Source organism: Schistocerca cancellata, unplaced genomic scaffold, assembly GCF_023864275.1.
Source record: "Schistocerca cancellata isolate TAMUIC-IGC-003103 unplaced genomic scaffold, iqSchCanc2.1 HiC_scaffold_1150, whole genome shotgun sequence".
Classification (NCBI taxonomy): domain Eukaryota; kingdom Metazoa; phylum Arthropoda; class Insecta; order Orthoptera; family Acrididae; genus Schistocerca; species Schistocerca cancellata.
The window spans coordinates 352,429-420,649 of record NW_026047149.1 but is presented as its reverse complement, the minus strand read 5'-3'; the positions used below and the strand labels follow the sequence as shown (position 1 = coordinate 420,649).

The 68,221-nt window shown below is 52.5% G+C and overlaps 3 protein-coding genes across 3 annotated transcripts; all 3 read left to right on the top strand.

The window, feature by feature from the left end:
* Positions 1-35,365: 35,365 nt before the first annotated feature.
* LOC126159986 (trophinin-like) lies at positions 35,366-38,276 on the top strand. Its single transcript, XM_049916793.1, has 3 exons — positions 35,366-35,738; positions 35,925-37,594; positions 37,806-38,276. The coding sequence occupies exons 1-3, from the start codon at positions 35,366-35,368 to the stop codon at positions 38,274-38,276; spliced, it is 2,514 nt and encodes an 837-aa protein (XP_049772750.1).
* A 17,657-nt stretch (positions 38,277-55,933) lies between these two features.
* Positions 55,934-59,401, top strand: LOC126159985 (uncharacterized). The gene is made up of 2 exons (XM_049916792.1): positions 55,934-57,586; positions 58,796-59,401. Exons 1-2 carry the CDS (start codon positions 55,934-55,936, stop codon positions 59,399-59,401), a joined length of 2,259 nt encoding a protein of 752 aa, XP_049772749.1.
* Positions 59,402-60,110: 709 nt separating this feature from the next.
* LOC126159983 (uncharacterized) lies at positions 60,111-60,821 on the top strand. Its single transcript, XM_049916791.1, has one exon. The coding sequence runs from the start codon at positions 60,111-60,113 to the stop codon at positions 60,819-60,821; it is 711 nt and encodes a 236-aa protein (XP_049772748.1).
* Positions 60,822-68,221: the final 7,400 nt, after the last annotated feature.

The following is a 68,221-nucleotide window of genomic DNA, read 5'->3' as shown; positions in this document are numbered from 1 at the left end:
GAAGTAAATATCAAAACTTGCAGAATAGAACGGCACAGTGTTGTCCTCCCTAATCCACAGACAACACGATAAGAAGTGTTGCGCCCCTCCGATTACGCCGCAGCTAAGAAAAGCCTGCATCTCATCATCGTAATCGCATTTCTCTCCGCGTCACACCTCTGTAATTCGTCAGTACGAGATAAACGAACAACCAAAATGACGCGGTGTTTATAAACTGCCGCAAAACCTCCTTAGGCCGAGAATTCCGTTACAACTGGGAAGGGAGTTGCTCGCAACGGCATTCCTGCGTCGGACGCTGTCCGCGTTCATGCCGAAGTAAACTTTAGTGGCAGTTCAGGATTATTTCATAAGTTCCATCGCCCCTTTTATTTGGGTACCGTATCACTGCCGCCGTGCTGCCAGGGAACATGCCGATGTCTCCGACTCTTGTTACACCGCGCAGGGACGTAAATGATTCGACGAGTTGCTCTGGACTACAGCTGCCGTCCAGGTTGTAATTACTGTCGCAAAATCTGATCTGTGCGGCCCCTTTGATGGCAGAATACGTAAAGCCTTTGTATGAAATAAAAAAGTTTGCATCCCTCAGTTTAGCGTTGATAACAGTACTTTCAATATTTTTGCCTAAAACACAAGTGCAAAATATTATACAAAGTTGTTGTTGTGGTCTTCAGTCATGAGACTGGTTTCCTGCAGCTCTCCATGCTACCCTATCCTGGGCAAGCTTCTTCACCTCCCAGTACCTACTGCACAGCCTACATCCTTCTGAATCTGCTTAGTGTATTCATCTCTTGGTCTCCCTCTACGATTTTTACCCTCGACGCTGCCCTCCAATGCTAAATTTGTGATTGTCCTCATTCCTGAAGATGTACTATCTCGTTCGTCTGCTAGATACGATGCACGTGTTAGTGATGTTTTAAATTTATCTTGTTCCCATCGTGACGACTGGTTAGTCCGAACGTTCTGTTTACGGATACATTTTCTGTAAATTACCTATCATTTCGGACCTAAGTATGTCAGATTTCAATCACGTTCCTGGAGCGCTGAAAATACACATTTAAGACTTTTAGTTCCCATACACAAATTTCTACGTTACATGCTGTCCTTCCGCCCTGCAATCTTCGTCAAATGGTTTCTCCACGCCCTGTATATCGATGCTGGCTGGCAAACCTCGTTTAAACGGCACTGTACAAGTTATTCGCATCATATGTTCGTTACACGTATGTCACTGAATGACACCCAGCCAGGTTGTCCCCCAGTGTTCCGCCACGTCTCAGGAAAGCCAGCACGCGATCCACAAAATCACGAAACGACTACCAGATTCGCATAGTGACACTGTACTGATTGTAAGCACATTCAGAAATTAATCGCAAATGCAGATGATAGTAATGTAGAAGCCGAGTTTATCTTTCCGTTAATTCTCCGTCTCCCGCAGACCACAGAGCTCTGTCGCTGCATCAGCGGTCGATTGTTGCTGTTGGCGCCACAGAATGAAGGCAGTTACGTCCAGAGTTACTCCGGAGTAACTGGGCTTCTGTTAAAGCAATGAAAACAAAGAAGTAACGGACGGGGTCACTAGGAATCAAACAGTACGTTTCTGTTAGTTTAATGCGGTGACAATTTTGAACTATGAGCTTTGTGAAGCGATTGAGTTAACAGCAATTACACAATCCCAGGTTTTAAGTTGGGCCCTCCACAGACTAACTCACTAAAGTTATCGTCCGTGCCAAGTTTCATTTTACACGCAACTAAATTACACTATTTCTTATGAACTACACATAACCGAGCCAGTAATTCATGACGAAGTTGACTATTTCTACTACCACTCTCGTATTTTTCTTAGGTAAGGAATGAGCAAAATGCTCACACGAGACAGCAGTCTTGCGTCTGTCATGCAATCATCCAGGAAATAATTCCTCCAGCCAAAGCAATTCTTTTTGCGACACAGGAATGATTTTACAGTTACCTATGCATGTAATTCATATTGAACTTTATAAACTGAATATTTACTAAAAGGGCGAACCGAATTACGTACTGCATAGTGTGAATGAATGCTGCAATTTTGGCGGCAACAAAGATCAACGAGCACAAAATACTAAGACTCGGCTACAGATGTCTGCCGTCATAGGGCCGTAGTGGCAGCTGAGACGTCCGTCAAGTCTTAATGGCGGCCACAGCGGCTGATGTCCGTTACAGACGTAGCGGCAGCCCACACGGACGTGTGACGTCACATGGCACCCCCGTCTCCCTGGAGCACGCGCCACGTGTTTCGCTGTATCTAATCACTTATGTCTCCTTATCGAGCATATCATCACATTCGAACACCAGTATATTTTGTAGGTATCAATATAATCAATTTAAACGATGTTTATAATACTTTGTTACGACCGGAATGATTATTAACCATTTTATATTCAATTTTTGTCGGGTACTTATTCGTCAGTTCCTGTCTTTCCTCATTCTACGATGATGAGCCTACAAACCAATTAGCTTTGGAAAGAGAACGATTATGTAGATTATTGTGGCTTATATCAGTTAATATCATTTTCTAGTGATGAATACGGTAGGTAGTTTCTGTTGGAACGAACGACGACTTTTGCGATTCGCTTTCCACGTCTGCAATCGAGTTTTAACCGCTATTTCACAGCAATAAAACGTTACCACCGCATGTTAACAAACCGGTGCTCGAATCTCACATTACGTATGAGAATGCCGACATGACAATTAAGAAGCGATAAATCTTTATAGTTCGCCCATTATTACTGCGAAATATTGAAGTGCTTTTATGTGCGGACAGAGTGTGTAAAGTAGTACACAATCGTTTGCTGTCGAAAGGTGGAAGTGTTATGCAAGTATGACACCGCAAGTCATTAGTAGAAGTCAGTAGCATTTTTCATTGAAGAATACGACGCGTAATTTCGATTGGACGGAACGATACCTTTTCGAATTTGTGTGTAGAAGACCTAACTCTAAATGCTGGTTTGTATAGACTACATACAGTTAGCCATGCCCCACCGAGGTAATTTACAGTTTAAAAGTTTACTCGCTTACAACTTCGATAAACGTAATGTGTGACTGGTGATTGTGCATTTGTTATAATTTTTTCCCGTTTTCATTTTCTCCATAAAACCGCCATCATTCGCGAGAATAGAATGTTATGAACTGCCGATATTGTGGAGCGCCAGCAGCAACAATCAGTCGCTGAAGCAGCGACAAAGCTCTGTGGGCCGCAGGAGACGGAGAATTAAGGGGAAAATAAACTCAACCTTCTATATTTCTACGGTCTGCGATCGCGATTAAATGCGTTCAAAGTCAGTACCGTGTCCTTGTGGATCCGACGCTGCTTTAACGATTTTGTGGAACCCGTGCTGGCGTTCCAGTGGCCTGGAGTAACATAGGCGGACGTCTCTTCTAGAAGTCATTCAGTGACGTATGTGAGAAAAAGCAAACGTGAGCAGTGTTGTTGGAGCGATGTTTTGTCATCCGGCACCGTTACACATGACGTGCTGGCCGCAGTCTCAAGAGCTCCGCACTCACTCCTCGATGAAATGAATGTGCTTAAAACGGTAGACAGGACGAGGTGATGCGCCGGTTAGCACACTGGACTCGCACTCGGGAGGACCAGTACAGTAAAAAGATCACGCTTTTCTGGACAGATTATTTTTTCCCCATTTAACACGACTCTTTTTGTTAGTATAGATACAAAAACACTTTTAAAGCGTGTAAATGGTAGATATCTGTCCGATCGTGTTTTAACTCACCGGCCTACAAGCGCAAGACTTGAGCTCCTCGTGGCTTTGTGTTCGCCTCGGCAAACGGGTCACGTGCTCTCTGTTGGCAACATGCTAGTATTATTCCTGCAGCGTCTCACATCTCGAAATTCTACCGTAGACGGTTTCACATTCTTGATATATGTTAAAACAAACCCGCAATTTTTTTGATGACCAAGAAAACAAAGTTGTCATTTTTATTTCCTCTTATTAAACGTGCTATCCGTTGTGTTTCAACAGTCGACATCGCAAAGCTGTACCACAAATCGGCGCGATTTGTATATCTACGAGACTGTCTCGAAGTCATTGCCCAATATGAGATAAACCTATCTGCGGGACATTTGCGATGATATAATTCTTATCTAGTATTCGGATCTCCGTTTTCTCAGTAAAATAATGACGTAGGGAAGCGTATCTGGTACTCAGTCTGTTTCTGTGAACGTCAAATAGTAGGGCTGCTACTGCGTAGTACATAGGGCCGTCTTAGCGAACCGATCTGCCAATAGCTGTTCTGTCTTATTACGCAAACTCTGTGATATCGATCCTGGAAATGTGCTTGTGACCACAGCCAGCCTCTCGCTTAGGGCCAAGGGCCACGGCAAACAGTGGCCGGTGACAAGACACCCCCTGACTCTGTGCACAGCGGTGTGAGTGTGGTTTTACTCTTTGAGAAGTTTTGCCGCCGTGCCTAAACGCCCAACGCCTTTTGGTGAAATGCGTCTGCAGCAGTGCCCATCGCGCACTTCTTTCCACGACGAGCGTAATCTTGATCGCTTAATAAGTCAGCTATGAACGCTTCACTGCCCGTGCACGAGGCTTTTGAACATCCATCTACCCGCTGTCCCTTCCTCGCCTTCCACCACATCATGACTCCACTGGCGTCTGTCAGTAATCCGTACTCTGCACTATTTGTTGATGTCTCCTGTTCATATTACACACAGACTGATAAGTTCGCTTCGTCAAGGACAGCTGGATTGCAGAAAACATGCGTGTAAAAATTATGAAGCTCCGGACGTCGACGTTTGTTGACCCCAGCAAAGACGATTAATGTTCAACATGTAAGTACATGATTAGTGAAAAACGGTTTCCAAAATTTCCTCTGAATGTTGAGATCCGCGTTTGCCGTACCGTTCATATTGACTGCTCAGTACAAACATGGAAACTTGCAGCTGGTATTAGATACCTACATAGAGGACTTCAGCCAAATTTCAGTGCAGTCAAAACCGCACAGAAATAGAACAAATGAGGGCAGCTGGGTTCCATAGGTTACTGTGTCGCAGGTATACATCGACGTACAGAGAGCAGTCGGTGTCACGGTATTCATTGGTCTCTGAGTCTTCACTTTCACATCACAGACGCCATAAAATTATTTCGTCTCTAGTCACGATGATAGGAGCAATGTAACCGCGCCAATAAAAGTTGTGTTTCATTGTCAGTGCATTGGGAACTGCCCAGTCGTGCACTGTCTCTCGTTGCATTAATACCGATGCTGTAGGGGCTCGTAATATGTTACCCCATAATAATGTGACAGACGCCTTTGTCACGACATTTATACATTTATTACTTCGGTCGAGGACTTTTTGTAATCAAGAAATGTATTTTACATCTTACATACTAGCACCTTGATTAAACGTACCGCATTTTCTTTCACGTACTTACCGTCTACTAAATTTTAAAGTTGTGTACCGCTACCACCGCATTCCGTCATTTTGCCGTTTCCAGCGCGTTCTATTGACTCGTGAGAAGTCGACATACTTACGTTAATTAGGTAGTGGCTCATTTCTCATTTACTTTGACCTTTCTTAGACATCTTGAAACATTAAACATGGACATATTACTGTCTTCATTTCTAAAGTACTGTCTGTTAGGTCGGCTAAGTATGATAAACGTATATGTGGTGTTTTAACTTTTCCTTGTTCTCAACCTGAAGACTGGTTAGTCGAAAGTCTGTGTTCCAGGTAGATTTTCTGTCAATTACCATTCATTCTGAGTCAAGACGTCCCTATGTCAGATTTTTATTACGTTCCTGTAGCGCCGAAAATACGCATTTGCGACCCTCAGTTGCGTTACTCAAATTTCTATGTTTCCCACTGTCACTCCACCCTGCACGTTTGGTCAAATTGTTTTCTTTCACCCCGTATAACGTTGCCGGAAGGCAAACGTCGCTCAGCCAGCACCGCATAAGTTATTCACTTTTTGACATACGCTACACATATGTCATTGAGCGACTCCAACGCCCGTCGTCCGCCTATATTCCGCCACGTCACTGGAACGCAACCACGCGACACATAAAATCACGAAACCAGCATCAGATCCGCATAACTTAACTGTACTGATTACGAGCACATTTCGACGGCCGGCCGGTGTGGCCGTGCGGTTCTAGGCGCTTCAGTCTGGAACCGCGTCACCCCTACGGTCGCAGGTTCGAATCCTGCCTCGGGCATGGATGTGTGTGATGTCCTTAGTTTAGTTAGGTTTAAGTAGTTCAAAGTTCTAGGGGACTGATGATCACAGAAGTCCCATAGTGCTCAGAGCCATTTGAACCATTTTTGAACCACATTTCGACGTTAATCACAAATGCAGATAGTGATAATGTTCAAGCTGCATTTAATTCTTCGTTAATCTTCCGCCTCCTGCAACTGAGGGAGCTTTGGCGCCGCCCGAGCGACTGTTGCTGTTACTGTCAGCATCGCGGAACGTTGGCGGTTTTAGCTCTCCCGCGAGATTTGACGGTTTCTGAAGTAAATGAAAACGGGGAAAAAATGTTCATCGTCGAAATCAGAGTGAATCCGTACTTGATGCACCGATTTAATTTTTAATATCTACCCACATCAGAACCTCGCGTATCCCTCCAGTTGCGAGAGACGCGTGTCCTTTCCCACGTGTGAATCGCTCTCCTGGTCGCTGGCCAGTTGTACCATTGTAAGCATCCGGACTGTGTTGTTTCGCACTCCGCACATTCATGGATGGCCTGGCCTTCCCGCCACAGCTGCCTCCAGCTGATGTTACCCTACACTGCTGAGAAGGAGGCGATTGTGTGAGAAATACTTCCGGAAAACACGCATAGAAAGCGTCTAAAAATACCGTCGAAACGTTTTTATCCAAGCCAGTTCACTCATGTGATGCCGTTTTATTATGCTCACCTGGATATGCGTTTTGCGGAATAGGCGTAGCGGAAAGGGGTGGGACGTGTCTACACTCCATGATTTTGAAGACGCGTAATGCCTAGCAGAATTCCTCTAGAGTCAAGGCGAACTCTTAATCGTGTACGTAGAATTATCGGATATGTTACCAGCCACTGGCTTGTAAACATGTAATAAAACAGTTGACAGCATCGTTTGTTTTTTATCAGTGTGGAATTTAAACCCAGTGTGAGAATCTGTGTTACTTCGTCGCAATGTGTCCAGCTGTTCACCTTCTGTTCCTACAAACAGCATTCGTTAAATGGTAACAGATGGAAAACGATCCGCTGAGGGCCTTTACACACTGCACATGAGAGGAGACACAGCGCATTCAAGTCAACAGTCAATCCACCGAAGAGGCGGCAAACAGGAAAAAGCTTGCGTCAGCGATGTTGTTGTGTCTTGCCGCTGATCAGCTCCGATCGCGACATCGAAGACAGTGGAAGCTTCATTTCACGGTGCTCGACTCCGTCATCGGCTCCTCGCTGGCGAGTGTGAAGCTGTGGACACACGCCACGTTCCATATGTTCGACCATACAGACACACATATGCTCGGCGCCTGCCTCTACCCCTGCTGTGCCGATGTTCGAAACCCAGTGGACTAGACAATTACATTATCAATGCCTGCAATCAAACACTGACTTCAACATCTCCTCTTGTTGTATTTCAGTTAACCTAATTTTCCCAAGATTCGCAGTGTTAATGCGATAACTATCCTTGTTACGTTTGGCCAGTTGGAACGACAGCAAACTTTTCAAACACTGTCCTGACAACTCTTTATTTTAACAAACGACAAAACTGCAACAATTCGAGGAATTCCTGTTCTTGCTGCACTGCGCCTCATTTAGCTGGCCGCTTCCGCGGAAGACTGAATATCGGTTTGGCGGGAAGCACATAGCCACCTCACGTGTGGCACTATGCTTCAAGAAGTAGCATCCGTAATCTCCGATTTTTACGCGGAATAAAGAGCTATGACTTGTGTTTCATCCAGTACAGATATCGACACAATATCGAGATAATAAGCGAGATGTACCAGAAAACGTTACTTGTAAATTCATAAAAGTGGGTCAGAGGTTAACTTTCTGTCGTGTAAAATATCTTCGCCATTCGTAGAGTTTTAGATGTGACGACCGACACAGCCTACATCCCTACTTTCATCCAACCCAAGGATTTTGGAATACGTTCGCCGCGTAGCGTGTGCGGTCGTTTGGCTTGAAATTCTCTCTTTGGAAAGAGACTGTCCAAACATTCCTCAGCGCTCCGTCAGTGGGCAAACTGCAACGACTTTTGTTTCACGTGTGTCTGTCGTGGTCGGCAAGCACTTGCATCTTAAGCAGTACCGACAACTCACCACCGTCAACCCAGCCGTGAAAACGCGTATGCGGGTGTAGACACCTACTTTAGGGAATTTAGTTGTGTTCGATGCGCATCGCGTTCCACGATAGACAACCCGGCTGTTACAACATTGGCACTCGCGTCCTGTTTATTACGACCAACTCTCAAACCCCACGTGTTCAGCCCATACTGTCGCCAGATCTTGCCCTTATACTCTCCTCACTAAGATGATACGTTTAGTGTTTTGAAAGATTCCTCCTGTTATCAAGTTTACGTGTTTAAAAAGCGTACTTTTTGTTCTGCTACAGCTTCAATAAACTTTTATAACAAATAAACTAGCCGGTCGTTTGGAACACGGCGGGTTACAAGTGCCAAACTCACAAATTTCCATAGCCTCGTTTTGTACCACAACAATCGTATCGCGCAACTTCTGCTGCCAAAGTGTTAACTTTGTAGCTGCACCTTCATCCGCGATGTAGTGCTGCAATATCTTACACATTCCGGCCACGTATCAGTATTAAAGTTGCCTTGATGACGACCCAGAAGAAATATAAAATTAATATCTGCTTTTACCAAAAGTGTTCTCCACTCTCTGCTGCGGTTAAATAGTCCATACTAGAAAACTGTACTAGCATTGGCGGGAATCGTACATGTACGTAATCTTTGAAAATTGTGACCCGACTACGGGAAACAAGAGTTATTCTGTTCTATTAGAATTATTAATTCGTCAGTGATACAATGAATTTTTGTAGTAAAGCGTTTCCCGTACTCAGAACATTTCTATACTACGACTCTTGTTTCGTTCAGATCGATGCTTCGATGTAAACATCGAAACATCCAGCTGCTATTAAAGATTTGGAGCCAGTGCAGGTATGGTTATGGACGCAGTATTTCGGTGCTTCCAGTTTACTCGGAATTGGTAACATTTGAAGCCACCTTCTCTTCTGGTCAGGAGAAACTATAGCACCTCTTTGTTCCGACAGATTATACTTCACCGTTCCTGCATGTAGAACCACCACGAAAGAAAAAGAGTCGCTTCGTATCAGTATATTTAACGACATCATTCGTTTCTGTGTATGTCACTCACCTCTCGCAATGTGTACTTCTTTGTCTCAGAATTAAGGAAGCGTCTCTAGTTAGTAACGGTAGCAAACTTTTCTCATCGGCTAAATCTCCGTTTTCAACCCGAAGGTGTCCCCACTAGCGAGACGATGAAGTGATTTGCCAACTCGGGTTACATCTTCTGTTTTTTTAATATACTTCCACTGCTTAGGGGAATAGACTGAAACAACATTCAGGCAAACACGACAAGAAATGTTACTTTTTTACGATGAAACTACACCTACGAAAAGCCTTCACCTCATCATCGTAATAGCAATTCTTTCCAGTTTACCGCTCTGTAATACGTCAGCATTATATAAATGGACAATTACAATGACGCTGTGCTTATAAATTGCCGCGGAAACAGCTGTGGGCCGACAATTCCGTTACGATTCCTGTGTTCTTGGGAGTTAAGCTTTACTTAACAGGTCAAGATTATTTTGAAAATGTCCATCGCCTTTTTTTCGGCACCGTATCACTATCCTCATGCTACCAGAGAAGGTGTCGACATGTGCGACGCTGTTTCCCCACGTCGGGTCGCAAATGATTCGACAAATTGCCCTGTACAACAGCACCTGTACAGCTTGAAATTATTTTTGCGAAATCTGATCTTTGCGGCCTTTCTGATAACAGAGAAATGTGAAGCCCCTTTTTATGTAAAAGAATGTCTGTATTCCTCGATTTTTCGTTGATAACAGTACTCTAAAGATTTTTGCGTAAAACGCTTGGCGAAGTATTACACTTGGATGAGGCAAGTAGAATACTACGGAAAAAGTTATAAATATGGCGCGCTTGGCAGAATTAACTGTTCCCCCTTCGCTTCAGTTGTGTTACACATATTCAGGTCTGGGGAGGGCATCTCTTGCTGATACACTACGGAGACGTCGCAACATCGACACTCGCGACTCATTCACTACGAACGATCCTGCACTGCCAAACACGCCACCCCTGTAATCGAGCGACCCTGGCCTCACATTCTTATTATTTTTTAAGTCTCCTGCGAGTAATGGCGGTTTTCCGAAATAAACGAAAACGGCAGAGAAATTTATATGCAAGTGTTCGTCATGGAAACTATGGTGAAGTCCTAATTGACGCAGCGACTTAGTTTTTAATATTTACGCACAGCACAACCTCGCGTAGCCCTCCAGTTGCGAGATGAGTGTCCATTCCCACACGTGAATCACACTCCTAGTCGCTGGCAGTTGTACCTTTGTAACGCATTCGAGTTGCTCTGTTTCGGACTCCGCACGTTCGTCGGTGGCTTTCGGTCACAGCTGTCTCCAGCTGATGTTACTCTACATTCCTGAGGAGTCGATTCTGTGAGAAAATCTACCGGAAAACACGTATTGATATCGTCAAAAAATACCATCAAAACGTTCTTATCCAAGCCACTTATGCTCCTTGGATGACACGCGTCGTGCGGAATATGCATAGCGGTAAAGGGTGGAACGTATTTACTCTCCATGGTTTTGAAGACGTATGATGGCTAGAAAAATTCCTTCGAGTCGAGGCGAAACCTTAAGCAAGTACATAGGATTAGCAGATTTGTTGTCACCACCCATCGATTGTGAAGCTACAATAAAGAAGTTGACAGCGTCGTCTGTTTCGCATCGAGGCGGAATATAATCGCAGTGTGAGAACCTGTCTTACTTCGTGGCAATGTGTCCAGCTGCTGTCTTTGTGTTTCCACAGACTGCATTCGTATCTGGTAACGGATAAGGAAAAAGATCTATCGTCGGCCTTTACACACTGCACATGTGGAATACCTCATTGAGAGTAACAACTAATTTACTGGAAAGGCAATAAAAATAAAAAATGAACTTACGTCACCGATATTGTTGTGTCATGTCGCTGGGCAGCGCCGAACGCGAGAACGAAGGCCACCAAAGCTTTATTTTATTTTACGGCGCCTGATTGCGTTGTACGCCACTCGTTGGCGCGTGTGAAACTTTGGACACACAACACGTTTCATACCTTAGACCATAGAGATACACTCGTAGACGGCACATGCATCTATCCTTGCCGTGATGAGGTTCGAAACCAGGTGGATACGACAGTTGCAGTATCAAGCAGTGATTTCAACATGTGACCTCCTTGTCGTATTAGTGTCACACGTGTAGCAATTCAGATAAGCTAATTTCCCCGAGACTCGCAGTGCTAGTCCGGTATCTATCCCTGTTGCGTTTAGCCAGGTGGAACGACAGCAGACGTTTCACACACTGTCCCGACAACTCTTTATTTCCACAAACGATAGAATTCCTGTTCTTGTTAGACTGTGGCTCATTTAGCTGGCCGCTTCTACAGAAGAACAAATATCGGCCTGGCGGGAAGCATACAGTTTTCTGGCCGTTCTCTCTGGAGTACGTGTGACGTGTGTTGTTATGCTCTAAGAAGTAACATCCGTGATGTGCGTATTATGACCTCTGCTGAATCCAGTACAGACGTCGACACAGCATCGACTTATGAAGCGTGATGTGCCGAATACGTTACTCATGGAGGACCGTAGCATACTGAGTTAGAGATTAACAACCTGTCGTCTCAAAATCATTTCCGATCTGACGACCGACGCGAATTCCTACTATAAACCAATACAAGGGTTTTGAAACAGGTTTGCTGCGTAGCTTGTGGAGTCGTTCGGGTTACAATTCTCCCTTTCCAAAGAGAGGTTTCAAACGTTCCGCAGTGCTCCGTCACTGGGCCAACTCTAACGGCTTTTGTTCCACGTGCGTTGTGACGGTCTGCAATCACTTGCATACCAAGCGGTGCCGATGCTTCACTGCCGTCAGCGCAGCCCTGGAAACACAATACGCGGATGTAGACACCTGCTTTAGAAAATTTCCACATATTCTGTACCCGTCGCGGCAGGCCTCGTTGCGCGATACACAAACGTGACGTCACAACACGGACACACTCGCCCTGTTTATTACGGCCGACTCTGCAGCGCCACACGTGCAGCCCCTGCCATCGACAGAGCTCGGCCTTACAGTCTTCTTACTGAAGATGAAGTGATTAGTATTGCAAAATATTTGTCCCATTATTATGTTGTAGTATTTAAATGATGTACTTCTTTTTCTGTTAAGCTTTAATATACTCTCAAAAACATATATATGGAGTACATCTAATTAATCGTTAGGAAAACGGGGGTTACAAGTGCCAAACGCACAAATTTCCTTCGCTTTATTATATACATCGACAGTCGAATCTCACATCCTTCGTTGCCAAAGACTTTTCGTTGTGGTTTGCTTCCTCCTCTGCGATGTAGTGCTGTGATTTCTTACGCATCCCAGCCACGTGTCATATCAGCATGAAAGTTGCCTTGATGACAATACAGAAGAGATTTATCAGTACTAGGTGCTTGTACGAACTTTGGTGATCGCTCTCCGACGTGTACGAAAAGTCCATACTAGGAAACTGTACTACAAATTGGCACGCATTGTCTAGTAGCTAATCTTTGAAAAACGTGTCCCAATTGCGGCAAATAGAGTTACTAAGGTAAAACTACTGTGTACTAATAAAATGTACAATTTATCTTTAATACACTGACTTTACATGGGAAAGCGTACCATCTACTCAGAATATTTCTGTGAATGACGTATCCTACTTTTGTTTCGTTCTGAATGATACTTAGAAGCAAATACGAGACTTGCAGTTACTGTTTTGGAGTTTATCCACATACGATTCCCGAGGCAATATGTAGCAGCTTTCAGTCTAATCAAGGTGGGTAACAAATGAAGATGCGTTGTCTTCTGGTCTTAAGAATAGCACCCCTTTGTTCCGACAGATTATCCTTAACCGTTCCTCCACGTGGATCACGACGTCACACACGGTTTGCTAGTCTTGCGCCGCAGTTATTCATTGAGACCAGAAAGGAAAAAAAATACGATTAAATCATTATATATGAGGTCCTCTCATTCATTTCTGTGCACGTTATTCACTTATCGCCTTACGCAGTGCTTCATTTCGGAAGTAAGGAGCGTCTCTAGTTAGTTTCGGTAGCAAACTTTTCCCCACAGCTGAAACTCAGTTTCCAAACCACAGCTGCCATGAAATGAGGTCGCCTTTACTAGTGAGGCGATGAAGCGATTTCCCAACTCTGGGTAAATCTTCTGTTTCTCTACTTTCATTGCTTAGGGGAATTCACGGAAAGAGCATAGTGTTGTCTCCCTTAACCCATAGGAAACACGATAAGAAATATTACGGTCTTCCGAGTAAACTACAATTAAGAAAAGCCTTCAATTGATCATCGTAATCGCAATTCTTTCTCGTTCACCGGTTTGTAGTTCTTCAGCATGAGATAAACGGACAATTGAAATGACGCGTTGTTTATAAATTGCCGCGAAACCTGCCGTGGGCCGCAAATTCCGTTACACCTGCGAACGGAGCTGCTCGCGACGACATTGTTGCGTCTGACGCCGTCCATGTTCTTGCCGAGTTAACTTCAGTAGCAGTTCGAGATTATTTTAAAAAGGTCCGTCGCCCTCTTTTTCGAGACCGTATCACTGTCGTCGTGCTGTCATGGAACATGTCGATGTCTGCGACGCTGGTTCCCCACATAGGGGCGTGTATGATTGGACGGATTGCTCTGGAGAAACGCCGCTGTCCAGGCTGAAATCACTGATCCCGTGCGGTCTCTCTGATAACAGAAAACGTAAGGCCATAACTGAGATACAAAGAAGTCTGTGTGCCTCGGTTTTGCGTTCATAACAGTACCCTAAATATTTTTGTCTAAATTGTAAGTGCGAGATACTATACATAGATAAGCGGGATGTATTTTCGCGCCGGTTCTCCGTCTGCTGCGGCCCACAGAGATTTGCGACTGCCTCACCGACTGCCTGTTGCTGTTGGCGCTCCTCTCGAGTAATGGCGGTTTCCTGACGTAAACGAAAACCCACAGCAGACGGCCACGTCGCCCGCCATTTACGAAATGCGTGTCCTTTCCCACGTGTGAATCAGACTTATAGTCGCTGGCCAGCTGCACCATTTTAATGCATCCCGACAGTGCTGTCTCGCACTCCGCACATTCATGGGTGGCCTTTGTCACAGCTGCCTCCAGCTGATGTTAACCTAAACTCCTGAAAAGGAGGTTCTGTGAGAAAATCTTGCAGAAAACACGTACAGAAATCGTCAACAAATGCCGTCAAAACGTTTTTATCGGCACCGATTAACGCATGTGATACTGTTTTATTATGCTCACTTGGATCACACGTGTTGTGTGGTAAGAGGTGTAACGTATTTACGCCCCAAGGTTATGAAGACTTGTAACGGCTAAGGCGCAATCTTAATCACATACACATTATCAGCGTATATTTTGTCAACAGGCGTCGATTGTCAAGATCTAATAAAAATAGTCGACAATATCAGCTGTTTTTTGCAGATGCGAAATTTAAACGCAGTGTGAGAAACTGTTTCCTTTGATGGGGCAATGTGTCCACCTGTTGCTTCTCTGCTTCGTCATATTCCAATCGTAACCGGCAAGTGATAAAAAAGGTTCATCCAGGACGTTCACACACTGCATCTGTGAGGACAAAGATCACGTTCAAGACACGCAGTAACTCACTGACAAGGCGCTAGAAAATTAAAACAAAAACCCTGTGTAATCCATGTTCTTTTGTCGTGTTGCTGGGTAGAGCCGGTCGCGAGAACGAAGGCCACCAAAACTCTATTTTACGGTGCCTGATTGCGTTATATGTTAATCGTCGGGGCGTGTAAATCTTTGGACACACATCATGTTTCGTACCTTCGGCCAATCTCGAAATTCTGCCTCAGTGTCCTTCATATTCTTGCCATATATTAAAAGAATCTGACAATTTTTTTGTTTATCACGTGAAGCAAAAGTTATCACATTGATTTCCTGTCATTGAATGAGCTATCCGTCCTGTTTCAATAGTCGACATCGCAAAGTCAGTGAGATTTGTGTATTAGCGTACTCCTTCTAAATCATAGCCCAGCGTGCGACAAACATATGTGCGGGAAATTTGATATGATATAATTATTATCTAGTATTCGAATATCTGATTTGTCGGTAATGTACATACTCAGAGAGGTGTGTGTGGTCTTCAAATCGTTTCTGTGACAGTAAAGTAGTAGGACTGCTAATACATTCCATATAGGGCCTTCTTTGCAAATCGATCTACCAACAGCACTTCTGTCTCATCGCGTAAACACTGCGATATCGATGCTGGAAGTGTCCTTACAACCACAGCCAACGTCTCGCTAAGTGGCAGAGGCTCCGGCACACAACAGTGACTGGTGACAAAAACATGCCCTAAGCCCTCGTACAGCGGTGTGAATGTGTCTTTACTGGACCAGACGTCTTCCTGCCTTCCCTAAACGCTTAACCTCTTGAGGTGCGAAACGTTTCCACCAGTGCCCACCTCTCACTTTTTTCTACAACGCGCGAAATTCTGGTCGGTTAATAAAGCAGCCACGAACGCTTTAATGGGCCTGGATAAGACTCTTGAACTTCGCTTTACGTGTGATCTGCTCATCACACTGCTCCACCTTACATTTCCACTGGCGTCCGTAAGGAATTCGTACCCTACATTATTCTACATTACTTGTGGACTTCTTCCTTTCACAACACAAAAACACTGCCAAGTTCGTTTGATCGACGACAGTGGTCCTGCAGAGACCGTGGGTGTAAAACGTGTGAAGCATGGAACGTCCGGCTAGTAGAATCGACTAAGGTTTAACGTATAAACATGACTACAGAAAATTGGTTTCCGAAATTTTGGTCATCTCAATGTTGTGTCCCGTGTAGTCGCCGTCTCCGTCGCGCCGTTCATCTCGACTGCTCAGTACAAACACGGAAACTCGCAGCAGGTACCAGATTCTCTTAGCCCACCTTGATCGAGGGCGAGAAGCAATATTGACCACATTTCGGTATAGTCGAAACAGTTAATAAGTAGAATAGTGTTTGCCTCTGGTCACGAGAATAAATAAGGGCTACTTGGTTGCACAGAGTATCGTCTTTGTGTCTTAGATATATATCGAACTAACAAGGAGGAATTAATTTCACCATATTGATCAGTCTCTGGAACATCACTTCCACATCATGGACGCTATAAATTTATTTCGTCTTCATTCACGATGATAGATGCTATGTGATCGACACAGTTAAACGTTTTGTTTAATTTCAAACGCTTTGGCAACTGACCAACGGTGCATGCTTTCACTAATACCGATTCTATGGGGTCTGACGCGTTGCCCCATAATAGCGTGACAGACACTCTTGTCCCGACATTTCTGCGTCCACCGCTCTACTAGAGGACTTTTTGTAATCGAGAAACGTATTTCACGTCTAACTGCTTAGTGCTTCGTTATACGTGTCACATTTCCTTTTACGTAGTTACTGTCTACTGAATTTTAAATTTACAAATCGCTACCAACGCATTTCGCCATTTTGCTGTTTTCAGCACCTTCTTCCAAACATTCAGTGTACTGGATTCCTGAGAATTCGAACAACATAACGCATCGTCTGGCATCTACAGGGTACAGAAAAACAATTTGACCAAAAGTGTAAGGCACAAAGACAGTATCAAGTAAAGGAATCTGAGTATAGAAACTAGAGGTTAGCAGTTGAATATTTTAGGTGCTATGCCAGTATGAAAACGGTGGCCAGTTTGAATGTTTTCTATGCATACGCATTTAAGTGGTGGCTCATTTTTCACTCATTTCGACTTTTTTAAAGATATATCAAAACAAGAAACGTGGACATGTGATTGGCCTCATTTCTGAAGAAGTACCATCTGGTTCGTCAGGTAAATACAGTACATGTGTTAGTGATGCTTTAAATTTATCTTGTTCTCACCGTGGCGATTGTTTAGTCCAAACATACTGTTAACGTATACATTTTCTGTAAATTATCTTTCATTTTGAGTAAGGACCTCCGTACGTCAGATTTCAATTACGTTCCTGTAGCGCTGAAAATACGCATTTACGACTCTTAGTTCCCATACACACATTCCTCTGTTTCATGCTGTCCTTCTGCCCTGCATTTTTGGTCAAATTATTTCTCCACACCCTGTATAACGGTGCTGGATGGCAAAACTCGCTCGAACAGCACTGTTCAAATTATTCACTTTATTCGTTCGTTACACATATGTCACTGAATGACACCCAGCCAGGTTGTCCACCTATATTCCGCCACGTCTCTGGAAAGCCAGCACGCGGTTCACAAAATCACGAAACCAGCACCAGATTCTCATAGTGACACTGTACTGATCGTAAGCACATTCAGACATTCATCGCAAATGCTGATCATAGAAATGTAGAGGCCGAGTTTATCTTTCCGTTAACTCTCCGTCTGTGTAGCTGCATCAGCGGTCGATTGTTGACGTTGGCATCACGGAATGATGGCAGTTAGATTCGGACTTTCTCCAGAGTAATTGGTCTTCTTTTAAAGGAATGAAAACAGAAAGAAGTAACGAACGGGCCAAATAGGAATCAAACAGTACGTTTCTGGTAGTTTAATGAGATGACAATTTTGAACGATAACTTCCGTAATGCGATTGAGTTATTAGCAATTACAGAAACCCAGGTTTTAAGTTGCGCCCTCCTCAGACAAAGCCACTATAGCTATCATGCTTGGCAAGTTTCACTTTACATACAGCTGAATTACACTATTTCTTAGGAACTACACATAACTGTCCCTGTAATTCATGACGAAGTAGACTATTACTACTACTACTACTCGTATTTTTCTTAACGAATGAGCAAAATGTTCACAGGAGATGGCAGTCCTGCGTCTATCAAGCAGTCATCCAGGAAACAATTCCTCCAGCCTGAGAATTTCATTTTCCGGCACAGGAGTGATTTGACAATTACCTCTACATGTAATTCATATTTAACTTTATGAACTGAATATTTAGTAAAAGGGCGAACCGAATTACGTACTGCATAGTGTGTACGAATGCTGCAGTTTTGGCGGCAACAGCGATAAATAGGCACAAAATACTAAGACCTGGCTACAGATGTCCGCCATCATAGGGCTGTAGTGACAGCTGAGTCGTTCAGCAGCCCACACTGACGTGTGACGTCACGTGGCATCCCTGTCTCCGTAGAAGACGCGGGACGTGTTTCGCTGTATCTAATCATTTCTCTTGATGGGGAATTTGATATTTTCTCACCTTCCAATACCAGTATATTTTCTCGGTTTCAATATAATCAATTTAAACTAGCTGTATAATACCTTTTTACGTGCGGCATGTTCATTAACAATTTTACATTCAATTTTTGTGGGGTACTTACTCGCTAGCTGCCGTCTTTCCTCATTCTACACCCAGAAAACGTCAAGTAAATTACGTGTACCTTTCAAATTTGGCCCGCTCTTACCGCGTACATCTTTAGCAGTATTAGCCTCACGTTGTTGTTGTTGTTGTTGTTGTTGTTGTCTTCAGTCCTGAGACTGGTTTGATGCAGCTCTCCATGCTACTCTATCCTGTGCAAGCTTCTTCATCTCCCAGTACCTACTGCGACCTACAACCTTCTGAATCTGCTTAGTGTATTCATTTCTTGGTCTCCCTCTACAATTTTTACTCTCCACGTTGTCCTCCAATACTAAACTGGTGATCTCATGATGCCTACCAACCGATCCCTTCTTCTAGTCAAGTTGTGCCAGAAATTTCTCTTCTCCCCAATCCTATTCAATACTTCCTCATTAGTTATGTGATCTACCCATCTAATCTTCAGCATTCTTCTGTATCACCACACTTCAAAAGCTTCTATTCTCTTCTTGTGCAAAGTATTTATCGTGCACGTTTCACATCCATACATGGCTACACAAGTACTTTCAGAAGTGACTTCCTGATACTTAAATCTATACTCGATGTTAACAAATTTTTCTTCTTCAGAAACGCTTTCCTTGCCATTGCCAGTCTACATTTTATATCCTCTCTACTTTGACCATCATCAGTTATTTTGTTCGCCAAATACCCAGACTCATTTACTACTTTAAGCGTCTCATTTACTAATCTAATTCCCTCACATCACCCGAGTTAACTCGACTACATTCCACTATCCTCGTGTTGTTGTTGTTGATGTTCATCTTATATCCTCCTTTCAAGATTTTGTCCATTCCATTCAACTGCTCTTCCAGGTCTTTTGCTGTATCTGATAGAATTACAATGTCATCGGCAAACCTCAAAGTTTTTATTTTTTCTCCATGTATTTTAATTACTACTCCAAATTTTTCTTTTGTTTCCTTTACTGATTGATCAATATACAGATTGAATAACACCAGGGATGGGCTACAACCCTGTCTCACTCCCTTCCCAACCACTGCTTCCCTTTCATACCCCTCGCCTCTACAACTGCCATCTGGTTTCTGTACAAATTGTAAATAGCCTTTCGCTCCCTGTATTTTACCCCTGCCACCTTCAGAATTTCAAAGAGAGTATTCCAGCCAACATTGTCAAAAGCTTTCTCTACGTCTACAAAAGCTAGATATGTAGGTTTGATTTTCCTTAACCTATTTTCTAAGATAAGTCGTAGGGTCAGTATTACCTCAAGTGTTCCAGTATTTCTACAGAATCCAAACTGATCTTCCCCGAGGTCGGCATCTACCAGTTTTTCCATTCGTCTCTACAGAATTCGTGTTAGTATTTAGCAGCTGTGACTTATTAAACTGATAGTTCGGTAATTTTCACATCTGTCAACACCTGCTTTATTTGGGATTGGAATTATTATATTATTCTTGAAGTCGGGGGGTATTTCGCCTTTCTCATACATCTTGCTCACCAGATGATAGAGTTTTGTCATGACTGGCTCTCCCGAGGCCATCAGTAGTTCAAATGGAATGTTGTAATCTCCCGGGGCCTTGTTTCGACTTCGGTCTTTCAGTTCTCTGTCAAAATCTTCACGCAGTATTATATCTCCAATTTCATCTTCATCTACATCCTCTTCCATTTCCATGATGTTGTCCTCAAGAACATTGCCCCCCCCCCCCACTCCCCCTATAGCAATACTGGACCGTGCTTTCCGGCGCATTCCGTCCTTGGCGTATTATGTGTCGGCAGCCCTGTGTCCCACGCTCTTCATACTTTCCCTTTTATTTATTGTTACAGTCTATAGAAATCCCTCCACGTTTTCGGCAGGCACTTCATCTGTTGCTCTACGTTACGTGAATGGGCGTCACAAGTGGCAGCGTTGATTTATGCGGCTTTTATACATATCTAGCAGTACTGCTACGTCTATCTCTCACCTACTGTATTACAGTGGATTTCTTGCCTTTGATTCTCATCTGACAACTTGTTAATTGGCGCCACACAGCACTGCTTATGGTACTGTTTATTTTAATGCTCCAATCGTCGGGAATTACGGTGTGCGTGTTTGATCTGTACGTTCCTGTTTTCTTGACTGCCGCATGACTGATAATAGACACCACACCGACGAGTGTCTTTCATTCTAGCCACCATGTGGCTCGACAATCATTCTACAATTTGGTTTCCCCTCTTTATTACTCAGTAACGCCTAATGTTATGGAAGTTCTTCCTTCTTGTTTCACCACAGACTTAGTGCTTCTTTTCTCCTCATGAGTCTCCACTTCACTGCCTATGCTGCGTTTTTGTGCGTTCTCTATTGTAGTTAACATACCATCTACACACTATGTACATATATTACTTTTCTCTATCCTCCTCCATCCACTTTACAGTTATATTACCTGTTACTCTCGTTCCTTCCTTACTTCTCTCCTTCGTTTCCTCTTTGCCCCATACATCCTCCCTCTTCTCACCATGGCTTCCTTCTCCTCCTCTCATCCTTCCCCATATTACTATCCTCTTCAGCTCTCTCAAACATACTTTCCTCATACACTCCCTCCCTCGCTTCTTTCTACATACTGATTTTTCTCCTCCCCATCTCTTTCTTTCTGCATTACAGCATGCAAAGCAGTCTATTCAAGCTCTGTAGTTACTACACACAACTCAGCTGCAAAAGCATATGTTACTGAACTTGCAAGAGATACCTTGCATGCAGGAGTGACTGCTTACGCAACACTTACTCTGTACATTAGAGATACTCTGCACGCAAGAGTTGCTGCATACACTATTCGTGTTCTATCAGCTAAAACTGCTGATTGCAAAGTTCTTCCTATTCGTTTCGGTATACCTGTACATGCAAGTGTTACTGTATACAGAAAGTTTGCTACAAATGAAACAGTTACTGAATGTACAAGAGTTATAGCATCCACAACGTTAATCACAATGTCTGCTGTCCTTGCAAGTTGTGCTCTCCTTTCAAGCTGTGCTGTCCTCGCAAGCTGTGCTGTCCTCGCAAGCTGTGCTGTCCTCGTAAGCTGTGCCGTCCTCGTAAGCTGTGCTGTACTCGCAACTTGTGCTGTACTTGCAACTTGTGCTGTCCTCGCAAGTTCTGCTGTACTCGCAACTTGTGCTGTCCTCGCAAGTGGTGCTGTCCTTGCAACTTGTGCTGTCCCTGCAAGGTATGCTGTCCTTGCAATGTGTTCTGTCATTGTGAGGATTGGCAGTGTCAATATCTGTGCTGTCAATGTAAGCTGTACTGTCCTCACAGGTTTTGTACTCATCACAATGTGTGCAGGAATGGCACAATATGCACTCATCACAAAGTGTGTTTTTCCCCCCAACATGTTGTACCTTAATATGGTGCTCTGTCCTCGCTTGTTTAACGGTCCTGAATTTATTTGCTGTTCTCATAAGATACGCTGTCCTCAAGAAGTATGCTGCTGCACTAGGTGTGTTGTCCTCGAAAGATGAGCTTTAATTGCTGGCTTTTTGGTCCTTACAAGGGGAGTGCATTCTGTGCGAGGTGAACTGTCCTCACTGGTAGTGCTGCCCGTGAAAATTATTCTGTACTGCCAACATGTGGTAACCTCATAACGAGTGCAGCAATCAGAAGGCATGCAGTCATTCGAACATATATTTTTCAGAAAATATGCCATCTTCATATATTGTCCTATCCCCACACAGTGTACTAACATTACAAGGCATACTCTCCTCTTAGGGTGTGCCTCCCTTATAAAATGTCCTCTCATTCCAACATGTGCTCTCCCTTTAAGGTGTGCGGACTGCCTATAGTGAGCTGTCCTCTGCATATCTGCCATCTTCTTAACACTTGATGCACTCAGCAGGTGTGCAATTTTATTGGTGTCTTGTGTTCTGAAGGAGACTTTGCAGGGCGACCTGTCTTCACATGGCATGCTAACTTCACAGGTGTGCTGTCTTCACTAGATGTGCAGTGCTTGCGAGTTGTGCTGTCCTTGCATGGTGTGCCATTCTCGCATGGCGTGCCATTCTCGCACGGTGTGCCATCCTCGCATGGTGTGCCATGATCACATGGTGACCCATCCTCACATGGTGTGCCATCCTTGCAAGGTGTGCCATCCTTGCAAGGTGTGCCATCCTCGCAAGGTGTGCCATCCTCGCAAGGTGTGCCATCCTCACAAGGTGTGCCATCCTCACAAGTTGTGCCGTCTTTGCAAGGAGTGCCAACCTTGCAAGGTGTGCTGTACTCACATACAATGCATGGCAAGCCCCCCCTTGCAGTGCAAGCCACCCTCACATTGTGTGGTTCTACCATCCTAAGATGTTCTGTCATCACATAATGCGCTGTCCTCAGTAGGGATGCTGCCCTCAAAATGAGTGGTGTCCACACTTGACGTTCTGTCCTTCGATAGAGTGGCTTCCTAATAATATGTAAGTGTAATCTCACACCATCTGTACTGTCTTTCGAATGTGTGCTGCCCCTGGTAGGTGTGCTTTCCTTTCATGGTGAGCTGTGCTGACAAGAGCTATTGATATCAGAACGTCTGCTCCTCTACCTCTAACAACATGTCTCTTTCTTAAATGTATCTTCCCCACAATCTGGGCTTATTTCATTAAGAGTGCTGTCCCACAAGGTGAACTGAGTACGCAAGTCATGCTGCTTTGACATGGTTTGCAGTCCTTACACTGCATGACGTCCACAAAGATCTTGTCACTTAATAGAAGATTGCAATCAGACTAGGCAGCATTCACAGTGTGTGCACACTTTACAAGGTGTGAAGCCCTTTTAAGGCGAGCAGCCCTGGCAAAAAGTGAGACTTTCAATGACTGCAGTCTTCACAATGACTGCAGCCTTCAAACTGAGTACAGCCTGCACTAGGAATGCAGCCTCCACAGGGAGTGCAGCATCTGCATGGAGTGCAGCATCCAGATGGAGTGCGGTCTCCACAGAGAGTACAACCTTCACAGAGAGTGCAGCCTCCACAAGGGGTAAACCCTTCACACAGAGAGCAGTCTTTCCACAGAGTGAAGTTTTCATACAGAGTCATGCCGGCCAATGGAGTGCAGCCCTCGAACGGAGTGCAGTCTTCACACAGAGTGCTGCCTTCGCACGGAATGCTGCCTTCTCACGAAGTGCAGCCATCGCACGGAGTGCTGCCTTCGCAGGGAGTGCTGCCTTCACAAAGGGTGGTGCCTTCGCAAGGAGTGCTGCCTTCGCAAGAAGTGTTGCCTTCACAAGGAGTGTTGCCTTCGCAAGGAGTGCTGCCTTCGCAACCATTGCTGCCTTCGCAAGGAGTGCTGCATTCGCTAGGAGTGCTGCCTTCGCACGGAGTGCTGACTTCGCAGGGAGTGCTGCCTTCACAAAGGGTGGTGCATTCGCAAGGAGTGCTGCCATCGCAATGAGTGCTGCCTTCGCAAGGAGTGCTGCCTTTGCACAGAGTGCTGCCATCACAGAAAGTGCTGCATTCGCAGGGAGGGCTGCTTTCGCAGGGAGTGCTGCTTTCGCAAGGAGTGCTGCCTTCGCAAGGAGTGCTGCCTTTGCACGTAGTCCTGCCTTCGCTAGGAGTGCAGCCTTCGCATGAGGTGCTGCCTTCGCACGGAGTGCTGCCTTTGCACAGAGTGCTGCCTTCGCAGGGAGTGCTGCTTTCGCAAGGAGTGCTGCCTTCGCACGTAGTCCTGCCTTCGCAAGGAGTGCCGCCTTCGCACGGAGTGCTGGCTTCGCAAGGAGTGCTGCCTTTGCAAGGAGTGCTGCCTTCGCAAGGAGTGCTGCCTTCGCAAGGAGTGCTGCTTTCACAAGTAGTGCTGCCTTCACAAGGAGTGCTGCCTTCGCAAGGAGTGCTGCCTTCGCAAGGAGTGCTGCCTTTGCAAGGAGTGCTGCCTTCGCAAGGAGTGCTGCCTTTGCTAGGAGTGCTGCCTTCACAAGTAGGGCTGCCTTCGCAAGGAGGGCTACCTTCGCAGGGAGTGCTGGCTTCGCAAGGAGTGCTGGCTTCGCAAGGAGTGCTGGCTTCGCAAGGAGTGCTGCCTTCGCAAGGAGTGCTGCCTTCGCAGGGAGTGCTGGCTTCGCAAGGAGTGCTGGCTTCGCAAGGAGTGCTGGCTTCGCAAGGAATGCTGCCTTCACAGGGAGTGCTGCCTTTGCACAGAGTGCTGCCATCACAAGGAGTGCTGCCTTCACAAGGAGTGCTGCGTTTTCTAGGAGAGCTGCCTTCACAGGGAGTGCTGCCTTCGCAAGGGATGGTGCCTATGAACGTAGTGCTGCCTTTGCAAGGAGTGCTGCCTTTGCAAGGAGTGCTGCCTTTGCAAGGAGTGCTGCCTTCGCAAGGAGTGCTGCCTTCGCAAGGAGTGCTGCCTTCGCAAGGAGTGCTGCCTTCGCAAGGAGTGCTGCCTTCGCAACGAGGGCTGCCTTCGCAGGGAATGCTGCCTTTGCAGGGAGTGCTGCCTTCGCAAGGAGTGGTGCTTACGCACGTAGTGCTGCTTCATACAGAGTGTTAATTTTGCACAGAGTGCTGCCTTTACACAGAGTACTGCCTTTGCTAGGAATGCTGCCTTCGCACAGAGTGCTGCCTTTGCACAGAGTGCTGCCTTTGATAGGTGTGCTGCCTTCACACATAGTGCTGCCTACGCACGTAGTGCTCCCTTTGCACAGAGTGCTCCCTTTGCACAGAGTGCTGCCTTCGCATGGAGTGCTGCCTTCGCAAGGAGTGCTGCCTTCGCAAGGAGTGTTGCCTTCGCAAGAAGTGCTGCCTTCACAAGGAGTGCTGCCTTCACAAGGAGGGCTGATATCGCAGGGAGTGCTGCCTTCGCAAGGTGTGCTGCCTTTGCTAGGAGTGCTGCCGTCACAAGTAGGGCTGCCTTCGTAAGGAGGGCTACCTTCGCAGGGAGTGCTGGCTTCGCAAGGGGTTGTGCCTTCACAAGTAGTGCTCCCTTCGCAGGGAGTACTGCCTTTACAAGGAGTGCTGCCTTCCAAGGTGTGCTGCCTGCGCAAGGAGCGCTGCCTTCGCACGGAGTGCTGCCTTCGCACGGAGTGCTGCCTTCGCTAGGAGTGCTGCCATCGCAGGGAGTGCTGCCTTCGCTAGGAATGCTGCTTTCGCACGGAGTGCTACCTTCGCAAGGGGTGGTGCCTTCTCAAGGAATGCTGCCTTCGCAGGGGGTGCTGCCTTCGCAGGGGGTGCTGCCTTTGCACAGACTGCTGCCTTCACAAGGAGTGCTGCCTTCGCAAGGAGTGCTGCGTTCTCTAGGAGTGCTGCCTTCACAGGGAGTGCTGCATTCGCAAGGGATGGTGCCTATGCACGTAGTGCTGCCTTCGCACGGAGTGCTGCCTTTGCAAGGAGTGCTGCCTTCGCACGGAGTGCTGCCTTTGCAAGGAGTGCTGCCTTCGCAAGGAGTGCTGCCTTCGCAAGGAGTGCTGCCTTCAAAACGAGGGCTGCCTTCGCAGGGAGTGCTGCCTTTGCAGGGATTGCTGCCTTCGCAAGGAGTGGTGCGTTCGCACGTAGTGCTGCCTTCGCACAGAGTGCTCATTTTGCACAGAGTGCTGCTCTTACACAGAGTGCTGCCTTCGCAAGGAGTGCTCCCTTCGCAAAGAGTGCTGCCGTCCAAGGAGTGCTCCCTTCGCAAAGAGTGCTGCCTTCCAAGGAGTGCTGCCTTCGCAAGGAGTGCTGCCTTCGCAAGGAGTGCTGCCTTTGTAAGGAGTTCTGCGTTCGCAAGGAGTGCTGTGTTCGCAAGGAGTGCTGCATTCGCAAGGAGTGCTAATTTCGCAAGGAGTGTAACCTTCGCAACAAGGGCTGCCTTCGCATGGAGTGCTGCCTTTGCAGGAAGTGCTGCCTTCGCAAGGAGTGGTGCCTATGCACGTAGTGCTGCCTTCACACAGAGTGCTAATTTTGCACAGAGTGCTGCCTTTACACAGAGTGCTGCCTACGCAAGGAGTGCTGCCTTCCCAAGGAGTGCTGCCACCGCAAGGTGTGCTGCCTTCCAAGGAGTGCTGCCTTCGTAAGGAGGGCTGCCTTGTCAGTGAGAGCTGCCTTCGCACGGAGTGCTGCCTTTGCTGGGAGTGCTGCCTTCGCACAGAGTGCTGCCTTTGCACAGAGTGCTGCCTTCGATAGGTGTGCTGCCTTCGCACGTAGTGCTGCCTACGCATGGAGTGCTGCCTTTGCACAGAGTGCTGCCTTCGCAAGGAGTGCTGCCTTCGCAAGGAGTGCTGCCTTCGCACGGAATGCTGCCTTCGCAAGGAGTGCTGCCTTCACAAGGAGTGCTGCCTTCACAAGGAGTGCTGCCTTCGCAAGGTGTGCTGCCCTCGCAAGGAGGGCTGCCTTCACAGGGAGTGCTGCCTTCGCAAGGAGTGGTGCCTACGCACTTAGTGCTGCCTTCGCACAGAGTGCTAATTTTGCACTGAGTGCTGCCTTCGCACGGAGTGCAGCCTTTGCACATAGTGCTGCCTTTGTACAGAGTGCTGCCTTCGCAAGGAGAGGTGCCTTCGCTAGGAATGCTGCCTTCACAGGGAGTGCTGCCTTCGAAAGGAGTAGTGCCGTCGCTAGGAGTGGTGCCTTCGCTAGGAGTGTTGCATTCGATAGGAGTGCTGCATTCGCAGGGGGTGCTTCAATCGCAAGGGGTGGTGCCTTCGCACAGAGTGCTGCCTTCGCACGGAGTGCTATCATTGCGCAGAGTGCTGCCTTCGCAAGGAGCGCTGCCTTAGCAGGGACTGCTGCCTTCGCACAGAGTGCTTCCTTCGCAGGGAGTGCTGCCTTCGCAAGGGGTGGTGCCTTTGCAAGGAGTGCTGCTTTCGCAGGGAGTGCTGCCTTTGCAAGGAGTGCTGTCTTCACAAGGAGTGCTGCCTTCGCACGGAATGCTGCTTTCGCAAGGAGTGCTGCTTTCGCAAGTAGTGCTGCCTTCGCAAGAAGTGCTGCCTTCGCAAGGAGTGCTGCCTTCGTAAGGAGTGCTGCCTTTGCTAGGAGTGCTGCCATTGCTAGGAGTGCTGCCTTCGCAAGGAGGGCTACCTTCGCAGGGAGTGCTGATTTCGCAAGGGGTAATGCCTTCGCAAGTAGTGCTCGCTTCGCAGGGAGTACTGCCTTTGCAAGGAGTGCTACCTTCCAAGGAGTGCTGCCTTCGCAGGGAATGCTGCCTTCGCAAGGATGCTGCCTTCGCAAGGAGTGCTGCCTTCGCTAGGAGTTCTGCCTTCGCAATGAGGGCTGCCTTCGCAGGGGGTGCTGCCTTCGCAAGGGGTGGTGCCTTCACAAGGAATGCTGCCTTCGCAGGGAGTGCTGCCTTTGCACAGAGTGCTGCCTTCACAAGGAGGGCTGCCTCCGCAAGGAGTGCTGCGTTCTATAGGAGTGCTGCCTTCATAGGGAGTGCTGCCTTTGCAAGGGATGGCGCCTATGCACGTAGTGCTGCCTTTGCAAGGAGTGCTGCCTTCGCAAGGAGTGCTCCCTTCGCAAAGAGTGCTGCATTCCAAGGAGTTCTGCCTTCGCAAGGAGTGCTGCCTTCCAAGGAGTGCTGCCTTCGCACAGAGTGCTAATTTTGCACAGAGTGCTGCCTTAACACACAGTACTGCCTTCGCAAGTAGTGCTGCCTTCGCAATGAGTGCTGCCTCCACAACGTGTGCTGCCTTCCAAGGAGTGCTCCCTTCGCAAGGAGGGCTGCCTTCGCAGTGAGAGCTGCCTTCGCAGGGAGTGCTGCCTTTGCAGGGAGTGCTGCCTTCACAAGGAGTGGTGCCTACGCACGTAATGCTGCCTTCGCACAGAGTGCTCATTTTTCACAGAGTGCTGCCTTTACACAGAGTGCTGCCTTCCCAAGGAATGCTGCCTTCCCAAGGAGTGCTGCCTTCGCAAGCAGTGCTCCATTCGCAAAGAGTGCTGCCTTCCAAGGAGTGCAGCCTTCGCAAGGAGTGCTGCCTTCCAAGGAGTGCTGCCTTCACAAGGAGTGCTGCCTTTGTAAGGAGTGCTGAATTCGCAAGGAGTGCTGCCTTCGCAGGGAGTGCTGCCTTTGCAGGGAGTTCTGCCTTCACAATGAGTGGTGCCTACGCACGTAGTGCTGCCTTCGCACAGAGTGCTAATTTTGCACAGAGCGCTGCCTTTATACAGAGTGCTGCCTTCGCAAGGAGTGCTGCCTTGGCAAGGAGTGCTGCCTTCGCAAGGACTGCTGCCTTCCAAGGAGTGCTGCCTTCCAAGGAGTGCTGCCTTCGCAAGGATTGCTGCCTTTGTAAGGAGTGCTGCCTTCATAAGGAGTGCTGCCTTCGCAAGGAGTGCTGCCTTCGCAAGGAGTGCTGACTTCGCAAGGAGTTCTGCCTTCGCAACGAGGGCTGCCTTCGCAGGGAGTGCTGCCTTTGCAGGGAGTGCTGCCTTTGCAGGGAGTGCTGCCTTCGCAAGGAGTGGTGCCTTTGTTACGAATGCAGCCTTCGCACAGAGTGCTGCCTTTGCACTTCTTGGAAGGAAGCACTCCTTGCGAAGGCAGCACTCTTTGCGAAGGCAGCACTCTGAGCAAAGGCAGCACTCCATGCGAAGGCTGCACTCTGTGCGAAGGCAGCACTCCGTGCAAAGGCAGCACCCGGTGCGAAGGCAGCACTACGTGCATAGGCACCACTCCTTGCGAAGGCAGCACTCCCTGAGAAGGCAGCACGCCCAGCTGTGGCAGCCCTCTGTGTGAAGGCAGCTCTCCTTGCGAAGGCAGCACTCCTTGCAAAGGTAGCACTACTGGCGAAGGCAGCACTCCTTGCGAAGGAAGGACTACTTGTGAAGGATGCACTCCGTGCGAAGGCAGGATTGCTGCCTTTGTAAGGAGTGCTGCCTTCGCTAGGAGTGCTGCGTTCGCTAGGAGTGCAGCCTTCGTACGGAGTGGAGCCTTCGCAAGGAGTGCTACCTTCGCAAGAAGTGCTGCCTTCGCAAGGGGTTGTGCCTACGCACAGAGTGCTGCCTATGCACAGAGTGCTGCCTTCGCAAGGAGTGCTGCCTTTGCACAGAGTGCTGCCTTTGCACGTAGTGCAGCCTTCACACAGAGTGCTGCCTTTGCAAGGAGTGCTGCCTTCGCAGGGAGTGCTGCCTTTGTACAGAGTGCTGCCTTCGCAAGGGGCTGATACCTTCGCAAGGAGTGCTGCCTTCGCAGGGAGTGCTGCCTTTGCACAGACTGCTGCCTCCGCAAGGAGTGCTGCCTTCGCAAGGAATGCTGCCTTAACAAGGAGGGCTGCCTTTGCACAGAGTGCTGCCTTCGCATGGAGTGCTGCCTTCGCAAGGAATGCTGCCTTCTCAAGGAGGGCTGCCTTTGCTCAGAGTGCTGCCTTTGCATGGAGTGCTGCCTTTGCACAGAGTCCTGCCTTCGCAAGGAGTGCTGCCTTTGCAGGGAGTGCTGCCTTCACAAGGAGTGCTGCCTTTGCAGGGAGTGCTGCCTTCGCAAGGAGTGCTGCCTTCGCAAGGAGTGCTGCTTTCCAAGGAGTGCTGCCTTCGCAAGGAGTGCTGCCTTCCAAGGAGTGCTGGGTTCGCAAGGATTGCTGCCTTTGTAAGGAGTGCTTCCTTCGCAAGGAGTGCTGCCTTCGCAAGGAGTGGTGCCTACGCACGTTGTGCTACCTTCGCAAGGAGTGCTGCCTTCGCAAGGAGTGCTGCCCTCGCAAGGAGTGCTGCCTTCGCAGGGAGTGCTGCCTTCGCGGGGAGTGCTGCCTTCGCAGGGAGTGCTGCCTTCGCAACGAGGGCTGCCTTCGCAGGGAGTGCTGCCTTTGCAGGGAGTGCTGCCTTCGCAAGGAGTGGTGCCTACGCACATAGTGCTACCTTCGAACAGAGTGCTCATTTTGCACAGAGTGTTGCCTTTACACAGAGTGCTGATACCTTCGCAAGGAGTGCTGCCTTCGCAGGGAGTGCTGCCTTTGCACAGACTGCTGCCTCCGCAAGGAGTGCTGCCTTCGCAAGGAGTGCTGCCTTCCAAGGAGTGCTAGGTTCGCAAGGATTGCTGCCTTTGTAAGGAGTGCTGCCTTCGCAAGGAGTGCTGCCTTCGCAAGGAGTGCTGCCTTCGCAAGGAGTGCTGCCTTCGCAAGGAGTGCTGCCTTCGCAAGGAGTGCTGCCTTCGCAAGGAGTGCTGCCTTCGCAAGGAGTGCTGCCCTCGCAAGGAGTGCTGCCTTCGCAGGGAGTGCTGCCTTCGCAGGGAGTGCTGCCTTCGCAGGGAGTGCTGCCTTCGCAGGGAGTGCTGCTTTCCAAGGAGTGCTGCCTTCGCAAGGAGTGCTGCCTTCCAAGGAGTGCTGGGTTCGCAAGGATTGCTGCCTTTGTAAGGAGTGCTGCCTTCGCAAGGAGTGCTGCCTTCGCAAGGAGTGCTGCCTTCGCAAGGAGTGCTGCCTTCGCAAGGAGTGCTGCCTTCGCAAGGAGTGCTGCCTTCGCAAGGAGTGCTGCCTTCGCAAGGAGTGCTGCCCTCGCAAGGAGTGCTGCCTTCGCAGGGAGTGCTGCCTTCGCAGGGAGTGCTGCCTTCGCAGGGAGTGCTGCCTTCGCAGGGAGTGCTGCCTTCGCAGGGAGTGCTGCCTTCGCAACGAGGGCTGCCTTCGCAGGGAGTGCTGCCTTTGCAGGGAGTGCTGCCTTTGCACAGAGTGCTGCCTTCGCATGGAGTGCTGCCTTCGCAAGGAATGCTGCCTTCTCAAGGAGGGCTGCCTTTGCACAGAGTGCTGCCTTTGCATGGAGTGCTGCCTTTGCACAGAGTGCTGCCTTCGCAAGGAGTGCTGCTTTCCAAGGAGTGCTGCCTTCGCAAGGAGTGCTGCCTTCCAAGGAGTGCTGGGTTCGCAAGGATTGCTGCCTTTGTAAGGAGTGCTGCCTTCGCAAGGAGTGCTGCCTTCGCAAGGAGTGCTGCCTTCGCAAGGAGTGCTGCCTTCGCAAGGAGTGCTGCCTTTGCAAGGAGTGCTGCCTTCGCAAGGAGTGCTGCCTTCGCAAGGAGTGCTGCCTTCGCAAGGAGTGCTGCCCTCGCAAGGAGTGCTGCCTTCGCAGGGAATGCTGCCTTCGCAGGGAGTGCTGCCTTCGCAATGAGTGCTGCCTTCGCAGGGAGTGCTGCCTTCGCAACGAGGGCTGCCTTCGCAAGGAGTGCTGCCTTCGCAAGGAGTGCTGCCTTTGCACAGAGGGGTGCCTTCGCAAGGAGTGCTCCCTTCGCAAGGAGTGCAGCCTTCGCAAGGAGTGCAGCCTTCGCAAGGAGTGCAGCCTTCGCAAGGAGTGCTGCCATTGCAAGGAGTGCTGCCTTCGCAAGGAGTGCAGCCTTCGCAAGGAGTGCTGCCTTCGCAAGGAGTGCTTCTTCCCAAGAAGTGCTGCCTTTGCAAGGAGTGCTTCTTTCCAAGTAGTGCTGCCTTCGCAAGGAGTGCTGCCTTTGCAAGGGGTGCTGCCATTGCAAGGAGTGCTGCCTTTGCAAGGAGTGCTGACTTCGCACGGAGTGCTGCCTTCGCTGGTACTGCTGCCTTCGCATGTAGTGCTGCCTTCGCACGGAGTGCTGCCTTTCCACAGTGTGCTGCCTTCGCAAGGAGTGCTGCCTTTGCACAGAGTGCTGCCTTCGCAAGGAGTGCTGCCTTCGCAAGGAGTGCTGCCTTCGCAAGGAGTGCTGCCTTCGCAAGGAGTGCTGCCTTCGCAAGGAGTGCTGCCTTCGCAAGGAGTGCTGCCTTCGCAAGGAGTGCTGCCTTCGCAAGGAGTGCTGCCTTCGCAAGGAGTGCTGCCTTCGCTAGGAGTGCTGCCTTCGCACGGTGGGCTGCCTTCGGAAGGAGGGCTGCCTTCGCACGGAGTGCTGCCTTCGCAAGGGGTAATGCCTCCGCAACGAGTGCTGCCTTACAAGGAGTGCTGCCTGCGCAAGGAGCGCTGCCTTCGCAAGGAGTGCTGCCTTCGCAAGGAGTGCTGCCCTTGCAAAGAGGGCTGCCTTCGCAAGGAGGGCTGCCTTTGCAGGGAGTGCTGCCTTCGCAAGGGGTAATGCCTTGGCAAGTAGTGCTGCCTTCGCAGGGAGTGCAGCCTTTGCACGGAGTGCTGCCTCCACAAGGAGCGCTGCCTTCAAAAGGAGTGCTGCGTTCGCTAGGAGTGCTGCCTTCACAGGGAGGGCTGCCTTCGCAAGGGCTGGTGCCTACGCACGTAGTGCAGCCTTCACACACAGTGCTGCCTTTGCAAGGAGTGCTGCATCCGCAAGGGGTGCTGCCTTCGCAAGGAGTGCTGCCTTTGCAATGAGTGCTGCGTTCGCAAGGAGGGCTACCTTCGCAAGTAGTGCTGGCTTCGCAAGGAGTGCTGCCTTCGCAAGGAGTGCTGCCTTCGCAAGGAGTGCTGCCTTCCCAAGGAGTGCTGTTTGCAAGGGATGCTGCCTTCGTAAGGAGTGCTGCCCTCCCAAGGAGGGCTGCCTTCGCAGGGAGTGCTGCCTTTGCAGGGAGTGCTGCCTTCGCAAGGAGTGCTGCCTTCGCAAGGAGTGCTGCCTTCGCAAGGAGTGCTGCCTTCGTAAGGAGTGCTGCCTTCGCAAGCAGTGCTGCCTTCGCAAGGAATGCTGCCTTCGCAGGGAGTGCTCCCTTTGCACAGAGTCCTGCCTTCACAAGGAGTGCTGCCTTCGCAAGGAGTGCTGCCTTCACAGGGAGTGCTGCCTTCGCTAGGAGTACTGCCTTCGCTAGGAGTGGTGCCTTCGCTAGGAGTGTTGCATTCGATAGGAGTGATGCATTCGCAGGGAGTGCTGCCATAGCGAGGGGTGGTGCCTTCGCACGGAGTGCTGCCTTCGCTAGAAATGCTGCCTTCACACGTAGTGCTGCCTTCGCACGGAGTGCTGCCTTTGCACAGAGTGCTGCCTTTGCACGGAGTGCTGCCTTTGCACAGATTGCTGCCTTCGCAAGGAGTGCTGCCTTCGCAAGGAGTGCTGCCTTCGCACGGAGAGCTGCCATCGCTAGGAGTGCTGCCATCGCAGGGAGTGCTGCCTTCGCTAGGATTGCTGCTTTCGCACAGATTACTGCCTTTGCTAGGAGTGCTGCCTTCGCACGTAGTGCTGCCTTAGTACGGAGTGCTTCCTTTGCACAGAGTGCTGCCTTCACAAGGAGTGCAGCCTTCGTACGAAGTGCTGCCTTTGCACAGAGGGCTGCCTTCACACAGAGTGCTGCCTTCTCACGGAGTGCTACCTTTGTGCAGAGTGCTGCCTTCGCAAGGAGCGCTGCCTTCGCAGGGTGTGCTGCCTTCGCACGGAGTGCTTCCTTAGCAGGGAGTGCTGCCTTCGCAAGTGGTGGTGCCTTCGCAAGGAGTGCTGCTTTCGCAAGTAGTGCTGCCTTCACAAGGAGTGCTGCCTTCGCAAGGAGTGCTGCCTTCGCAAGGAGGGCTACCTTCGCAGGGAGTGCTGGCTTCACAAGGGGTTGTGCCTTCACAAGTAGTGCTCCCTTCGCAGGGAGTACTGCCTTTGCAAGGAGTGCTGCCTTCGCAAGGAGTGCTGCCTTCGCATGGAGTGCTGCCTTTGCAAGGAGTGCTGCCTTCGCAAGGAGTGCTGCCTTCGCAAGGAGTGCTGCCTTCGCAAGGAATGCTGCCTTCGCAGGGAGTGCTGCCTTTGCACAGAGTGCTGCCATCACAAGGAGTGCTGCCTTCGCAAGGAGTGCTGCGTTTTCTAGGAGTCCTGCCTTCACAGGAAGTGCTGCCTTCACAGGGAGTGCTGCCTTCACAGGGAGTGCTGCCTTCGCAAGGGATGGTGCCTATGAACGTAGTGCTGCCTTTGCACAGAGTGCTGCCATCACATGGAGTGCTGCCTTCGCACGGAGTGCTGCCTTCGCACGGAGTGCTGCCTTCGCTAGGAGTACTGCCTTTGCAAGAAGTGCTGCCTTCACAAGGAGTGCTGCCTTCACAAGGAGGGCTGCCATCGCAGGGAGTGCTGCCTTCGCAAGGAGTGCTGCCTTTGCTAGGAGTGCTGCCTTCACAAGTAGGGCTGCCTTCGTAAGTGCTGGCTTCGCAAGGGGTTGTGCAGTCACAAGTAGTGCTCCCTTCGCAGGGAGTACTGCCTTTGCAAGGAGTGCTGCCTTCCAAGGTGTGCTGCCTGCGCAAGGAGCGCTGCCTTCGCACATAGTGCTGCCTTCGCTAGGAATGCTGCCATCGCAGGGAGTGCTGCCTTCGCTAGGAATGCAGCTTCCGCACGGAGTGCTGCCTTCACAAGGGGTGGTGCCTTCGCAAGGAATGCTGCCTTCGCAGGGGGTGCTGCCTTTGCACACACTGCTGCCTTCACAAGGAGTGCTGCCTTCGCAAGGAGTGCTGCGTTCTCTAGGAGTGCTGCCTTCACAGGGAGTGCTGCCTTCGCAAGGTGTGGTGCCTATGCATGTAGTGCTGCCTTCGCACGGAGTGCTGCCTTCGCAAGGAGTGCTGCCTTCGCAAGGAGTGCTGCCTTCGCAAGGAGTGCTGCCTTCGCAAGGAGTGGTGCCTTTGTTACGAATGCTGCCTTCGCACAGAGTGCTGCCTTTGCAAGGAGTGCTGCCTTCGCAAGGAGAGCTGCTTTCACAAAAAGGGCTGCCACAGCTGGGCGTGCTGCCTTCTCAGGGAGTGCTGCCTTCGCAAGGAGTGGTGCCTATGCACGTAGTGCTGCCTTCGCACCGGGTGCTGCCTTTGCACGGTGTGCTGCCGTTGCACGGAGTGCTGCCTTTGCACGGAGTGCTGCCTTTGCACGGAGTGCTGCCTTCGCACGGAGTGCTGCCTTCGCACGGAGTGCAGCCTTCGCATGGAGTGCTGCCTTTGCTCAGAGTGCTGCCTTCGCAAAGAGTGCTGCCTTCGCAAGGAGTGCTGCCTTCGCAAGGAGTGCTGCCTTCGCAAGGAGTGCTGCCTTCAAAATGAGTGCTGCCTTGGGACGGAGTGCTGCCTTCGCTAGGAGTGCTGCCTTCGTACGGAGTGGAGCCTTTGCAAGGAGTGCTGCCTTCAAAACGAGGGCTGCCTTCGCAGGGAGTGCTGCCTTTGCAGGGAGTGCTGCCTTCGCAAGGAGTGGTGCGTACGCACGTAGTGCTGCCTTCGCACATAGTGCTTATTTTGCACAGAGTGCTGCCTTTACACAGAGTGCTGCCTTCGCAAGGAGTGCTCCCTTCGCAAAGAGTGCTGCCGTCCAAGGAGTGCTGCCTTCGCAAAGAGTGCTGCCTTCCAAGGAGTGCTGCCTTCGCAAGGAGTGCTGCCTTCGCAAGGAGTGCTGGGTTCGCAAGGAGTGCTGCGTTCGCAAGGAGTGCTGCATTCGCAGGGAGTGCTCCTTTCGCAAGGAGTGTAACCTTCGCAACAAGGGCTGGCTTCGCATGGAGTGCTGCCTTTGCAGGAAGTGCTGCCTTCGCAAGGAGTGGTGCCTATGCACGTAGTGCTGCCTTCACACAGAGTGCTAATTTTGCACAGAGTGCTGCCTTTACACAGAGTGCTGCCTACGCAAGGAGTGCTGCCTTCCTAAGGAGTGCTGCCACCGCAAGGTGTGCTGCCTTCCAAGGAGTGCTGCCTTCGTAAGGAGGGCTGCCTTGTCAGTGAGAGCTGCCTTCACACGGAGTGCTGCTTTTGCTAGGAGTGCTGCCTTCGCACAGAGTGCTGCCTTTGCACAGAGTGCTGCCTTTGCACAGAGTGCTGCCTTCGATAGATGTGCTGCATTCGCACGTAGTGCTGCCTACGCATGGAGTGCTGCCTTTGCACAGAGTGCTGCCTTTGCACAGAGTGCTGCCTTTGCACAGAGTGCTGCCTTTGCACAGAGTGCTGCCTTTGCACAGAGTGCTGCCTTTGCACAGAGTGCTGCCTTTGCACAGAGTGCTGCCTTTGCACAGAGTGCTGCCTTTGCACAGAGAGCTGCCTTCGCAAGGAGTGCTGCATTCGCACGGAATGCTGCCTTCGCAAGGTGTGCTGCCCTCGCAAGGAGGGCTGCCTTCGCAGGGAGTGCTGCCTTCGCAAGGAATGGTGCCTACGCACTTAGTGCTGCCTTCCCACACAGTGCTAATTTTGCACTGAGTGCTGCCTTCACACGGAGTGCAGCCTTCGCACGTAGTGCTGCCTTTGTACAGAGTGCTGCCTTCGCAAGGAGAGGTGCCTTCGCTAGGAATGCTGCCTTCACAGGGAGTGCTGCCTTCGAAAGGAGTACTGCTGTCGCTAGGAGTGGTGCCTTTGCTAGGAGTGTTGCATTCGATAGGAGTGCTGCATTTGCAGGGAGTGCTTCCATCGCAAGGGGTGGTGCCTTCGCACAGAGTGCTGCCTTCGCATGGAGTGCTATCATTGCGGAGAGTGCTGCCTTCGCAAGGAGCGCTGCCTTCGCAGGGACTGCTGCCTTCGCACGGAGTGCTTCCTTCGCAGGGAGTGCTGCCTTCGCAGGGGTGGTGCCTTTGCAAGGAGTGCTGCTTTCGCAGGGAGTGCTGCCTTTGCAAGGAGTGCTGTCTTCACAAGGAGTGCTGTCTTCACAAGGAGTGCTGCCTTCACAAGTAGTGCTGGCTTCGCAAGAAGTGCTGGCTTCGCAAGGAGTGCTGCCTTCGCAAGGAGTGCTGCCTTCGCAAGGAGTGCTGCCTTCGCAAGGAGTGCTGCCTTTGCTAGGAGTGCTGCCTTCGCAAGGAGGGCTACGTTCGCAGGGAGTGCTGATTTCGCAAGGGGTAATGCCTTCACAAGTAGTGCTCGCTTCGCAGGGAGTACTGCCTTTGCAAGGAGTGCTGCCTTCCAAGGAGTGCTGCCTTCGCAGGGAATGCTGCCTTCGCAAGGATGCTTTCTTCGCAAGGAGTGCTGCCTTCGCTAGGAGTTCTGCCTTTGCAATGAGGGCTGCCTTCGCAGGGGGTGCTGCCTTTGCAAGGGGTGGTGCCTTCACAAGGAATGCTGCCTTCGCAGGGAGTGCTGCCTTTGCACAGAGTGCTGCCTTCACAAGGAGGGCTGCCTTCGCATGGAGTGCTGCGTTCTATAGGAGTGCTGCCTTCACAGGGAGTGCTGCCTTTGCAAAGGATGGCGCCTATGCACGTAGTGCTGCCTTTGCAAGGAGTGCTGCCTTCGCAAGGAGTGCTGCCTTCGCAAGGAATGCTCCCTTCGCAAAGAGTGCTGCATTCCAAGGAGTTCTGCCTTCGCAAGGAGTGCTGCCTTCCAAAGAGTGCTGCCTTCGCACAGAGTGCTAATTTTGCACAGATTGCTGCCTTAACACAGAGTACTACCTTCGCAAGTAGTGCTGCCTTCGCAATGAGTGCTGCCTCCACAACGTGTGCTGCCTTCCAAGGATTGCTCCCTTCGCAAGGAGGGTTGCCTTCGCAGTGAGAGCTGCCTTCGCAGGGAGTGCTACCTTTGCAGGGAGTGCTGCCTTCGCAAGGAGTGCTGCCTTCCAAGGAGTGCTGCCTTCGCAAGGATTGCTGCCTTCGCAAGGATTGCTGCCTTTGTAAGGAGTGCTGCCTTCGCAAGGAGTGCTGCCTTCGCAAGGAGTGCTGCCTTCGCAAGGAGTGCTGCCTTCGCAAGGAGTGCTGCCTTCGCAAGGAGTGCTGCCTTCGCAAGGAGTGCTGCCTTCGCAAGGAGTGCTGCCTTCGCAAGGAATGCTGCCTTCGCAAGGAGTGCAGCCTTCGCAAGGAGTGCTGCCTTCGCAAGGAGTGCTGCCTTCGCAAGGAGTGCTGCCTTCGCAACGAGGGCTGCCTTTGCAGGGAGTGCTACCTTTGCAGGGAGTGCTGCCTTCGCAAGGAGTGGTGCCTTTGTTACGAATGCTGCCTTCGCACAGAGTACTGCCTTTGCACGGAGTTCTGCCTTCGCACGGAGTGCATCCTTCACAAGTAGTCCTTCCTTCGCAAGGAGTGCTGCCTTCGCCAGTAGTGCTGCCGTTGCAAGGAGTGCTGCCTTCGCAAGGAGAGCTGCCTTCACAAACACTGCCACAGCTGGGCGTGCTGCTTTCTGAGGGAGTGCTGCCTTCGCAAGGAGTGGTGCCTATGCACGTAGTGCTGCCTTCGCACCGGGTGCTGCCTTTGCACGGAGTGCTGCCTTCGCACGGAGTGCAGCCTTCGCATGGAGTTTTGCCTTTGCTCAGAGTGCTGCCTTTGCAAAGAGTGCTGCCTTCGCAAGGAGTGCTGCCTTCGCAAGGAGTGCTGCCTTCAAAATGAGTGCTGCCTTGGGACGGAGTGCTGCCTTCGCTAGGAGTGCTGACTTCGCTAGGAGTGCTGCCTTCGCTAGGAGTGCTGCCTTCGCTAGGAATGCAGCCTTCGTACGGAGTGGAGCCTTTACAAGGAGTGCTACCTTCGCAAGAAGTGCTGCCTTCGCAAGGGGTTGTGCCTACGCACAGAGTGCTGCCTATGCACAGAGTGCTGCCTTCGCAAGGAGTGCTGCCTTTGCACAGAGTGCTGCCTTCGCACGGAGTGCAGCCTTCACACAGAGTGCTGCCTTTGCAAGGAGTGCTGCCTTCGCAGGGAGTGCTGCCTTTGTACAGAGTGCTGCCGTCGCAAGGGGCTGATACCTTCGCAAGGAGTGCTGCCTTCGCAGGGAGTGCTGCCTTTGCACAGACTGCTGCCACCGCAAGGAGTGCTGCCTTCGCAAGGAATGCTGCCTTCACAAGGAGGGCTGCCTTTGCACAGAGTGCTGCCTTCGCATGGAGTCCTGCCTTCGCAAGGAATGCTGCCTTCGCAAGGAGGGCTGCCTTTGCACAGAGTGCTGCCTTTGCATGGAGTGCTGCCTTTGCATGGAGTGCTGCCTTTGCACAGAGTGCTGCCTTCGCAAGGAGTGCTGCCTTTGCAGGGAGTGCTGCCTTCACAAGGAGTGCTGCCTTTGCAGGGAGTGCTGCCTTCGCAAGGAGTGGTGCCTACGCACGTAGTGCTACCTTCGAACAGAGTGCTCATTTTGCACAGAGTGTTGCCTTTACACAGAGTGTTGCCTTTACACAGAGTGTTGCCTTTACACAGAGTGTTGCCTTTACACAGAGTGCTGCCTTCGCAAGGAGTGCTGTTTTCGCAAGGAGTGCTGCCTTAGCAAGGAGTGCTGCCTTCACAAGGTGTGCTGCCTTTGCACAGAGGGGTGCCTTCGCAAGGAGTGCTGCCTTCGCAAGGAGTGCAGCCTTCGCAAGGAGTGCAGCCTTCGCAAGGAGTGCTGCCTTCGCAAGGAGTGCTGCCTTCGCAAGGAGTGCTGCCTTCGCAAGGAGTGCAGCCTTCGCAAGGAGTGCTGCCATCGCAAGGAGTGCTGCCTTCGCAAGGAGTGCTGCCTTCGCAAGGAGTGGTCCTTCCCAAGAAGTGCTGCCTTTGCAAGGAGTGCTTCTTTCCAAGTAGTGCTGCCTTCGCAAGGAGTGCAGCCTTTGCAAGGGGTGCTGCCATTGCAAGGAGTGCTGCCTTTGCAAGGAGAGGTGCCTTCGCTAGGAATGCTGCCTTCACAGGGAGTGCTGCCTTCGAAAGGAGTACTGCTGTCGCTAGGAGTGGTGCCTTCGCTAGGAGTGTTGCATTCGATAGGAGTGCTGCATTTGCAGGGAGTGCTTCCATCGCAAGGGGTGGTGCCTTCGCACAGAGTGCTGCCTTCGCACGGAGTGCTATCATTGCTCAGAGTGCTGCCTTCGCAAGGAGCGCTGCCTTCGCAGGGACTGCTGCCTTCGCACGGAGTGCTTCCTTCGCAAGGAGTGCTGCCTTCTCAAGGAGTGCTGCCTTCGCAAGGAGTGCTGCCTTCGCAAGGAGTGCTGCCTTCGCAAGGAGTGCTGCCTGCGCAAAGAGTGCTGCCTTCGCTAGGAGTGCTGCCTTCGCTAGGAGTGCTGCCTTTGCAAGGATTGCTGTCTTCGCAAGGAGTGCTGCCTTCGCAAGGAGTGCTGCCTTCGCAAGGAGTGCTGCCTTCGCAAGGAGTGCTGTCTTCGCAAGGAGTGCTGTCTTCGCAAGGAGTGCTGCCTTCCCAAGGAGTGCTGCCTTCGCAAGGAGTGCTGCCTTCACAAGGACTGCTGCCTTCACAAGGGTTGGTGCCTTCGCAAGTAGTGCTGCCTTCGCAGGGAGTACTGCCTTTGCTAGGAGTGTTGCCTTGCAAGGAGTGCTCCCTACGCAAGGAGTGCTGCCTTAGCTAGGAGTGATGCCTTCGCACGGAGTGCTGACTTCGCATGGAGTGCAGCCATCGCAAAGAGTGCTGCCATCCCAAGGGGTGGTGCCTACGCACGGAGTGCTGCCTTTGCAAAGAGTGCTGCCTTCGCAAGGAGTGCAGCCTTTGCACATAGTGCTGCATTCGCAAGGAGTGGTGCCTTGGCAAGGGGTGGTGACTTCGCAAGGAGTGCTGCATTCGCACAGAGTGCTGCCTTCACAAGGAGTGCTGCCTTCGCAAGTAGTGCTGCCTTCGCTTGGGGTGCTGCCTTCGCAAGGAGTGCTGCCTTCGCAAGAAGTGCTACCTTCGCAAGGAGTGCTTTCTCCGCACCGAGTGCTGCCTTCGCAGGGAGTGATGCCTTCGCATGTAGTTCTCCCTTCGCACGGAGTGCAGCCTCCGCACAGAGTGCTGCGTTTGCAGGGAGTGCTGCCTTCACAAGGAGTGCTGCCTTTGCTAGGAGTGCTGCCTTCGCTAAGAGTGCTGCCTTTGCAAGGAGTGCTGCCTTCGCAAGGAGTGCTGCATTCGCAAGGAGTGCTGCCTTCGCAAGGAGTGCTGCCTTCGCTAGGAGTGCTGCCTTCGCAAGGAGTGCTGCCTTTGCTAGGAGTGATGCCTTCGCAAAGAGTGCTGCCTTTGCGCAGAGTGCTGCCTTCGCAAGGAGCGCTGTCTTCGCTAGGAGTGCTGCCTTCGCAAGGACTGCTGCCTTCGCAAGGAGTGCTGCCTTTGCAAGGAGTGCTGCCTTCGCAAATAGTGCTGCCTTCGCAAGGAGTGCTGCCTTCACAGGGCATGCTGCCTTTGCAAGGAGTGCTGCCTTCGCAAGGAGTGCTGCCTTCGCAAGGAGTGTTGCCTTCGCAAGGAGTGCTTTCTTCGCAAGGAGTGCTGTGGTCGCAAGGAGTGCTGCTTTCGCAACGAATGCTGCCTTCGCTAGGAGTGCTGCCTTCGCTAGGAGTGCTGCCTTCGCTAGGAGAACTGCCTTCGCTAGGAGTGCTGCCTTCGCAAGGAGTGCTGCCTTCGCAAAGAGTGCTGCCTTCGCAAGGAGTGGTGCCTACGAAGAGTGCTGCCTTTTCACAGAGTTCTGCCTTCGCAAGGATTGCTGCCTTCGCAAGAAGTGCTGCCTTCGCTAGAAGTGCTGCCTTCGCTAGAAGTGCTGCCTTTGCAAGGAGTGCTGCCTTTGCTAGGAGTGCTGCCTTCGCAAGGAGTGCTGCCTTGGCTAGGAGTGCTGCCTTCGCTAGGAGTGCTGCCTTTGCTAGGAGTGCCTGCCTTCGCAAGGAGTGCTGCCTTTCTGCAGAGTGGTGCCTTCTCAAGGAGTGGTGCCTTCGCACGGAGTGCTGCCTTTGCACAGAGTGCTGCCTTCACAAGGAGTGCTGCCTTCGCAAGGAGTGCTGCCTTCACATCGAGTGCTGCCTACACAAGGAGTGCTGCCTTCCCAAGGAGTTCTGAATTCGCAAGGAGTGCTCCCTTTGCAAGGAGTGCTGCCTTCGTAAGGAGTGCAGACTTCGCAAGGAGTGCTGCGTTCGCTAGGAGTGCTGCCTTCGCAGGGAGAGCTGCTTTCGCAAGGGATGGTGCCTACGCTCGGAGTGCTGCCTTTGCAAGGAGTGCTTCCTTCGCAAGGAGTACTGCCTTCGCAAGGAGTTCTACATTCGCAAGGAAGGCTACCTTCGCAGGGGGTGCTGCCTTTCCAGGGAGTGCTGCCTTCGCAAGGAGTGGTGCCTGCATACGTAGTGCTGCCTTCGCACAGAGTGCTAATTTTGCACAGAGTGCAGCCTTCGCACGTAGTGCTGCCTTTACACAGAGTGCTGCCTTCGCAAGGAGTGCTGCCTTTGCAAGGAGTGCTGCCTTCGCAAGGAGTGCTGCCGTCGAAGGAGTGCTGCCTTCACAAGGAGTGCTGCCTTAGCACGGAGTGCTGCCTTTGCACAGAGTGCTGCCTTCGCAAGGAGTGCTGCCTTCACAACAGTGCTGCCTTCGCGAGGAAGGCTGCCTTCCCAAGGGGTGCTCCCTTGGCACGGAGTGCTGCCTTCGCTAGGAGTGCTGCCTTCGCAGTGAGTGCTGCCTTCACAGGGAGTGTTGCCTTCGCAAGGAGTGCTGCCTTCGCAAGGAGTGCTGCCTTCGCAAGGAGTGTTGCCTTTGCAAGGAGTGCTTCCTTTGCAAGGAGTGCTGCAGTCGCAAGGAGTGCTGCCTTCGCAAGGAGTGCTGCCTCCGCTAGGAGTGCCGCCTTCGCAAGGTGAACTGCCTTCGCTAGGAGTCCTGCCTTCGCAAGGAGTGCTGCCTTCGCAAAGAGTGCTGCCTTCGCAAGGAGTGGTGCCTACGAAGAGTGCTGCCTTTTCACAGAGTTCTGCCTTCGCAAGGATTGCTGCCTTCGCAAGGAGTGCTGCCTTCGCTAGGAGTGCTGCCTTTGCAAGGAGTGCTGCCTTTACTAGGAAAGCTGCCTTCACAAGGAGTGCTGCCTTCGCACAGAGTGCAGCCATCGCACAGAGTGCAGCCTTTGCTAGGAGTGCAACCTTCGCAAGGAGTGCTGCCTTCGCTAGGTATACTGCCTTTGCGCAGAGTGCTGCATTCGCAAGGAGTGCTGCCTTTGCAAGGAGTGCTGCCTTTGCTAGGAGTGCTGCCTTCGCAAGGAGTGCAGCCTTCGCTAGGAGTGCTGCCTTCGCTAGGAGTGCTGCCTTTGCTAGGAGTGAGTGCCTTCGCAAGGAGTGCTGCCTTTTTGCAGAGTGCTGCCTTCTCAAGGAGTGGTGCCTTCGCACGGAGTGCTGCCTTTGCACAGAGTGCTGCCTTCGCAAGGAGTGCTGTCTTCGCAAGGAGTGCTGCCTTCGCAAGAAGTGCTGCCTTCGCAAGAAGTGCTGCCTTCACAAGGAGTGCTGCCTTCACAGGGAGTGCTGCCTTCACAAGGAGTGCTGCCTTCACAAGGAGTGCTGCCTTCGCAAGGAGTGTTGCTTTGCAGGGAGTGCTGCCTTCGCACAGAGTGCTGCCTTCGCACGGAGTGCTGCCTTCGCACGGAGTGCAGCCTTCGCACAGAGTGCAGCCTTTGCTAGGAGTGCTGCCTTCGCTAGGAGTGCTGCCTTTGCAAGGAGTGCGGCCTTTGCTAGGAAAACTGCCTTCACAAGCAGTGCTGCCTTCGCACGGAGTGCAGCCATCGCACACAGTGCAGCCTTTGCTAGGAGTGCAACCTTCGCAAGGAGTGCTGCCTTCGCTAGGAATACTGCCTTTGCACAGAGTGCTGCATTCGCAAGGAGTGGTGCCTTCGCAAGGAGAGCTGCCTTCACTTGGAGTGTTGCCTTCGCAAGGAGTGCTGCCTTCGCTAGGAGTGCTGCCTCCACACCGAGTGCTGCTTTGCAGGGAGTGATGCCTTCGCACGGAGTGCTGACTTCGCATGGAGTGCAGCCATCGCAAGGATTGCTGCCTTTGCACAGAGTGCTGACTTCGCAAGGAGTGGTGGCTTCCCAAGGAGTGCTGCCTTCGCACGGAGTGCTGCCTTCGCACAGAGTGCTGCCCTTGCAGGGAGTGCTGCCTTTGCAAGGAGTGCTGCCTTCGCAAGTGGTGGTGCCTACGCACGGAGTGCTGCCTTTGCACATAGTGCTGCCTTTGCAAGGAGTGCTGCCTTCGCAACGAGTGATGCCTTCGCACGGAGTGCTGCCTTTGCACAGAGTTATGCCTTCGCAAGTAGTGCTGCCTTTGCACAGAGTGCTGCCTTCGCACAGAGTGCTGCCTTTGCAAGGAGTGGTGCTTTCGTAAGGAGTGCTGCCTTCGCACCGAGTGCTGCCTTCGCAGCGAGTGCTGCCTTCGCAAGGAGTGCTGCCTTCGCAAGGAGTGCTACCTTCACTAGGAATACTGCCTTCGCTAGGAGTGCTGCCTTTGCAAGTAGTGCTGCCTGCGCAGGGAGTGCTGACTTCGCAAGGAGTGCTGCCTTCTCTAGGAGTGCTGCCTTCGCAAGGAGTGCTGCATTTGCAAAGTGTGCTCCCTTCGGAAGGATTGGTGCCTACGCACGGAGTGATGCTTCTGCACAGAGTGCTGCCTTCGCAAGGATTGCTGCCTTCGCAAGGATGGCTGCCTTTGCAAGGAGTGCTGTCTTCGCAAGGAGTTCTGCGTTCGCAAGGAGTGCTGCCTTCGCAAGTAGTGCTGCCTCCGCAAGGAGTGCTGCCTGCGCAAGGAGTGCTGCCTTCGCTAGCAGTGCTGCCTTCGTTAGGAGTGCTGCCTTTGCAGGGAGTGCTGCATTCGCAAGGGGTGGTGTCTTTGCACAGAGTGCTGCTTTCGCTAGGAGTGCTGCCTTCACACGTAGTGCTGCCTTTGCAAGGAGTGCTGCCTTCGCAAGGAGTGCTGCCTTCGCAAGGAGGGCTGCCTTCGCAGGGACTGCTGCCTTCACAAGGGGTAGTGCATTCGCAAGTAGTGCTGCCTTCGCAGGGAATACTGCCTTTGCAAGGAGTGCTGCCTTGGAAGGAGTGCTCCCTTCGCAAGGAGTGCTGCCTTAGCAAGGAGTGCTGCCTTCGCAGGGAGTTATGCCTTCACAAGGGGTATTGCCTTCGCAAGTAGTGCTGGTTTCGCAGGGAGTACTGCCTTTGCAAGGAGTGCTGCCTTCCAAGGAGTGCTCCCTTTGCAAGGAGTGCTGCCTCCGCATCGAGTGCTGCATTCGCATGGAGTGATGCCTTCGCACGGGGTGCTGACTTCGCATGGAGTGCAGCCATCGAAAAGAGTGCTGCCTTCGCAAGTGGTGGTGCCTACGCACGTAGTGCAGCCTTTGCACATAGTGCTGCCTTTGCAAGGAGTGCTATCTTCGCAAGGAGTGCTGCCTTCGCTTGGAGTGCTGCCTTCGCAAGGAGTGCTGCCTTCGTAAGGAGTACTACCATCGCAAGGAGTGCTTTCTCCGCACCGAGTGCTGCCTTCGCAGGGAGTGATGCCTTCGCACGGAGTTCTCCCTTTGCACGGAGTGCAGCCTCCGCACAGAGTGCTGCGTTCGCAGGGAGTGCTGCCTTCGCAAGGAGTGCTGCCTTCGCTAAGAGTGCTGCCTTTGGAAGGAGTGCTGCCTTCGCAAGGAGTGCTGCCTTCGCAAGGAGTGCTGCCTTCGCAAGGAGTGCTGCCTTTGCGCAGAGTGCTGCCTTCTCAAGGAATGGTGCCTTCGCACGGAGTGCTGCCTTTGCACAGAGTGCTGCCTTCGCAAGGAGCGCTGTCTTCACTAGGAGTGCTGCCTTCGCAAGGAGTGCTGCCTTCGCAAGGAGTGCTGCCTTCGCAAGGAGTGCTGCCTTCGCAAATAGTGCTGCCTTCGGAAGGAGTGCTGCCTTCACAGGGCGTGCTGCCTTCGCAAGGAGTGCTGCCTTCGCAAGGAGTGCTGCGGTCGCAAGGGGTGCTGCTTTCGCAAGGAGTGCTGCCTTCGCTACGAGTGCTGCCTTCGCTAGGAGAACTGCCTTCGCTAGGAGTGCTGCCTTCGCAAGGAGTGCTACCTTCGCAAAGAGTGCTGCCTTCGCAAGGAGTGGTGTCTACGAAGAGTGCTGCCTTTTCACAGAGTTCTGCCTTCGCAAGGATTGCTGCCTTCACAAGAAGTGCTGCCTTCGCTAGAAGTGCTGCCTTTGCAAGGAGTGCTGCCTTTGCTAGGAGTGCTGCCTGCGCAAGGAGTGCTCCCTTGGCTAGGAGTGCTGCCTTCGCTAGGAGTGCTGCCTTTGCTAGGAGTGCCTGCCTTCGCAAGGAGTGCTGCCTTTTTGCAGAGTGCTGCCTTCTCAAGGAGTGGTGCCTTCGCACGGAGTGCTGCCTTTGCACGGAGTGCTGCCTTTGCAAGGAGTGCTGCCTTCGCAAGGAGTGCTTCCTTCGCAAGAAGTGCTGCCTTCGCAAGGAGTGCTGCCTTCACATCGAGTGCTGCCTTCACAAGGAGTGCTGCCTTCGCAAGGAGTGCTGCCTTCGCAAGGAGTGTTGCCTTCGCAAGGACTGCTGCCTTCGCAAGGAGTGCTGCCGTCGCAAGGAGTGCTGCCTTCGCAAGGAGTGCTGCCTTCGCTAGGAGTGCTGCCTTCGCTAGGAGAACTGCCTTCGCTAGGAGTGCTGCCTTCGGTAGGAGTGCTGTCTTCGCACAGAGTGCTGCCTTTGCACGGAGTGCTGCCTTCGCACGGAGTGCAGCCTTCGCACAGAGTGCAGCCTTTGCTAGGAGTGCTACCTTCGCAAGGACTGCTGCCTTCGCATGGAGTGCTGCTTTCGCTAGGAGTGCTGCCTTCGCTAGGAGTGCTGCCTTTGCTAGGAATGCCTGCCTTCGCAAGAAGTGCTGCCTTCGCTAGGAATACTGCCTTTGCGCAGAGTGCTGCATTTGCAAGGAGTGGTGCCTTCGCAAGGAGTGCTGCCTTCGCTTGGAGTGCTGCCTTCGCAAGGAGTGCTGCCTTCGCAAGGAGTGATGCCTTCGCACGGAGTGCTGACTTCGCATGGAGTGCAGCCATCGCAAGGAGTGCTGCTTCGCAGGGTGTGCTGCCTCCGCAAGGAGTGCTGCCTTCCCAAGGGGTGGTGCCTACGCACGGAGTGCTGCCTTTGCAAAGAGTGCTGGCTTCGCAAGGAGTGCTGCCTTTGCACAGAGTGCTGACTTCGCAAGGAGTGGTGGCTTCGCAAGGAGTGCTGCCTTCGCAAGGAGTGCTGCCTTCGCAAGGTGTGGTGCCTACAAACGTAGTGCTGCCTTCGCACAGAGTGCTAATTTTGACCAGAGTGCGGCCTTCGCATGTAGTGCTGCCTTTACACAGAGTGCTCCCTTCGCAAGGAGTGCTGCCTTTGCAAGGAGTGCTGCCTTCGCAAGGAGTGCTGCCGTCGAAGGAGTGCTGCCTTCACAAGGAGTGCTGCCTTAGCACGGAGTGCTGCCTTTGAACAGAGTGCTGCCTTCGCAAGGAGTGCTGCCTTCACAAGAGTGCTGCCTTCGCAAGGAGTGCTGCCTTCCCAAGGAGTGCTCCCTTGGTACGGAGTGCTGCCTTCGCTAGGAGTGCTGCCTTCGCAGTGAGTGCTGCCATCACAGGGAGTGCTGCCTTCGCAAGGAGTGCTGCCTTCACAAGGAGTGTTGCCTTCGCAAGGAGTGTTGCCTTCGCAAGGAGTGCTTCCTTCGCAAGGAGTGCTGTGGTCGCAAGGAGTGCTGCCTTTGCAAGGAGTGCTGCCTTCGCAAGGAGTGCTGCCTTCGCTATTAGTGCTGCCTTCGCAAGGGGAACTGCCTTCGCTAGGAGTGCTGCCTTCGCAAGGAGTGCTGCCTTCGCAAAGAGTGCTGCCTTCGCAAGGAGTGGTGCGTACGAAGAGTGCTGCCTTTTCACAGAGTTCTGCCTTCGCAAGGATTGCTGCCTTCGCAAGGAGTGCTGCCTTCGCTAGGAGTGCTGCCTTTGCTAGGAGTGCTGCCTTTGCTAGGAGTGCTGCCTTCGCAAGGAGTGCTGCCTTCGCACGGAGTGCAGCCATCGCACAGAGTGCAGCCTTTGCTAGCAGTGCAACCTTCGCAAGGAGTGCTGCCTTCGCTAGGAATACTGCCTTTGGGCAGAGTGCTGCATTCGCAAGGAGTGCTGCCTTTGCAAGGAGTGCTGCCTTTGCTAGCAGTGCTGCCTTCGCAAGGAGTGCAGCCTTCGCTAGAAGTGCTGCCTTCGCTAGGAGTGCTGCCTTTGCTAGGAGTGCCTGCCTTCGCAAGGAGTGCTGCCTTTTTGCAGAGTGCCGCCTTCTCAAGGAGTGGTGCGTTCGCACGGAGTGCTGCCTTTGCACAGAGTGCTGCCTTCGCAAGGAGTGCTGTCTTCGCAAGGAGTGCTGCCTTCGCAAGGAGTGCTGCCTTCGCAAGAAGTGCTGCCTTCGGAAGGAGTGCTGCCTTCACAGGGAGTGCTGCCTTCACAAGGAGTGCTGCCTTCGCAAGGAGTGCTGCCTTCGCAAGGAGTGTTGCCTTCGCAAGGAGTGCTGCCTTCGCAAGGAGTGCTGCCGTCGCAAGGAGTGCTGCCTTCGCAAGGAGTGCTGCCTTCGCTAGGAGTGCTGCCTTCGCTACGAGATCTGCCTTAGCTAGGAGTGCTGCCTTCTGTAGGTGTGCTGCCTTCGCACAGAGTGCTGCCTGTGCATGGAGTGCTGCCTTCGCACGGAGTGCAGCCATCGCACAGAGTGCAGCCTTTGCTGGGAGTGCTACCTTCGCAAGGAGTGCTGCCTTCGCTAGGAATACTGCCTTTGCGCAGAGTGCTGCATTCGCAAGGAGTGGTGCCTTCGCAGGGAGTGCTGCCTTCGCTTGGAGTGTTACCTTCGCAAGGAGTGCTGCCTTCGCAAGGAATGGTGCCTTCGCTAGGAGTGCTGCCTCCACACCAAGTGCTGCTTTCGCACGGAGTGATGCCTTCGCACGGAGTGCTGACTTTGCATGGAGTGCAGCCATCGCAAGGAGTGCTGCCTTCGCAGGGTGTGCTGCCTTCGCAAGGAATGCTGCCTTCCCAAGGGGTGGTGCCTACGCACGGAGTGCTGCCTTTGCAAAGAGTGCTGCCTTCGCAAGGAGTGCTGCCTTTGCACAGAGTGCTGACTTCGCAAGGAGTGGTGGCTTCGCAAGGAGTGCTGCCTTCGCACGGAGTGCTGCCTTCGCACAGAGTGCTGCCTTCGCAAGGAGTGATGCTTTCGTAAGGAGTGCTGCCTTCGCACCGAGTGCTGCCTTCGCAGGGAGTGCTGCCTTCGCACAGAGTGCTGCCTTGGCAAGGAGTGCTGCCTTCGCACGGAGTGCTGCCATTGCAAAGAGTGCTCCCTTTGCAAGGAGTGCTGCCTTCGCAAGGAGTGCTGCCTTCGCAAGGAGGGCTGCCTTCGCAGGGACTGCTGCCTTCACAAGGGGTGGTGCCTTTGCAAGTAGTGCTGCCTTCGCAGGGAGTACTGCCTTTGGAAGGAGTACTGCCTTGGAAGGAGTGCCCCCTTCGCAAGAAGTGCTGCCTTAGCAAGGAGTGCTGCCTTCGCTAGGAGTGCTGCCTTCACAAGGAGGGCTGCCTTCGCAAGGAGGGCTGCCTTCGCAGGGAGTTCTGCCTTCACAAGGGGTATTGCTTTTGCAAGTAGTGCTGCTTTCTTTGCGAAGGCAGCACTCCTTGCGAAGGCAGCACTCCTAGCGAGGGCAGTTCCCCTTGCGAAGGCAGCACTCCCAGCGAAGGCAGCACTCCTTGCGAAGGCAGCACTCTTTGCGACCGCAGCACTCCTTGCGAAGGAAGCACTCCTTGCGAAGGCAACACTCCTTTGCAAGGAGTGCTGCCTTCCAAGGAGTGCTCCCTTTGCAAGGAGTGCTGCCTTCGTAAGGAGTGCAGCCTTCGCAAGGAGTGCTGCGTTCGCTAGGAGTGCTGCCTTCGCAGGGAGAGCTGCCTTCGCAAGGGATGGTGCCTAAGCTCGGAGTGCTGCCTTTGCAAGGAGTGTTTCCTTCGCAAGGAGTACTGCCTTCGCAAGGAGTGCTGCGTTCGCAAGGAAAGCTACCTTCGCAGGGGGTGCTGCCTTTCCAGCGAGTGCTGCCTTCGCAAGAAGTGGTGCCTACAAACGTAGTGCTGCCTTCGCACAGAGTGCTAATTTTGCTCAGAGTGCAGCCTTCGCACATAGTGCTGCCTTTACACAGAGTGCTCCTTCGCAAAGAGTGCTGCCTTTGCAAGGAGTGCTGCCCTCGCAAGGAGTGCTGCCGTCGAAGGAGTGCTGCCTTCACAAGGAGTGCTGCCTTAGCACGGAGTGCTGCCTTTGCACAGAGTGCTGCCTTCGCAAGGAGTGCTGCCTTCACAAGAGTGCTGCCTTCGCAAGGTGTGCTGCCTTCGCAAGGAGTGCTGCCTTCGCAAGTAATGTTGCCTTCGCAAGGAGTGCTTCCTTCGCAAGGAGTGCTGCGGTCGCAAGGAGTGCTGCCTTCGCAAGGAGTGCTGCCTTCGCAAGGAGGGCTGCCTTCGCAGGGACTGCTGCCTTCACAAGGGGTAGTGCCTTCGCAAGTAGTGCTGCCTTCGCAGGGAGTACTGCCTTTGCAAGGAGTGCTGCCTTCGGAGGAGTGCTCCCTTCGCAAGGAGAAGCTGCCTTAGCAAGGAGTGCTGCCTTCGCAGGGAGTTCTGCCTTCACAAGGGGTATTGCCTTCGCAATTAGTGCTGGTTTCGCAGGGAGTACTGCCTTTGCAAGGAGTGCTGCCTTCCAAGGAGTGCTCCCTATGCAAGGCGTGCTGCCTACGCACCGAGTGCTGCTTTCGCATGGAGTGATGCCTTTGCACAGGGTGCTGACTTCGCATGGAGTGCAGCCATCGAAAAGAGTGCTGCCTTCGCAAGTGGTGGTGCCTACGCACGTAGTGCAGCCTTTGCACATAGTGCTGCCTTTGCAAGGAGTGCTATCTTCGGAAGGAGTGCTACCTTCGCTAGGAGTGCTGCCTTTGCAGGGAGTGCTGCCTTCGCAAAGGGTGGTGCCTACACATGTAGTGCTGCCTTCGCACGGATTGCTGCCTTCGCACGGAGTGCAGCCTTCGCACAGAGTGCTGCCTTTGCTAGGTGTGCTATCTTCGCAAGGAGTGCTGCCTTCGCTAGGAATGCTGCCTTTGCGCAGAGTGCTGCATTCGCAAGGAGTGGTGCCTTCGCAAGGGGTGGTGACTTCGCAAGGAGTGCTGCATTCGCACAGAGTGCTGCCTTCACAAGGAGTGCTGCCTTCGCAAGGAGTGCTGCCTTCGCTTGGAGTGCTGCCTTCGCAAGGAGTGCTGCCTTCGTAAGGAGTGCTACCTTCGCAAGGAGTGCTTTCTCCGCACCGATTGCTGCCTTCGCAGGGAGTGATGCCTTCGCACGGAGTTCTCCCTTCGCACGGAGTGTAGCCTCCGCACAGAGTGCTGCGTTCGCAGGGAGTGCTGCCTTCGCAAAGAGTGCTGCCTTCGCTAGGAATGCTGCCTTCGCTAAGAGTGCTGCCTTTGGAAGGAGTGCTGCCTTCGCAAGGAGTGCTGCCTTTGCGCGGAGTGCTGCCTTCTCAAGGAATGGTGCCTTCGCACGGAGTGCTGCCTTTGCACAGAGTGCTGCCTTCGCAAGGAGCGCTGTCTTCGCTAGGAGTGCTGCCTTCGCAAGGAGTGCTGCCTTCGCAGGGAGTGCTGCCTTCGCAAGGAGTGCTGCCTTCGCGAATAGTGCTGCCTTCGCAAGGAGTGCTGCCTTCACAGGGCGTGCTGCCTTCGCAAGGAGTGCTGCCTTCGCAAGGAGTGCTGCCTACGAAGAGTGCTGCCTTTTCACAGAGTTCTGCCTTCGCAAGGATTGCTGCCTTCGCAAGAAGTGCTGCCTTCGCTAGAAGTGCATCCTTTGCAAGGAGTGCTGCCTTTGCTAGGAGTGCTCCCTTCGCAAGGAGTGCTGCCTTGGCTAGGAGTGCTGCCTTCGCTAGGAGTGCTGCCTTTGCTAGGAGTGCCTGCCTTCGCAAGGAGTGCTGCCTTTTTGCAGAGTGCTGCCTTCGCAAGGAGTGCTGCCTTCGCAGAGTTCTGCCTTCGCAAGGAGTGCTGCCTTCTCAAGGATTGCTGCCTTCGCAAGGAGTGATGCCTTCGCTAGGAGTGCTGCCTTTGCAAGGAGTGCTGCCTTTGCTAGGAGTGCTGCCTTCGCAAGGAGTGGTGCCTTCACAAGGAGTGCTGCCTTCGCTTGGAGTGCTGCCTTCGCAAGGAGTGCTGCCTTCGCTTGGAGTGCTGCCTTCGCAAGGAGTGCTGCCTTCGCAAGGAGTGTTGCCTTCGCAAGGAGTGCTGCCTTCGCAAGGAGTGCTGCCTTCGCAAGGAGTGCTGCCTTCGCAAGGAGTGCTGCCTTCGCAAGGAGTGGTGCCTACAAACGTAGTGCTGCCTTCGCACAGAGTGCTAATTTTGCACAGAGTGCAGCCTTCGCACGTAGTGCTGCCTTTACACAGAGTGCTGCCTTCGCAAGGAGTGCTGCCTTTGCAAGGAGTGCTGCCTTCGCAAGGAATGCTGCCGTCGAAGGAGTGCTGACTTCACAAGGAGTGCTGCCTTCGCAAGGAGTGTTGCCTTCGCAAGGAGAGCTGCCTTCACAAGAGTGCTGCCTTCGCAAGGAGTGCTGCCTTCGCAGTGAGTGCTGCCTTCATAGGGAGTGCTGCCTTCGCAAGGAGTGCTGCCTTCACAAGGAGTGTTGCCTTCGCAAGGAGTGCTTCCTTTGCAAGGAGTGCTGCGGTCGCATGGAGTGCTGCCTTCGCAAGGAGTGCTGCCTTCGCAAGGAGTGCTGCCTTCGCAAGGGGAACTGCCTTCGCTAGGAGTGCTGCCTTCGCAAGGAGTGCTGCCTTCGCAAAGAGTGCTGCTTTCGCAAGGAGTGGTGCCTACGAAGAGTGCTGCCTTTTCACAGAGTTCTGCCTTCGCAATTGTTGCTGCCTTCGCAAGGAGTGCTGCCTTCGCTAGGAGTGCTGCCTTTGCAAGGAGTGCTGCCTTTGCTAGGAGTGCTGCCTTCGCAAGGAGTGCTGCCTTCACTAGGAGTGCTCCCTTCGCTAGGAGTGCTGCCTTTGCTAGGAGTGCCTGCCTTCGCAAGGAGTGCTGCCTTTGTGCAGAGTGCTGCCTTCGCAAGGAGTGCTGTCTTCGCAAGGAGTGCTGCCTTCGCAAGGAGTGCTGCCGTCGCAAGGAGTGCTGCCTTCGCAAGGAGTGCTGCCTTCGCTAAAAGTGCTGCCTTCGCTAGGAGAACTGCCTTCGCTAGGAGTGTTGCCTTCGGTAGGAGTGCAGCCTTCGCACAGAGCGCTGCCTTTGCACGGAGTGCTGCCTTTGCACGGAGTGCAGCCTTCGCACAGAGTGCAGCCTTTGCTCGGAGTGCTACCTTTGCAAGGAGTGCTGCCTTCGCTAGGAATGCTGCCTTTGCGCAAAGTGCTGCATTCGCAAGGAGTGGTGCCTTCGCAAGGAGTGCTGCCTTCGCTTGGAGTGCTGCCTTCGCAAGGAGTGCTGCCTTCGCAAGGAGTGCTGCCTTCGCAGTGAGTGCTGCCTTCATAGGGAGTGCTGCCTTCGCAAGGAGTGCTGCCTTCGCAAGGAGTGTTGCCTTCGCAAGGAGTGCTTCCTTCGCAAGGAGTGCTGCGGTCGCAAGGAGTGCTGCCTTCGCAAGGAGTGCTGCCTTCGCAAGGAGTGCTGCCTTCGCAAGGGGAACTGCCTTCGCTAGGAGTGCTGCCTTCGCAAGGAGTGCTGCCTTCGCAAAGAGTGCTGCTTTCGCAAGGAGTGGTGCCTACGAAGTGTGCTGCCTTTTCACAGAGTTCTGCCTTCGCAATGATTGCTGCCTTCGCAAGGAGTGCTGCCTTCGCTAGGAGTGCTGCCTTTGCAAGGAGTGCTGCCTTTGCTAGGAGTGCTGCCTTCGCAAGGAGTGCTGCCTTCACTAGGAGTGCTCCCTTCGCTAGGAGTGCTGCCTTTGCTAGGAGTGCCTGCCTTCGCAAGGAGTGCTGCCTTTGTGCAGAGTGCTGCCTTCGCAAGGAGTGCTGTCTTCGCAAAGAGTGCTGCCTTCGCAAGGAGTGCTGCCGTCGCAAGGAGTGCTGCCTTCGCAAGGAGTGCTGCCTTCGCTAAAAGTGCTGCCTTCGCTAGGAGAACTGCCTTTGCTAGGAGTGTTGCCTTCGGTAGGAGTGCAGCCTTCGCACAGAGCGCTGCCTTTGCACGGAGTGCTGCCTTCGCAAGGAGTGCTGCCTTTGCAAGGAGTGCTACCTTCGCAAGGAATGCTGCCGCCGAAGGAGTGCTGACTTCACAAGGAGTGCTGCTTCGCAAGGAGTGTTGCCTTCGCAAGGATAGCTGCCTTCACAAGAGTGCTGCCTTCGCAAGGAGTGCTGCCTTCGCAGTGAGTGCTGCCTTCATAGGGAGTGCTGCCTTCGCAAGGAGTGCTGCCTTCGCAAGGAGTGTTGCCTTCGCAAGGAGTGCTTCCTTCGCAAGGAGTGCTGCGGTCGCAAGGAGTGCTGCCTTCGCAAGGAGTGCTGCCTTCGCAAGGAGTGCTGCCTTCGCAAGGGGAACTGCCTTCGCTAGGAGTGCTGCCTTCGCAAGGAGTGCTGCCTTCGCAAAGAGTGCTGCTTTCGCAAGGAGTGGTGCCTACGAAGAGTGCTGCCTTTTCACAGAGTTCTGCCTTCGCAATGATTGCTGCCTTCGCAAGGAGTGCTGCCTTCGCTAGGAGTGCTGCCTTTGCAAGGAGTGCTGCCTTTGCTAGGAGTGCTGCCTTCGCAAGGAGTGCTGCCTTCACTAGGAGTGCTCCCTTCGCTAGGAGTGCTGCCTTTGCTAGGAGTGCCTGCCTTCGCAAGGAGTGCTGCCTTTGTGCAGAGTGCTGCCTTCGCAAGGAGTGCTGTCTTCGCAAGGAGTGCTGCCTTCGCAAGGAGTGCTGCCGTCGCAAGGAGTGCTGCCTTCGCAAGGAGTGCTGCCTTCGCTAAAAGTGCTGCCTTCGCTAGGAGTACTGCCTTCGCTAGGAGTGTTGCCTTCGGTAGGAGTGCAGCCTGCGCACAGAGCGCTGCCTTTGCACGGAGTGCTGCCTTTGCACGGAGTGCAGCCTTCGCACAGAGTGCAGCCTTTGCTAGGAGTGCTACCTTTGCAAGGAGTGCTGCCTTCGCTAGGAATGCTGCCTTTGCGCAAAGTGCTGCACTCGCAAGGAGTGGAGCCTTCGCAAGGAGTGCTGCCTTCGCTTGGAGTGCTGCCTTCGCAAGGAGTGCTGCCTTCGCAACGAGTGCTGCCTTCGCTAGGAGTGCTGCTTCCGCACTGAGTGCTGCTTTCGCAGGGAGTGATGCCTTCGCACGGAGTGCTGACTTAGCATGGAGTGCAGCCATCGCAAAGAGTGCTGCCATCACAGGGCGTGCTGCCTTCGTAAGGAGTGCAGCCTTCGCAAGGAGTGCTGCGTTCGCTAGGAGTGCTGCCTTCGCAGGGAGAGCTGCCTTCGCAAGGGATGGTGCCTACGCTCGGAGTGCTGCCTTTGCAAGGAGTGCTTCCTTCGAAAGGAGTACTGCCTTCGCAAGGAGGGCTGCGTTCGCAACGAAGGCTACCTTCGCAGGGGGTGCTGCCTTTCCGGGGAGTGCTGCCTTCGCAAGGAGTGCTGCCTTCGCAAGGAGTGCTGCCTTCACAAGAGTGCTGCCTTCGCAAGGAGTGCTGCCTTCGCAGTGAGTGCTGCCTTCACAGGGAGTGCTGCCTTCGCAAGGAGTGCTGCCTTCGCAAGGAGTGTTGCCTTCGCAAGGAGTGCTTCCTTCGCAAGGAGTGCTGCGGTCGCAAGGAGTGCTGCCTTCGCAAGGAGTGCTGCCTTCGCAAGGAGTGCTGCCTTCGCAAGGGGAACTGCCTTCGCTAGGAGTGCTGCCTTCGCAAGGAGTGCTGCCTTCGCAAAGAGTGCTGCCTTCGCAAGGAGTGGTGCCTACGAAGAGTGCTGCCTTTTCACAGAGTTCTGCCTTCGCAAGGATTGCTGCCTTCGCAAGGAGTGCTGCCTTCGCAATGAGTGCTGCCTTTGCTAGGAGTTCTGCCTTCGCAAGGAGTGCTGCCTTCGCTAGGAGTGCTGCCTTCGCTAGGAGTGCTGCCTTTGCTAGGAGTGGCTGCCTTCGCAATGAGTGCTGCCTTTGTGCAGAGTGCTGCCTTCGCAAGGAGTGCTGTCTTCGCAAGGAGTGCTGCCTTCGCAAGGACTGCTGCCGTCGCAAGGAGTGCTGCCTTCGCAAGGAGTGCTGCCTTCGCTAAAAGTGCTGCCTTCGCTAGGAGAACTGCCTTCGCTAGGAGTGTTGCCTTCGGTAGGAGTGCTGCCTTCGCACAGAGCGCTGCCTTTGCACGGAGTGCTGCCTTTGCACGGAGTGCAGCCTTCGCACAGAGTGCAGCCTTTGCTAGGAGTGCTACCTTTGCAAGGAGTGCTGCCTTCGCTAGGAATGCTGCCTTTGCGCAAAGTGCTGCATTCGCAAGGAGTGGTGCCTTCACAAGGAGTGCTGCCTTCGCTTGGAGTGCTGCCTTCGCAAGGAGTGCTGCCTTCGCAAGGAGTGCTGCCTTCGCTTGGAGTGCTGCCTCCGCACCGAGTGCTGCTTTCGCAGGGAGTGATGCCTTCGCACGGAGTGCTGACTTAGCATGGAGTGCAGCCATCGCAAAGAGTGCTGCCTTCACAGGGCGTGCTGCCTCCGCAAGGTGTGCTGCCTTCCCAAGGGGTGGTGCCTACGCACGGAGTGCTGCCTTTGCAAAGAGTGCTACCTTCGCAAGGAGTGCTGCCTTTGCTCAGAGTGCTGCCTTCGCAAGGAGTGGTGGCTTCGCAAGGAGTGCTGCCTTCGCACGGAGTGCTGCCTTCGCACAGAGTGCTGCCCTCGCAGGGAGTGCTGCCTTCGCAAGGAGTGCTCCCTTTGCAAGTGGTGGTGCCTACGCACGGAGTGCAGCCTTTGCACATAGTGCTGCCTTTGCAAGGAGTGCTGCCTTCGCAAGGAGTGCTGCTTTCGCACGGAGTGCTGCCTTTGCACAGAGTGCTGCCTTCGCAAGTAGTGCTGCCTTTGCTCAGAGTACTGCCTTCGCACAGAGTGCTGCCTTCGCAAGGAGTGGTGCTTTCGTAAGGAGTGCTGCCTTCGCACCGAGTGCTGCCTTCGCAGGGAGTGCTGCCTTCGCAAGGAGTGCTGCCTTCTCAAGGAGTGCTGCCTTCGCAAGGAGTGCTACCTTCGCTAGGAGTGCTGCCTTCGCTAGGAGTGCTGCCTTCGCAAGTTGTGCTGTCTGCGCAGGGAGTGCTGACTTCGCAAGGACTGCTGCCTTCTCTAGGAGTGCTGCCTTCGCAAGGAGTGCTATATTTAGAAAGTGTGCTGCCTTCGCAAGGATTGCTGCCTTTGCAAGGATTGCTGTCTTCGCAAAGAGTGCTGCCTTCACAAGGAGTGCTGCCTTCGCAAGGAGTGCTGCCTTCGCAAGGAGTGCTGCCTTCGCAAGGAGTGCTGCCTTCGCAAGGAGTGCTGCCTGCGCAAAGAGTGCTGCCTTCGCTAGGAGTGCTGCCTTCGTTAGGAGTGCTGTCTTTGCAGGGAGTGCTGCATTCGCAAGAGGTGGTGTCTTTGGACAGAGTGCTGCCTTCGCTATGAGTGCTGCCTTCGCACATAGTGCTGCCTTCGCAGGGAGTGCTGCCTTTGCACAGAGTGCTGCCTTTGCAAGGAGTGCTCCCTGTGCAAGGAGTGATGCCTTCGCAAGGAGTGCTGCCTTCGCAAGGAGGGCTGCCTTCGCAGGGACTGCTGCCTTCACAAGGGGTGGTGCCTTCGCAAGTAGTGCTGCCTTCGCAGGGAGTACTGCCTTTGCAAGGAGTGCTGCCTTGCAAGGAGTGCTCCCTTCGTAAGGAGTGCTGCCTTAGCAAGGAGTGCTGCCTTCGCTAGGAGTGCTGCCTTCACAAGGAGGGCTGCCTTCGCAAGGAGGGTTGCCTTCGCAGGGAGTTCTGCCTTCACAAGGGGTATTGCCTTCGCAAGTAGTGCTGCTTTCGCAGGGAGTACTGCCTTTGCAAGGAGTGCTGCCTTCCAAGGAGTGCTCCCTTTGCAAGGAGTGCTGCCTCCGCACCGAGTGCTGCTTTCGCAGGGAGTGATGCCTTCGCACAGAGTGCTGACTTCGCATGGAGGGCAGCCATCGCAAAGAGTGCTGCCTTCGCAAGTGGTGGTGCCTACGCACGGAGTGCAGCCTTTGCACATAGTGCTGCCTTTGCAAGAAGTGCTGCCTTCGCAAGGAGTGCTGCTTTCGCTAGGATTGCTGCCTCCGCACCGAGTGCTCCTTTCGCAGGGAGTGATGCCTTCGCACGGAGTGCTGACTTCGCATGGAGTGCGGCCATCGCAAAGAGTGCTGCCTTCACAGGGTGTGCTGCCTCCGCAAGGTGTGCTGCCTTCCCAAGTGGTGATGCCTACGCACGGAGTGCTGCCTTTGCAAAGAGTGCTGCCTTCGTAAGGAGTGCTGCCTTTGCACAGAGTGCTGCCTTCGCAAGGAGTGGTGGCTTCGCAAGGAGTGCTGCCTTCACACGGAGTGCTGCCTTCACACAGAGTGCTGCTCTCGCAGGGAGTGCTGCCTTCGCAAGGAGTGCTGCCTTCGCAAGTGGTGGTGCCTACGCACGGAGTGCAGTCTTTGCACATAGTGCTGCCTTTGCAAGGAGTGCTGCCTTTGCAAGGAGTGCTGCCTTCGCACGGAGTGCTGCCTTTGCATAGAGTGCTGGCTTCGCAAGTAGTGCTGCCTTCGCACAGAGAGCTGCCTTCGCACAGAGTGCTGCCTTCGCAAGGAGTGGTGCTTTCGTAAGGAGTGCTGCCTTCGCACCGAGTGCTGCCTTCGCAGGGAGTGCTGCCTTCTCAAGGAGTGCTGCCTTCGCAAGGAGTGCTGCCTTCGCAAGGAGTGCTACCTTCGCTAGGAGTACTGCCTTCGCTAGGAGTGCTGCCTTCGCAATTTGTGCTGTCTGCGCAGGGAGTGCTGACTTCGCAAGGAGTGCTGCCTTCTCTAGGAGTGCTGCCTTCGCAAGGAGTGCTATATTAGCAAAGTGTGCTCCCTTCACAAGGATTGCTGCCTTTGCAAGGAGTGCTGTCTTCGCAAGGAGTGCTGCCTTCGCAAGGAGTACTGCCTTTGCAAGGAGTTCTGCCTTCCAAGGAGTGCTCCCTTTGCAAGGAGTGCTGCCTTCATAAGGAGTGCAGCCTTCTCAAGGAGTGCTGCGTTCGCTAGGAGTGCTGCCTTCGCAGGGAGAGCTGCCTTCGCAAGGGATGGTGCCTACGCTCGGAGTGCTGCCTTTGCAAGCAGTGCTTCCTTCGCAAGGAGTGCTGCCTTCCCAAGGAGTGCTGCCTTCGCAAGGAAGGCTACCTTCGCAGGGGGTGCTGCCTTTCCAGGGAGTGCTGCCTTCGCAATGAGTGGTGCCTACAAACGTAGTGCTGCCTTCGCACAGAGTGCTAATTTTGCACAGAGTGCTGCCTTCGCACGGAGTGCAGCCTTCGCACGTAGTGCTGCCTTTACACAGAGTGCTGCCTTCCCAAGGAGTGCTGCCTTTGCAAGGAGTGCTGCCTTCACAAGGAGTGCTGCCGTCGAAGGAGTGCTGCCTTCACAAGGAGTTCTGCCTTAGCACGGAGTGCTGCCTTTGCACAGAGTGCTGCCTTCGCAAGGAGTGCTGCTTCACAAGAGTGCTGCCTTCGCAAGGAGTGCTGCCTTCCCAAGGAGTGCTGCCTTGGCACGGAGTGCTGCCTTCGCTAAGAGTGCTGCCTTCGCAGTGAGTGCTACCTTCGCAAGGGGTGGTGCCTACGCACGGGGTGCTGCCTTTGCACAGAATGCTGCCTTTGCACTGAGTGCTGCCTTCACAATGGGTGGTTCCTTCGCAAGGAGTGCTGCCTTCACAAGGAGTGCTGCCTTTGCAAGGAGTGCTGCCTACGCTGTCTTTGCAATGTGTGTTGTTTTTGCAAGGCGTTCTCACTTATCAAGTCGTGCTGTTTTGGCAAAGCGTGCTGTCTAGGCAAGGCATGCGGTTTTTGAAGGTGTGCTGTCTCTTCAAGGTGAGCATTCTTTGCAAGCTTTGCTGCTTTCTCAATGCATGCTGTTTTGACAAGGTCTGCTTCCTTGGCAGGGCGTTCTGTCTTGGCAAGGCATGCTGTCTTAGCAGCCGTGCTTTCTTAGCAAGGCGTGCTGTCTTCACCAGGCGTGCTACCTTCGCAAGCTGTGCTGCCTTTACAACGAATACTGTTTTGGCAAGGTGTGCTGTCTTGGCAAGGCTTGCTGTCTTGGCAAGGCGTGGTGCGTTTGCTAGGCGTGCTGTCTTGGAAAGATGTGCTGTGTTCACAATGCGTGCTATCTTGGCAAGGAGTGTTGCCTTCGCAGGTAGTGCTGCCTTCGCACAGAGTGCAGCCTTTGCACAGAGTGCTGCCTTCGCAAGGAGTGCTGCCTTTGCACAGAGTGCTGTCTTTGCACAGAGTGCTTCCTTTGCAAGGAGTGCTGCCTTCGCAAGGAGTGCTGCCTTCGCTAGGAGTGCTGCCTTCGCAGGGAGTGCTGCCTTCGCTAGGAGTGCTGCCTTCGCTAGGAGTGCTGCCTTTGCTAGGATTGCTGCCTTCACAAGGAGTGCAGCCTTCGTACGGAGTGCTGCCTTTGCACAGAGTGCTGTCTTCGCACAGAGTGCTGCCTTCGCATGGAGTGCTGCCTTTGCACAGAGTGCTGCCTTCGCAAGGAGTGCTGCCTTCGCAGGGAGTGCTGCCTTCACAAGGGGTGGTGCCTACGCACGTAGTGCTGCCTTCGCACAGAGTGATGCCTTCGCCTGGAGTGCTGCCTTCGCAAGGGGTGGTGCCTTCGCAAGGAGTGCTGCCTTCGCAGGGAGTGCTGTCTTTGCAAGGAGTGCTGCCTTCGCTGTCTTTGCAATGTGTGTTGTCTTTGCAAGGCGTGCTCACTTATCAAGTCGTGCTGTTTCGGCAAAGCGTGCTGTCTTGGCAAGGCGTGCGGTTTTTGAAGGTGTGCTGTCTTGTCAAGGTGAGCTGTCTTTGCAAGCTGTGCTGCTTTCTTAATGCGTGCTGTTTTGGCAATGTCTGCTTCCTTGGCAGGGCGTTCTGTCTTGGCATGGTGTGCTGTCTTAGCAAGCCATGCTTCCTTAGCAAGGCGTGCTGTCTTCACCAGGCGTGCTATCTTCGCAAGCTGTGCTGCCTTTACAACGAATGCTGTGTTGGCAAGGTGTGCTGTCTTGGCGTGCTGTCTTGGCAAGGCGTGGTGCGTTCGCTAGGCGTGCTGTCTTGGAAAGATGTGCTGTGCTCACAATGCGTGCTGTCTTGGCAAGGCGTGCTGTCTTTACAAGGCGTGCTGTATCGACAGTGCGTGCTATCTTGACAATGCTTGCTGTCTTGAGAATGGTTGCTTTCTTTGCAAGGCGTGCTGTCTTCACAAGGCATGCTGTCTTCGCAGGGCGTGCTGTCTTGGCAAGGCGTCCTGTCATTGTAATGCGTTCTGTCTTGGCAATGCGTGCTGTCATGGCAAGGTGTGCTGTCTCGGCAAGGGATGCTGTCTTAGCAAGGCGTTGTGCCTTGGTAAGGTATTCTGTCTTCGCTTGCCTTCTCTCTTTTCAAGGCACGCTGACTTAGAAAGATATGCTGTCTTTGCAAGGCGTGCTGTCATTGTAAGGTGTGCTGTCTTCATAAGGCATGCTGTATTTGCAAGGTGTGCTGCCAACGCAAGGCATGCTGTCTTGGCAACACGTGCCATCTTTGCAAGGCTTGCTGTCTCGGCAAGGGAAGCTGTCTTGGCAAGGCGTGCTGTCTAGGTATGTCGTTCTATCTTGGCAAGGCGTGCCGTCTTGACAGAGCTCGCTGTCTTGACAGGGCGTCCTGTCTTGAGACGGCGTGATGTCTTCACAAGGCATGCTGTCTTCACAAGGCATGCTGTCTTCGCAAGGTGTGCTGTCTTGGCAAGGCATGCTGTCTTCGCTTGGTGTGCTGCCTTAACAAGCAGTGCTGTCTTCGCAATCCTTCATTCTTTGCAAGGTGTGCTGTCTTCACAAGCCTTCTTTCTTTGCAAGGTTTGCTGTCTTAGTAAGCTGTCTGTCTTTGCAAGGTGTGCTGTCTTTGCAAGGCGTGCTGTCTTTGCAAGGCGTGCTGCCTTCGCAAGGCATGCTGTCTTCAGGTGTGCTGTCTTCGCAAGGTGTGCTGTCTTTACAAGGCGTGCTGTATTGATAGGGTGTGCTGTCTTGTTAAGGTGTGCTGTTGTGGCAAAGCGTGCTGCCTTTGCAAGGTGTGCTGTCTTCACAAGGTGTGCTGTTTTGGGTAGGTGTCCCCTCTTGGCATAGTGTGCTGCCTTTGCAAGGTGTGCTGCCTTTGCAAGGTGTGCTGTCTTGACATGATGTGCTGTTTTGGGTAGGTGTGCCATCTTGGCAAGTCATGCTGTCTTGGCAAGACATGCTGTATAGGCGAGGCGCATCGTCTTGGCAAGGCATGCCATCTTGGACAATCCTTCTGTCTTGGCAAGGTGTTGCCATGGCAAGGCGCGCTGCCTTGGCGAGGCGTGCTGTCTTCACAAGCCTTCTTTCTTTGCAAGGTGTGCTGTCTTTTCAAGCCGTCTGCCTTCGCAAGGCATGCTGTCTTTGCAAGCCTTCTTTCTTTGCAAGGTGTGCTGTCATTTCTAGCCATCTGTCTTCGCAAGGCATGCTGTCTTTGCAAGGCGTGCAGCCTTCGCAAGGTGTGCTGTCTTTGCAAGGAGTGCTGTCTTGGCAAGGAGTGTTTTCCTGGCAGTGCCTACTGTCTGGGAAATGCGTGTTGCCTTGGCAAGGTGTGCTGTCTTGGCAAGTCGTGCGGTCTTGACAAGGCGTGCTGTCTTGGCAAGGCGTTTTCTTGGGAATGCATCCTGGCTTTACGAGTCATGCTGTCTTGGCAAGGCGTCCTGCCTTGGCAAGGCGATCTGTCTTGGCAAGGCGATCTGTCTTGGCAAGGCGTGCTGTCTTGGCAAGGTGTGCTGTCTTGGCAAGATGTGCTTCCTTGGCAAGGTGTGCTCGGCAAGGCGTGCTGTCTTGGCAAGGCGTGCTGTCTTGGCTAGGCGTGCTGTATTGGGAAGGCATGCTGTGTTGGTAAAGCGTGCTGTCTTGGCTAGTTGTGCTGTCTTGGCTAGGTGTGCTGTCTCGGCAATGCATGGTGTCCTGGCAAGACATGCTGCATTGGCAAGGTGTGCTGCCTCAGCTACGCGTGCTGTCTTGGGAAGGCATGCTGCCTTGGCAAGTCGTGCTGTCTTGGCAAGGTGTGCTGTCTTTGTAAGTTGCACTGTCTTGGCAGGGCGTGCTGTCTTCACGAAGTGGGCTGTCTTGGAAAGTTGTGCTGTCTTGGCAAGGTGAGTTGTCTTGGCAACATGTGCTGCCTCCACATGGCATACTATCTACACATGGCATACTGTCTATACAATGTGTTCTATCTACACAAGGCGCGCTGTCTACACAAAGCATCCTGCCTACACCAGGCGTGCTGTCTACCCAAGGCGAGTTGCCTACACAGTGATTGCTGTCTCAAAAGGGTGTGCAGTCTACAAAAGAGGTGCTGTCTTCGCAAGGCATTCTGCCTTTGCATGCCATGCCATCATTTCAAGACGTGCTGTCTTCGCAAATAGTCCTGTTTTCGCAAGGCGTGCCGTCTTTGCAAGGCGTGCTCTCTTGGCAAGGCATGCTGTTTTGGCAAGTTTTACTGTCTTGGCTATCTGTGGTGTCTTTGCAAGCCTACTGTCTTTGCAAGGCATCCTGTTTTTGCAAGGAGTACTGTCCTATCAAGCCGTGTTGTCTTCCCAAGCCACGCTGCCTTCGCAAGGCGTGCTGTATCCACAAGGCATGCTGTCTCGGGAAGGCATGCTGTCTCCACAAGGTGTGCTGACTTTCCAAGGCGTGCTGTCTTCACAAGGCGTGCTGTCTTCGCAAGGCGAGTTGTATTCGCAATGGCAGCTGCCTTCACACATGCTGTCTCTGCAAAGCATGCTATCTTTGCAAAGCGTGCTGCCTTATCAGGCCGTGCTGTCTTGGCAAGGTGTGGTGTCTTCGCAAGGCGTCCTGTCTTCACAAGGAGTGCTGTCTTCACAAGGAATGCTGTCTTGGCAAAGTGTGCTGTCTTGGCAAGGCGTGTGTTCTTCGCAAGGTGTGCTGTCTTCGCAAGGCGTGTAGTTTTGGCGAGGCGTGCTGTCATGGCAATGCATGCTGTCTTGTCAAGGTGTACATTCTTGTCAAGGCATGCTGTCTTGTCAAGGCGTGCTGTCTTGGCAAGGTGTGCTGTCTTCGCAAGGTGTGCTGCCTTGGCAAGGCGTGCTGTCTTTGCAAGGAGTGCTGTCTTGGCAAGGTGTGCTGTCTTGGCAAGGTGTGCTGTCTTGGTAAGGGGTGCTGTCATGGTGAAGCGTGCTGTCTTGGCAATTCATGCTGTCTACTCATGGTGCTCTTTCTACACATGGCGTGGTATCTAAACATGTCGTGCTGTCTGCAGATTTCGTGCAGTCTACACATGACATGCTGTCTACACATGGCATACTATATACACATGGCATACTGTCTGTACATGTCTATGGAAGATGTGTCCACAGCTCGTGGTCGTGTGGTAGCGTTCTCGCTTCCTGCGCATGAGGTCCCGGGTTCGATTCCCGGTGGGGTTAGGGATTTTCTCTGCCTCGTGATGACTCGGTGTTGTGTCTCTTTCATCATCATTTCATCATCATTGACTCGATAGTCGCCTAAGTGGCGCCAACTAAAAAGGACTTTTAATACGGCGGCCGAACTTCCCCGAATGCGGCCTCCCAGCCAACAATGCCTTACGATCGTTTCATTTATGGAAGATGTGCTCTCTATACAATGTGATCTATCTACACTCGGCGAGTTGTCTACACAAGGCATCCTGCCTACACGAGGCATGCTATATACACAAGGCGAGCTATCTACACAATGATTGCTGTCTGAAAAAGGTGTGCAGTCTAAACAAGAGGTGCTGTCTTCGCAAGGCATGCTGCCTTCACATGCCATGCCATCTTTTCAAAACATGCTGTCTTTGCAAGCCATCCAGTTTCTGCAAGGCGTGCTGTCTTGGTATGGCATGCTGTCTTTGCAAGCCATGCTGTTTTGGCAAGGCATGCTGTCTTCGCGAGTCGTACTGTCTTGACAAGCCGTGGTGTCTTTGCAAGCCTTCTGTCTGTGCAAGGGGTGCAGTCTTTGCAAGGAGTGCTGTGTTGGCAAGGTGTGCTCTCTTGGCAAGGTATGCAGTCTTGGCAAGGTGTGCTGTCTTGGCAAGGTTGTGCTGTCTTGGCAAGGTGTGCCATCTTGGCAAGGTGTGCTGTCTTGGCAAGGTGTGCTGTCTTGGCAAGGTTTTCTGTCTTGGCAAGGTTTGCTGTCTTGGCAAGGTGTGCTGTCTTTGCAAGGAGTGCTGATTTATTAAGGCCTGCTGTCTCAGCAAGGCATGCTTTCTCAGCAAGGCGTGCTGTCTTGGCAAGGCATGCTTTCTTGGCTATGTGTGCTCTCTGGGCAAGGTGTGCTGTCTTGGCTATGCATAATATCTTCGCTACGCATACTGTCTTATCAAGGCGTGCTGTCTACTCATTGTGTGCTTTCTACAGATGGCGTGCTATCTACACATGGCATCCTGTCTGCAGATTTCGTTCAGTCTACACATGACATGCTGTCTACACATGGCGTACTGTCTACATATGTCTTTGGAAGACATTCTGTCTACACAATGTGTTCTGTCTACACAAGGTGTGCTGTCTACATAAGACATGCTGCCTACACAAGGCGAGCTGTCTACTTAAGGATGGCTGTCTGCAAAAGGAGTGCTGTCTACACAAGGTGTGCTGTCTTCACAAGGCATGCTGCTTTCGCATGCCATGGCATCTTTTGAGGGCGTGCTGTCTTCGCTAGCCATCCTGTTTTCACAAGGCATGCTGCTTTAGCAAGTTGTGCTGTCTTGGCAAGGCATGCTGTCTTGGCAAGGCATACTGTTTTCACAAGGTGTGCTGTTTTCTCAAGGTTTGCTGTCTTAGAAAGCCGTGCTGTTTTAGCAAGCCATGATCTCTTACCAAGGCATGCTTTCTTAGCAAGGTGTGCTGTCTTGGCAAGGCATGCTGTCTTAGCAAGGCGTGCTGTCTTGGCAAGGCGTGCTCTCTTCATAAGGTGTGCTGTCTTCGCAAGATGAACTGTCTTCACAAGGTGTGCCATCATTGCAAGTCATGCTTCGCAAGGTGTGCTGTCTTGGCAAGGCATGCTGTCTTGGCAAGGCGTGCTGTCTTGGCAAGGCATGCTCTCTTCGTAAGGTGTTCTGTCTTCGCAAAGTGAGCTGTCTTCACAAGGTGTGCCATCATTGCAAGTCATGCTTCGCAACATGTGCTGTCTTGTCAAGGCATGCTGTCTTGGCAAGGTGTGCTGTCTTGGCAATGCATGCTGTCTTGGCAAGGCATGCTTTCTTGGCAAGGTATGCTGTTTTGGCAATGCGTGCTGTCTTCTCAAGGCATGCTGTCTTGTCAAGGTGTCCTGCCTTGTCAAGGCATGCTGTTCTGGCTATGCAAGGTGTTTTGTCTGGGAATTGTGTTCCATCTTGGCAAGGTGTGCCATCTTTCAAATGTGTGCCATCTTTGCAAGGTGTGAATTCTTTGCAAGCTGTGAATTCTTTGCAAGGCATGCTGTATTTGCATGGTTTGCTGTCTTTGCAAGTTGTTCTGTCTTTGCAAGTCGTGCCATCTCTTTAAATTCTGCTGTCTCTGCAATGCATGCTATCTTTGAAACGTGTGCTGTCTTTGCAAGGCGTGCTGTCTTTGCAAGGTGTGCTGTTTTTGCAAGATGTGCTGCCTTCACAAGCAGTGCTGCCTTCACATGGCATGCTGCCCTACAAGGCATGATGCCTTCACAAGGCATGCTGTCTTTAAAAGGCGTCCTGCCTTCGCAAGGTGTGCTGCCTTCGCAAGGTGTGCTGCCTTCATATGACATGCTGCCTTCGCAAGGCGTGCTGCCTTCGCAAGGTATGCTGCCTTCTTGAGGTTGGCTGCCTTGACACGGAGTCCTGCTTTTGCTAAGCGTTCCTCCATCACAAGGCGCACTGTCTTTCCAAGCCGTGCTGCCTTTGTAAGGCTATTTGTCTTCGCAAGGCGAGCTTTGTCACTACGAGTTCTGCATTTGCAAGGTGTGCTGTCCTCATAAGGTGAGCTGATTTTGTAAGTCATGCTGCCTTTACCAGTTGTGCTGCCAATGCAAGTCGTGCTGTGTTGCCATGACATGCTGTCTTGGCAAGACATGCTGTCTTCACAAGGTGTGCCATCTTTGCAAGTCGTGCTGTCTACACAAGGTGTGCTATCTTCACACGGTGTACTGCCTTTGGAAATCGTACTGTCTTCGCTGTCTTGGAAAGGCAGCATGCACTATAAAGGCAATATGCACTATAAAACAAGCACACAATGGAATGGCAGCACAAGCTGCAAAGGCAGCACATGCTGCAATGGCTGCATATGCCAAAAAGGCTGGATAGGCCACAAAGGCTGCACACCATGCAAAGGGTGCAAATGCTGCAACAGCAGCACATGCTGCAATGGCAGCACACACTACGAAGGCAGCACATGCTACAAAGGCGGCGCACAATACTAGGCAGCACACACTGCAAAGGCAGCCCACGCTGAGAAATGCAGCACAAACTGAAAACTCAGCACATATTGGAAAGGCATCACACAATGGCAAGGTACTGCACACTGGAAAGCCAGCACTCACTGGGAAGCAAGCATACAATGAAATAACAACACACTGTAAAGTGTCACAATGTGGATCGGCAGCACACACTGAAAGGCTGGAAACACTAGAAAAGCAGAAGACAATGGACGGGCGCCTTTGAAATCTTCTGCCAAAATGATATTACCTTAATGAAATCTGAAGAGAGGGACAATTTCGTATTTAAAGAAACTCTGCTCGTTTACCTCGTTTACTGCTACCAGGTGGAACATATATATTAAATAGCCAGGTGTTGTAAACAGTACAAGCTACAACTGTATTACATGTGAGTTTTCAACGTGATCCACTATTATGCCCTCTTTCGCGAGTATCACGGTCTCTAATTCATCTCCAGTTCCAGCATTAATTACAGCACTATATCCCAATACATCGTGTAGTGCAGTATCCTTTACTTCTGTAACTAGAATAATATCAGTGTTTGCCTCATACATAAAGTCTTTCAACCTACTTGCTTTTAGGGAGCTCCCTATGCTGTTTATGGATTCATAATGTATCACATTTTATAAACTCTACTCTTTCATCGCATGCAGTCAGTATGAAAGCTATGGATAAGTGTCACATACGTATCCACCTCTGTCGCTTGGTTTGGATGAGGTAACCATTCCCCCCCCCCCCCTTGCAATCTTAGTAAGCATCCAGCGAAAATCGTGCACACACACACACATGTGAAACTCTTAAATTGACCGAATCAGTTCGATAGCTGTG

Bases quoted from the DNA above. Each gene is read 5' to 3' on its own strand.
- LOC126159983 (XM_049916791.1), top strand. From the start codon at position 60,111: ATGCGTGCTATCTTGGCAAGGAGTGTTGCCTTCGCAGGTAGTGCTGCC.
- LOC126159985 (XM_049916792.1), top strand. From the start codon at position 55,934: ATGAGTGCTGCCTTTGTGCAGAGTGCTGCCTTCGCAAGGAGTGCTGTC. The intron at 57,587-58,795 runs GCAAGTAGTGCT...TGCCTTCTCTAG, and splicing joins TCACAAGGGGTGGTGCCTTC to GAGTGCTGCCTTCGCAAGGA.
- LOC126159986 (XM_049916793.1), top strand. From the start codon at position 35,366: ATGAGTGCTGCCTTGGGACGGAGTGCTGCCTTCGCTAGGAGTGCTGCC. The intron at 35,739-35,924 runs GCAAGGAGTGCT...GCCTTTACACAG, and splicing joins TCGCAAGGAGTGCTGCGTTC to AGTGCTGCCTACGCAAGGAG. The intron at 37,595-37,805 runs GTGCTGCCTTCC...CTACCTTTGCAG, and splicing joins GAGTTCTGCCTTCGCAAGGA to GGAGTGCTGCCTTCGCAAGG.